Source organism: Lissotriton helveticus, chromosome 1_1, assembly GCF_964261635.1.
Source record: "Lissotriton helveticus chromosome 1_1, aLisHel1.1, whole genome shotgun sequence".
Classification (NCBI taxonomy): Eukaryota; Metazoa; Chordata; class Amphibia; order Caudata; family Salamandridae; genus Lissotriton; species Lissotriton helveticus.
Window position 1 is genome coordinate 1,933,790,335 of NC_136057.1, and position 72,089 is coordinate 1,933,862,423.

The following is a 72,089-nucleotide window of genomic DNA, read 5'->3' on the forward strand; positions in this document are numbered from 1 at the left end:
GGTCCTTGAGTTTCCGGCCGCATGTAAGAGCAGGGGTGCCCCCCAAAACTCGTGCAATCTCCCCCCCCCCACCTGCTACACCACTAGTTCAGTTACTGAAGTGTTAGGTTGTGAGCAGGTGGCACATTACATGGACACTTTCTTCATAGTGGGATCCCAGAGTCGTGTCAGGGTGCCTTGGATACTTCTAGCAGTTTCATGGCGGAGTTTAAGGTCTACTGGTGAAGGAGAAAACAGTAACTGTTAACACTTTAGGGCAGTGAAATACAGTCAATGGTGATGGAAGCTATGTTAGAAGAAGAAAAGAAGGCAACAATGACTGCTTTGTTGGAAAACATTTTTGGGGAGTAAGAATGTCGAAGTAAGGTCAATGCAAGTTCTCCTAGGCCACATGAACTGCGCTTGCTGACCAGTGGGAAGGGGTAGAACTTTTTGTAGATGGTGGCATTGGATTTGACAGGTCAGATATTGCCGCCTCATAGAGTTTGATTGTCAGCAGGTGTGATGGCATTGAATGGAGTGCAATTGGATATCCTGGGTGAAGAGGCGAAATGGGGCAGCCAAATATTTTAGAACGTGTTTGGTGGGTGTTGTTTCAGACTGTTTTGGCAAAGGAAATGGTGCATGGAGTAGTGGCCTAAGGAGTGTAGGACAGAACAACGAAGCAATGCCATTTAAATATTTCTTAATTGAATTTCCAAAGTAATAGCCATATTATTGCAGGTATCACTAATCACCACCCACCTATTGCACGCAGCTATCAAATCTGATTCCACCACAGTGATTACCCAACAGCAATCAATTTTTTCAACCTCTAAGCTTGCGTACATCCACATTCCCTTAAAATATTTTCGGTCAAACAACAGTGAACCATTAAAACATAATGAGCCATTGTAACTTCACAGTCCTACTACAAACATCACATGCTAATGGCAAGTAAAAACAGTGCCAGATTGGCAGAAGAGGGTGATCACAAGGAGAAAGGGAGGGAGAAGGGGTGAAGGGGCACAATGGACAGACGAAGGAAGTCCCAGAAAGGGACACTGTTCAAAAGTTCCAGTCCACCGCGTGCTTGCATCATAAGGTTCTGCACTTTCATATCTAATATGTTCGTCTTGGGGAACATCACTTACAACGCAACTTTTACCACGCAGTGCTTTTACATCGTAGCTTTTACAACGCAAACCATTACAACGCATTGCGCTGGGGGGCGCTCTAGGATAGGGAATATATTTAATTTACTATCCAACACCTTCCCTACTATCCACGGGGACTGGAGTTGGAATAGTAAATTAAATAAATCAGTATCCAGCGCCCCAAAGCACTATGCGTTGTAATGGTATGCGTTGTAAAACTCGCGTTGTAAAAGCATGTGATGTAAAAGCATGCGTTGTAATGTCGTACATCCGTTCGTCTTGGTGGCAGGAGGTGTAGCCCCTCGCCACTAAGGTCTGCATATTGTCTTCATTACTCTCTCAAGGCTGCCTTTCGTCAGAGTTTGCTTCAAGTTTATCTAGGTAACTGTTTCAGTGTATGCATCTCCTCTCCCAACCTTCTATGTATGTAGAGTTAGATAGCAGCTCTATTTCAGCATGCACCCACTTAACCATGTCTCGCTGCCATTCTCCTATTCGTGGGGCAGACGGGTACTTCCATGACATAGCAATGTGTATTTTTTGCGAGTGCCAGTGCTAAGTTAATGAATTTACAAATATGTTTTGTTTTCTTTATGCATGTTAGCAGACCCAACAGAGCCTCCTTTGCTCCTGTTTTACCAGTCACGTCAGATACACATACCAGTACATCCTCCCAGGAGATCCCCAAGCACTGCTACACCGTGTGATAAAATCCTGCCTCCTATTCCGCATATTTAGGGCAAGCACTTTTAGGGCAGGACACATTCGCCCTATCTGTTTAGGAGTCAAGTAAAAGTGACGCAAGTGGTTCAACTGGGAGAATATTAATTTAGCATTGCAGGAAACCCCCCTTCACTTTGCCAAAACAATGAGTCCATTCCTTTGCAGCTAACTCTCGATTTAAGTGAAACTCTCTCCACTCCTTCAAAGTGCCCATTCTAGACCCTGTGTTGTGTTGAAAGGCGTCTTATAGAGGTGTTATTGCTTTCTTTCCGTGCCCATGTGTCAGGCGCACCTGCAATAGATGGGAGGTCAGCGTGACATCCTATGTACTTAACTGATGTGTACATGCGTGTATAGTAGGAAATTCCCCAGACCCAGGCTATATGTCTCCATGAGATTCATGAAGGTTTGTAAGATCTTTTCAGTAAACAAATACTCCCACTGGGTGGGCTCCAATGGGGGTGTACTGTAGTCCTTACGAAGCGTAACACAGTTGGGGAGTGGCCACAAAGGTAACTCCAGAGCATAAGGCAGAGGTCTTCAAACTTTTTGATGCTGAGACCACCCTGTCAAACCTTTTTAGGCACGAGGACCCCCCTCCTGACAAAAATTTCTAGGACCTCATCATAAACAACCATAAACGCATAATCTGTATTTGTGTTCATGCAATCATGACCCTAAAGGAATAGTGTTACAGAAATAGATAACAATATATGTTCTATTATTGTCTGAAGTATATTAATGTATAATGTGGGCACCCACGTCCTGATAGTAAGTTGAATCATTATCAAAGAGTGATACTAATGTAGGACCGTGTTGTTGCATATATATTGCAACAACATCATGTACCTAAATGTTAGTCAATAAGAAACTGAAATATTTGACTTAGCCCACTATAGTGAAACAATATTCAACTTACTATCAGGACGTGGGTGCCCACATTATACTTTAATATACCTCAGACAATAATAGAACATACATTGTTATCTATTTCTGTAACACTATTCCTTTAGGGTCATGATTGCATGAACACAAATACAGATGACACATAGTGTCCCTTATGTTGCAATTTAATTGCAATAAGATGGCCGCCACCAAAAAGGGGTTTTCTTAACCATACATGTTTGAGCACTGCGGGGTTTACATGAGTCTATGTAAACCTTAACTTTTTATTCTCTTAACAAGCATGTCGGATTATCCCTTTTGATTATGAAAATTTAAATTTATGCTATGCTTTCCGATGCATTTACATGATATAATTGTTACAACACTAAAAGACGGTTGTGCATCTTTCAGAGGTAGTCACCTGACAGATGGAAATAACATATGCAATGAGTTGACAATAGCTTTCAATAGTTTTTATTTATAATGCTGGGAAAATCCGAACTATTTATGTTCGAGCATTTTGCAGCACGCGCGATTCTATGCAAATGAGCATTTTTCACTCTTTTAACAAGCGTGTAAGGAAGATTCTTTTTGTGTATTAAATATTAGCCCATACAAGGCTTTCAGATGCGCTTATTTGATACAACAGTTGCAACACTAAAAGATGGCAACGCATCCACCAGAGGTAGTCATTTGACTGGTGGACTCAGTGTGTACAGTGAGTTGACTCAACCAATCAAAACTTTCCTGCATACAACTGTTTTTAGGACGATCTTAGCGCAGCGCACATGTGCTGCTCTATGGGAGGCTTATTGTGAGCGCTCAAAACTTCTCCGTGTGGGTGTAACTCCTCCCACAAATTGGATTGGCCTTTGCGTGTGTCTTTCAATAATGAAAGCACACAAATGGGCAAAGGCGGGTGCATGTCCCACCTCTTCTCCAAATGTTCACTCCCACGGCGTTTTGCTCTCAAAAGCGAGCAGCGGCGCAGGGTGCAGCTGCATTCCTGTCGCTTTCACTTTGGCGGCTGCGCTTGTTGTTTTTTGTGATCTTGTTTTATTTGTTTCCTGCTCATGGCAGCCTAAAAGCATAGTTCTAATGTGAGTGCGGAGATGTACAGCTTTCATTTTAGCAACAGGGCACCCGTACAGCTTTTATATTACTAGCATGGCACCCACTTCATGGACGCTGCATGTTATGTATCAGTTTTTTTATCAAGAATGTAATGTATGTGATTTTGCAGGTCGCACAACTTTAATTTTACCGACACAGCACCTGTGCGACTTATTTTATCAGCACTGTGCCCGCTGCACAGATGCTGTGCATTATGTTTTTTTCATAAATCAAAAAGATAAGTGTGTTCACAAACTCATTGAGTACACACAAATTGGAATCAAAAGCATTAAAAACCTGCACAAATCCTAAAATCCCTTTTCAGTGGCAGAGAAACAAAAAGGTGCAAACACAGGCTGGAGGCACAATTCCCTATACCCCCAAAGGTTTAGGAAGCTAGTCAAAGCCACTGAACCAAATGTACACAAATAAGATAGCCCAGCACACTTTGTACACACAATATAGCAATTTGAGTAATCCAAAGATGCAGAATTATTTCAATGACGAGTCAATATTATGTTTCAGTTCATCCTTTATTTTTCATCATAAAAACCTTTGAAACCTCCAAGGGACTTCTTCAGGGCTTATTTATTTATTTATTTATTTTTAAAGACCTTTTTATTGCTCAAGACAGTCTGTTTTGCATGTACACAGCACATAGCCTACAACCCGCATGGGCCGGCAGCAAATGTTGGTAATCAAGAAATGTTGGGCGAGATGACACAGCCATTCAGCCGACAACCCTGGGGTCCGGCAACGTAGTGTGAATAGAACATGTAGACATCTTATGACTCATAGCACAGTAAACAAACAGGCCTGTAGATTTTCCATTTTCTGCGTTCAGTTGTGTAGGCACATCAGTGCGTCTCCGACATCTGTACCACAGAGGCAACAGCCTGTATCCACAAGGAGTATCTGGCGACTGAGGTGTTCAGTAGGTGTTTTGTGGACAGGCAGCAGAGAGATTGAAATTCTGTGTATGTAGTGTCGCCATGAGGTGAGCAGGTGTATAGTGGTATAGCTCACTAATGCAGGGAAGTAAGCTCTTATAGTCGGTGACGATAGGTTGTGACTATTGTAGTCAAGACTGAAATGTTTGAAAGGTTGGATGTGCGTGGTGTTCCTCAGTGGCAGCTATGTAAGTGTGTACTTCAAAGGCGAGAGGCTGCGCTCATGTTTGGCCTTCCGGTGACAGGGAAGGAGCGTCTGTCACTGTTATGGTTTGCAGCCTGCATGTACAGTAGACCATGTCGTGTCATCGTAACAGGAGTATAGTATTTCACCGGATACGTGTCGTTCCGCAGCATTGTCACTGCGTGTAACATGTCGCTGCCTACAGCAATAGAAGGCTCGGTCGGGGAACATGACCGGTATTTAAGCAAATACGTATATTAACACAATGGTGGTATAGCAAAGGGGTGGGAAGTAGGTGAGCAGTTGTGCTGTCGACGTGGTATGTGATGAGAAATCTTTGTAGTTGCATCTAAGGATCTGTGGTCCCGGGGCAGGGCGCGGCGGATCCGGCCCGTAAGTGTGGGGGGGTGTCCGAGTGGGAACCTGTAAAAGCGATGTGCTTGGTGTACAGTCAGGACAGTGATCATGTTTCGAGGGGCATGTTTAGGGTCCAACGTGCGGGGAGCGTAGCGGGGTGTAAGGGGGCAGTCCATCTATCATTGGTGGCGGGGCATGTGGTGCAGGCAATCGGGGGCGAGTGTATGGGTGTGGGTGTTGTGCAGCCTAAGCGTGTCCATAGCGGGTGTACGAAAGGCGGAAGCGCTAGTAATGGCGTGAGTGTGTTGGCATCCGGGGAGGGGAGGGGAAAGGGGGGGGTGAGCGCCGTGGCGTCCCGCAGTGTCCCCCGTCAGCGCGATAGTAGTGGGTTTGCCTAACTCAAGCCGTCTCTCGTTCCCGACAAGCTTGTTGAAAGGAGTTAAGGAGATTGTCCCAGGGCTGCGCAATGGGGAACTTCCGGAGGCCCGCTGTTTCTCCTCGGTGGAGCACTGCACTCTCCGCCCGTGCCCAGTTAATGATGGATGTGTGCCAGTGCCGGGCGTGTGGGGGATTGGTGGCCTTCCAATGTTTGGTAAGCAAGCGTTTGGCTGTGATGAGACCCTTATCCCAAAACCGTGTCAGCACCTTGTTTAATTTCGTGCGTTTGTAAAGCCCCAAGATACAGGCTTCCCACGTTCGCGGTACATGGTCGTCAGCACAGTGTGTGAGTGTTGTTGTGACCTCGTCCCAGTACGACTGAATGTTGGGGCAGTGCCAGAGCATATGTAGGAGAACCGCCCCTACCAGGGAGCAGCGTTGGCACACAGTGTCAGTAAGGGAGAAGTATCTGTTAATTTTGTCGGGTGTGAGATAGGCCCGATGTAGGATGTAAAATTGGATGAGTTTAAAGCGGGGGTTGCGTGGGATATTGGTTGGCCCCAGTAGCATTCTCTCCCACTCCCTATCCGTCCAGTCTCTACCTCTGTCGGCCGCCCACTTCTCCCTTAATGGTAAGATAGAAGGTAGCGTGTGGGCCAGCAGGGCTTGCGCCAGCCAGTGTACTACATGAGAGCCGTTGCTCATGACATGCAGATATTGCATGAGTTGGTGCATCGGCGGTTCCTCCGAGATATCGCCCCAGGAGGTGGTCAGTGTGCGTACAATGGACGCATGCAGTACGAACTGCCCGGCTGGGAGGTCCGTGCCGGTGGTGAGGTCCACAAAAGATAGTAACGAACCGTCGGCGTAGAGATCGCCCAGCGTTTCCACTCCTGCCTGCGTCCAGCTGATCAATTGGGTTTCCGTCAATGTTCCCGCCGCCCCAGGGGTGCCCTGGAGAGGGAGTACCGGGGCATATGGTGTTGTGGTTCGAGTGAGTTTTAAGCAGCGAAGGAAGCATTTGCGTGCCACCGCCAGGTGCAACTGAGAAGGACAAGGAGGTCGAGCTAGTGGATGAAACAATGCGCAGATCTGCGTTTGGGTCCAGGCGGTGGTGTCCGAGGCAGTATCTCCTAGATTTTTCCCGCAAGCCATCCCGACACCCATTGCAGCTGCGCTGCCAGATAGTACAGCTCCAAGTTGGGAACTGCCAGGCCTCCCGAGGCAGTGGGCATGTATAATTTAGTCAGCGCCACTCGGGGCCGGCCCGCGTTCCAGACAAGGCCGCGAAGGAGTACCTGAAGCTCCCGAAACAATTTATTAGGAACATAAGTCGGAATATTGGAGAAATAGTATAATAGTCGTGGCAGGACTATCATTTTGGCCAGCGCCACACGACTAGGCACATTGAGGGGTAGGGTCCTCCAAAAGCTGATTTGGGCACGGATGGAAGCAATCGCTCTCATCAGGTTCCCCTCCAGGACATCTGCTGGGTTCCGGTATATATGGATTCCCAAATAGCGGAACGTAGTGGGGTACCACTGCAGTCTTTCTCCGCCAAGGCGGATATTGCTTTCAGGAGTATCTGGGCTGAAGGAGTAAGCTCCCGATTTGGACCAATTGACCCGCAGCCCCGACATGTCTTCAAAAGTTTGGAAAATGTCAGTGAGAGATTCTGGGACTGCAGTCAGGTCTCTGACATATAATAGCAGGTCGTCCGCATTTAGCGAGACCTCATGCAGTCCATCTGCCATCGGGATTCCCCACTCATTTCCCCGTGTCCAGAGAATCGTGGCCAGAGGTTCCATGGCCAAGGAGAACAGCAGTGGCGACAGGGGGCAGCCCTGCCTGGTACCTCTTCGCACACGGATGGTGTCAGAAAGCAATTTACCGGTGTGGACCCGGACTGTTGGTCCGTCGTAAAGCAGATCTACCATGGTCTCATAGCCGCCTCCCAGTTCGTATTTCTTCAACACTGCCCCCAGATATGGCCACTCGACAGAGTCGAACGCTTTCTCGAGGTCCAACACTAGGCACCCTGCTCGAGGCCAGTGTCGAACAGCGTATTCCTGAACGCGGCACAAGCGACGGATATTATAAGAGGTGTGGCGTGTTGGAACAAATCCATTCTGGTCATGGTGCACCAGAAGGGGGACCAGTGGCGCCAGTCTCCGGGCTAGTGTGGAGGCAAGTATTTTATAATCCGTGTTCAGGAGGGCCAGGGGGCGATAAGAGCCCACTCGTGTATTATCCCTACCAGGCTTGGGTATGGATATCAGGTTGGCCTCATTTAACGTGGGAGGAAGGGTGGAATCTTCCGCAGCTGCAGTGTACACCTTTAGGAGCTTCGGAACGAGACTGTCCGAGCCAGCCTTGTAAAATTCGGTCGGTAGCCCATCCGGGCCAGGAGTTTTGCCGTTGGATAAATTAAAGATGGCATCACGGAGCTCTTCAGATGTGAGCGCGGCTCCGAGTTCATCCTGTTGCGCAATAGTCAATTGTGGCATCTGGAGGGGGGAGAGGTACCCTGCTATATCTGGGTGGGGGTCGCGGAGTCGGGAGCGATATAAAGCATCGTAGTGTGCCGCGAATGCTTCGTGAATGTGGCGTTGGGAGTACAGTAGGCCTTTCCCGTCCACGTGTATCGCTGCTACCGGGGCCGCCCGGTCTTCTCGTGAGATCAACCACGCCAGTAGTTTACCAGGTCTATCGCTCAGATGGTGCGTCCGCGCCGAGTGAGCAGCGTAGTTAAGAGTGCGCAGCCTCACCAGGAGGCGTGTATGTTCCGCCCGTGCCTCCGTCAACGGATCGGCTGTGCCATCCATGGCATCTTGTTCTCGATCGAGCAGACCGGATTCCAATTGCGTTAAGTCGCCCTCTAATTGTCGCTGCATGCGTCCCTGTGTACCCAAGCAGTGGCCACGAATCACGACTTTGAAGGCGTCCCACTCAATCTGTGGAGAGGACGCCGTGTCAGTATTCTCCTCAAAGTATTGTGCTGTCTGAGTGAGAAGGGAGTCGCGAAAAACCGCATCTAGCAGTAACGCCAGTTGGAGTCGCCAGGTGGGTATGGGTGGATGTGGGCATTCCCAAGCAATGGTCAGGAAGTGTGGGTTGTGGTCCGAATGAGTGCATCCCATGTATCTTGTGTCAGTGACAAGTGGGAGAAGATCTGTGGACACCATGAACCTGTCTAGACGTACATGCAGATTGTGTGCGCCAGAATAATAGGAGTACACCTGCGCTGCGGGGTTGTGAACTCGCCAGGCATCATGGAGATCCCACAACACAGCCCAGTCGAGCAGCGCCCTCGCAGCGCCGTGTGTCGGTGCGTTAGCTGGGGGTGGGGAGGAGCGGTCAAGTATCGTGTCCAATGCGCAGTTATAATCACCCCCCAATATCCATGGGTCTGCATGCCAAGCCGCTATTGTCGTAGAGAGGTGTGAGAGGAAGCTGCTCTGGTCCGTGTTTGGGGAATATAAAGAGACCAGTGCTACTTGCTGCCCATCCAGTCTGCCCCTGGCCGCCACATATCTGCCTTCGGGGTCTACATGTCTGTCCGTGACTACCGAGGGGGTCCCAGGAAGAACCCACAACAAGGCGCCCCGTGCGTATGAGGAGTAGTCCGTGGCATAGAGCTGTCCACGCCATCTACGGTGCAAAGCACTCACCTCCGCTTTATTTAAATGTGTTTCTTGGAGTAGCGCTACATTTATTTTATGACGCTTTAAATAGGAGTAAATCTGATAACGCCTAGCTGGTGTGTGCATGGCCCTGACATTCCAGGTACAAATCCTGATTTCAGCCATATTCACCACTTGTGTAGGTCCCCCTCCCACCAGCCCATCTCAGTTCCGCAGTCGAGGCACCCCGCAGGCTCCCCGGCGCCTTCCCCGCCCCCCAGTCCACAACCAGATGCCAATACAATTCTCAGTAATTCCCATGGGTGCACAAGGGAAGAGTAAAAGGGGAACATATAAAGCCAGGAAGAGGCAACATTGTAGATAATACCAAAAGGTCGGCTAGACAACATGTCGCCGTCCAAACACTCAATTGAGCTATAGTAAACTATACAGTTCTAGGGGGGTAGTGAGTGGCTTTCGCAACCAAAGTCTGAAGAACAATAGTGTCCGCAAGAGGAATGTCACCTCTCCCGGGCCGGAATAGAGAGGCCGTGTCTGATAGGCAGACCCAGGGATCCACCCCCCAGGACACCTTAAACAATAAGTTTGGGGGGGGGGGGCTACTTAACATCAGGAAACAGATTCGGAGCTCAGAAGGAGTCCATGTCGGTGGTGGAGTCAGCACAACAGTCTCTGGCGTGTGTGCGGTTGCAGCATACGCGTTGATCCCATCAGGGCAGAAGATAGGACCATGTATGCACATTGAAACTTTACTCACTGTGTCTCCTTGTCGCTCGACCCCCAGGGCTGTGAAATCTCTGCGGTAGTCAATACAGGAGGTCTCTTGCTTCAGGGCTGATCAAAACAATACCATTATCGCTGCACCATTCCTGCGCCGCGAGGGAGCAAGGCCCTCGGGCCTTCTCAGCCAAGGAGATCCACTGTCTGAGGCGTGACGTCTGGAGGATCCGTGGACTGTTGGGAGTCCGGTAGGCCGTAGATCGCCTCATCATCGCTGGGAAACGTGGTAGGGCTAGCATTCGGGGCATTGGACGGGGTCGGGGAGCTGCTGATCTCCGTAACTCTGCGTAGCGCATCCTGTTGTTCCTGTAAAATCAGATCCGCTGGTGGAGAGCGTGTGGGCACCTCTTGGGTGCGGGTAGAGGTTCTGCGCCTACGGCGTCGTGTGGATCCCCGGGCGCGCTAAGTCGTGCTGTTACCCTGTGCCCTCCGAGACGTCTCAGCCACACCTCCGTCCAGCCAGGCCTCAACCTCCTCCGGGCTGGTTAAGAAGTTTGTTTTGTCCTGTGCCACCACTCGTAGCTTGGCGGGGAAAAGCAGCAAGTATTTGAGGTTCTCTTGTGGCAGTCGTCTCTTTACCGTTAAAAAGGATTGACGTTGTCTTTGAACCTGTATTGTGTAGTCAGGGAAAAACATCACTGTGGCGTTGTCTATCCGGACGTCGCCAAGCTTTCTGGATTCCCGCAGGATCGTATCACGGTCCCTGTAGTTAAGGACACGGAAGATTAGAGGCCTGGGGTTGGAGCCAGTAGGGTGGGGCCGTGTGGGCACCCGGTGAGCTCGTTCCACCACAAAGTGAGGCGACAGTGCTCCCTCCGGCAGTAAGTCTTGTATCCAGGCTTCAACTCGTCCAACTGGGTCCACCCCCTCCCATTTTTCCGGGCCACCCACCAAGCGGATGTTATTTCTCCGTGCCCGTCCTTCCGCGTCCTCAGCTCGTTCCTCCAAAAATTCCACCCGATTAAGCAGATCCCGGACATGCTTGTCTGTCTGGCTCACCGTGGGCTCCGGCGTCGACACCGCCTCCTCCAGGGCCGAGGTGTGGTCTTGTAGCTTCTTGTGGTCGGCTCTGAGGTGGGTTAAGTCAATCGCCACGCTGTCTATTTTGGTCTCCATGGATGTGCGAGTCTGTTGGAGGGATTCTTCCAGCCGCTCCATGACGGCCAACACATGGTCTAGTTTGGACGTCACCTGTTCCGCATCCATTTTAGACGTCGCCTTGGAAAGCTTCCCCTTGATCAACGTGCCTCCAGTGCCGGTCCGCGTCTTCACCCCTCCAGACATGGGCCAGGCGCAGCGACTGTGTAAGGCTGGTGTATGAGTGGGACAGTGCCAGGCGCAGACTCAGCCGGTCAGTGTGTGGGGTCCTGGGAGATCTGCAGTGGCAAGCACAGGTCAGGTCCGAGGTGGCGCCAATGATAGTGGCGCCCTGCAGTGTCCACGGCCCCGCGGGTACAGAAGAATCCTAAGCGTCCATGCCCTCACGCGGGCGTACCTATGAGCAAGGTAGGCAGTGGGGGCACTACACGAAGGCCGAGAGGGGATGTCCCCAAGTGGCCGAGCAACTCCTCTCACACTTCCATTCAGTAAGTGTCCAGCCGGTACAGGGCAGGCGCAGCAGCTCGTGGTAGTCGCCTTGTTACTGCTACACTCAGAGCCGCAGCAGAGGTGGAGAGGTATGGCTGTAGTGGGGTGTTCGCAGTTTAGCAGGGGTTCCCAGTTCACCTCAAAGAGTTCCCACTGGGCAGAGCACAAATCTCTTCCCTCACTGGATTGCTCGCGGCACTGCGTCCCCGTAAGTACAGGGGCTGTGAGGTCTGCAGCTCCCCGCGTCCGCATCCGGCGGTGATGAATGGTGAGCCGGGTCCCCCTTGCTGGTCACAACCCTCCCCGCGCCGTTGATCGCAGTCTCACGCGCCTCGTGTCGCACTGCGTCCCCGTGCTGATTGTTGGAGGGGGAGAGAGGGGGGTGTGCGGTTCAGTCCCTCGACCGCGGCTGGCGTCGGGTGACGGCCGCTACCCAGGCTCTGTGTCTACACCGCGTTCCAGAGGGCATAAATCGCTTCCGCCAAGGGTCCACAGAGGGAGCGGGGGGTGCCACACAGTCCCGGCCCCCAGGACGTGTAATGTTTGTGGTGAGGGTTCGGGTGGGCCGTGACTCCAGGCCCAGCGTCACAGCCAGCAAGTCTTAGGCAGTGATAGGCGTGGGGGGAGGGGGACCGCCTCCAGCGCTCTGGCCGCGGCGCTCCGCAGTCACTCACCGGCGATGTCCTGGCAGTGCCCCATGGTGGTTAGGCTCCGTTTTCAAGGTGTCGCCGGCGTGATCGCGCTGGTCTGTGCTCCTCGGGCTGCCAGTCCGCTCTGTCTCCCAAGTTGCGGTGTCGCCCGGGATCTTCGCCCCCCACCGTCCTCCGCCACTAGCGCCCGCTGAGATTTCAGGTGAGGAGGGCCTAGTGCTTCGGCAGAAGTCGGGCAGCAGCGCAGTCGGTTGCGCAATGACCGCTTTCAGGTCTCACCAAGGTCCGGTCACGCTGTGTGTAGGCCGCAAAGTTGGGCCCAGTTGTAGTGTCAGAGCCTCGGCCTCGCGTAGTTGAAGGCCCCAGAGGAGTCGCGACCCTGCCGGCCACCGCCGCTCAGTATGGGCCGGTGCGGATCCCTGTGTCCGATCCGCTCCGCGGTCGGTCAGTGGCTAGGCGGGAGGTAGGCGTGGGCCCGCCAGCAGCCTCCGGCTAAAAATAGGAGAGTTGTACCGGATAAATTGCCCGGGAGAGGGGAGCTCAAGCAGGAGCTCTACCCGAGCACGTCTTCCTTCATCGCGCTCCAAGCCACGCCCCCGACTTCTTCAGGGCTTATGATAAGTATAGAAAAAAGTCTGGTGTACTAGTTCCTTATGTATTAAAGTTGGGTAATTTCCATTTGAGTCAATTCGCACGCTTCCCCATGGTATGATAATCCAAGTAATTAAAGTAAATGTCTTTTTTCTCTTTCTTTTTAAAGGAATCAATGTCCCGTATATTCGAAATCCAATAACGACAGTCCTCGTCAAAGTCAGGTAGCGTGTGAGTAATTTCTAATTGAAGAGGCTAGTTGACATTCAACAAAAAACAGCCCAAATGTATCCCAACAGTGTCGCTCCAAGGAAGGAGTGGATGAGGCGCTGTGATGTAGGCACAAGTGAGCACTGGTGGCAATGTTGGCATACAGAGGTGTGTGCAGAGTGCTTCCTTCTGCTAAATTCTTCTCTTGTCCCAAGACTTTACTTTTCATACCAGCAAAAGCGTGTGAGAGAAGCATTTGGTGAAGACGAGGCACCCAAAGCCAACCAAAAATAAATACACAGATTGAGAAAGAGAACAAAGTACTTGCACATATAAAATATGCAATAACCGGGAACACACACAGTATTTTTTTTTTTATTACATATACAAATTAGAGTAGCTTTGGGTCCCAGAATGAATGTAGCTAGCACAGGGGATAGTGTACCTGTTAACAATTTACAGAACCTGGTGGTGATATTTTCCAAAAATGGAATGTTGCTTGTTAAGTTTAGCGATGCAGTGGCAGCAAACTAGACATACTTTGTGTGACTAATGAGTTTACTCCAAGGCATCACACAGGTGAGGATCCTATGGTATTCTATGGTGCTGGGAGATTAGGTATTAAATACAATGTTTAGATTTATTTGAAATATAGTCTAGTTGATTTCGTAACTTTATTTTCAACATTTCTTTTCATATTTATTGGTCAATGCATGAGATTTTGTTGAACGGTCTCGATGACTTTGACAAGGTAACTCTCCTGGGAATTATTTGTTTTGTTCTGGGAAACATTATCTTTTGGTCATAACACAGCAAGTTAGCCTAGCAATTCACTTACCGTTTTTTTAAAATTGAGACACAAGTATTATATGCTTAAATATAAACACGCATGTATAACATAACATCATTTACGTCATATTGTATTTATCCCTAGATAATGTGCAGCATAGCTAAACACTTTATGAAGGTCCATAAGGCGAGACGTATTGGCTATGCCAATGCTTGTTAGACTTTGAAATAGTCTTCATTCCTTGATGAGAATGAGCTTAGGTATCTTATTACTAATAACTTTTTAAGTGGATACCGGTTTCAATTGGATAACTTTTGGGAATATGTATCCACTATCAGTGAACGAGGGACGTTACAAATTGGCCATGGCTCTCACGACCAACATTCTATTTTCTCTAACCGTGGGGCTTTAATGGACACAGGTGGACGACTTTTAAAAGGGAATTCAAGCGACTATTTAAACTCAGTCATAATTGACTAACCTCGTTTTGCTGATGCAACGTTCGGTTTGTCAGTTGGAAGGTAAGAGAGAAGACGCAAATTCTAGAGTGAGTCTCGGGATCACCTTTTAAATATTTTATCAGTTTTTGACTAAATTGCGAAGCAATCAAAACTGTAGTAAATGGCCAGTAAGTGTTAAAAAAGTTTTAATGCGTGATTTGACATTTTTTACAGACTACCGACAAATTACTTGTGGTCTAGTCTCTCCACAGTTTGTGGGCTACATGTCTTAGGACACTTCATTAACTTTTGGGGTATTGTCACGGTATTTACTCTTTGTCTAAACACGCGTTATTTAGTGTCACCTTTCCTTACATAGGGACTCGTTTTGTGAAAATATTTAAAGGCATCGATAGACTTATTATTTAGTGAAAAAACGGTATATATAACCACATTAAGAGTAGCTTCAAGACGTTCTACTCCCTTTCTGGGAAATACAGGAGGGGACCAAACACACTGCATGTTTTTGGTCACGCCCTTGAGAAACTGACATGCTACACCCTGTAAGTATTACTTGGGATTTCATGCGATGTATATATTTTCTTATCTCTTCCTTCTTGGTTGACAACTAGACACTTGTTGGCACATGTTTTGTTTACCTGAATATGACAGATACTTTACTACTGCATTTTCGCCTTAGGGATAACTTAACTCTTTCTCATCCATTAGTGAACTATAAATAATAACTTTAACAAATAAGTTATTCTCCCTTTCTTTGGGGTTTTGAGAACACCCTACTTCCTCTCTTTAGGCACCTATAACGCATGGGGGCTTGTTAGTCAAGATCTGCAGGAAATATAATAAAATATTATTTTACCTTTCTTTGTGCAACAATATAGATATGAAAATTTTATTGGATTACGCATACAGTCATTATGAGACCTTTCTCGACTGGATAGGACACACATGGGTGCCATACTTTTTCTGGTAGGCAAAAATATTATACGTATGTCTAGTATGGGTATTTAGATGTTAACATGAGGATTCTTTCATTTAATTTCATACCTGCCATTTAAGTTAAGGTAAAAAACTGTTTAAAAAAATGGTGATCTATTGACATGGGTAGTTAAACCCTAGGTCACAAATATAAGATCATTATAAGCTGAACATATACAAGACATCACAGAATAACATAGACTAAATTATAAATGTTTATTTATGTTCTTTGATGCTCTTGGACCATTAGAACAAAATGTATAATAAATGAAGCACCACCAACAGTAGCTTAGAGGCACAAATGCTATTTGCATTTTGCTAATATCTGTCTCGGATGCATTGCTTTTTTGCAAGAATTGTTTTAATTTTTGTACTATACAGTGTTAGGGTCACCTATATATCCTTATGTTTAGTGTTTGTAGTTGTTAAAATTGTTTCATGCTGAGTGTCAATTTTAGGAATTGTTTGTAATGTCTCTTAGCCCTAAAGTAGTCCAGATGTTTTGGTGTGCTGTGGTTGTTGCTTTGCACAACTTATGAAACAAGAAAATAAAGAACAAGTCTCTTAAAATGAGCCCAACTAATTTGTGTTGTCTTGTCTTGTAAGATACAATCCCTGTGTCTCTTTTTCTATTGCTCAAGATGAACTCATTAGCATTGAGGTGGAGATATGAACTGCTGATTGTGATTCAATTGACATTAAGAATTTATTTTTAAGAAGTGCTTCTTACACCAATAACCTCAATTGTTTTACATAACTGTCCCTTAAACACCTTCCCTGGGACAGTAAGTGCTATATAAATATTATAACAATTAAAAGCAAGCATTTCACAGCTCAGTTGTTAACTGTTTGCACTACCACTCAAAAAGAGTAAATCTTTGTCATCACAAAGCATGGAGTGATTTGATTGATTAAAGCCAGTACTGGCGCCCTAGCATCCTATACATTTTCAGATTACCGTTTACATTTGCAAATTATGGCTGTCTTTCTCCAATACGAAAAGCAAACGTTTTGGATTCCAGGCAGAAGTGAGGCTGGGCAATGTGTGACCCACTTCCCAGCTTCCCACAGCCCCCCTGGGGGTCGTGGCCCACAGATTGAAGACCTCTGGCATAGGGGATCCGGCAAGCCTTGCTCTGCACGTACATCTTCCAACATTTTTTAGTCGCCCTCATCAACATGTCTTTCCCATGGACACCCAATTTCGGTCCTAATAGCCATTTCAATATACAGTACCCTTCCAACCTTGTGTGTATATATCTTACAATTCTGGCTTGTGTCTGATGCTAATCCAGCACATCAGGCATTGCAGAAGAGCTGCCACATAACAGGCCTTGTAATCTGGTGCAGCCAGCCTGCCCTCCACCGGGGGAGCATATTGTTTTGCGATTGTCACTCTACATCTCCCTGTATCCATATCAGGGTGGTACGTAGTGACAGAAATCCCCTAAAGAAAAGCCTTATTCAGTACCATTGGCAGTGTCGGTAGTACCAACAGTTTTAGCTAGTCTACACATCTGGGCTAATGGGAGAACACTCCAAATAGGAGCACCTGTCGCAGTGATGTTATTGCATGTCCCAGATTTCCATCCAGCAGATTTTTTCTGAGTGGTAAACATTTACTACCAAGTATATAATAGCACACTATTTCCACTGCAGTACCTTGTTTGGTAACAGTAGTCTCTGGGCTTCGATAGTTTGTGTAAGGGAAATAAACACGATTTGTCATAGCTTAACTTTAATACTGACATCAACCTAAATTGTTCTAATTGGGTCATTCAGATGTCCCAAGGAGGCACTATTTTCTTGTAAGTATATCAAAGCATCATCCGCAGATAATGATATAATGTGCCACTTACCTTCCACCGTAATAAACCATTCTAGGCCCTTGTTTTGTAATAGACACATCAGCGGTTCCATTGGCAAATCAAAGATAATAGGTGACAATGGGCACCCTTGTCTCATACCGCTATCTTAGATGAGTCAGAAATCGTTCTTCCCATACAGACTGCAGATAGATCACTTGCACACAACCAAAGAACTCGGCCCCACCTCTATTACACAGAGCACCAGCATTAAGTAAGGCCATCCCAGAGTGTTAAATGCCTTCTCAATGTCAAGTGAAGCCATCCATGAGCCGAGATCACACCTTCTTGCTCAGTCCATGCCTATGAATAGTCTGTGCAAATTTAGGAAAGTGTTTTTGCCAGGGATGGACCCGTTCTGGTCTTGGATTATAATCATTTGCACTATTGGTATTAAACAGTTTGGCAGTACCTTCTCCAGCACTTCTCTAGATTTAAGAGGGATACAGATCTGTTAGACCTTACACTTAGGTGGAGCAGTACCATTCTGGAAGGACAACCAACATTGCCTACTTGACGAAGGTCCCCATCTTCCTTACTGATTCATACATGTGCAGTAAGCGAGGCGTGAGGTGCGACCCATATGGGGAATATAACTCTGTAGATAACACATCCACGTCAGGGCACCTACCCCTTGCTAGTTGTTTAAGTATTTACTGTATCTTCTCGAGTGTCAGTGGAGTATCTAGATCTGCACGTTGTAATATATTAGTAGATGGCATCTCGATCCCACCGATATATGACCCCAGGGCTACCTGAGGCCCCCCATGCGGAGCTCTGTATAAGGCTTCATAGTACATTTTAAATGTAGAGTTAATATTGCATTGGGACTTAACAATCACGCCTTGGGAGGTGCGAATAGCACCAATTGGGGATCTGGGGATGTCCGATTTTAAGAGCCAAGTCAACATTCTCTCATCCTTATCTCCTTCAGCTTGTTAGCAAGACACACATTCACTATAATGTAGATTTCCTACTGTGTTTAGGACTGCCTTATGTCTGTCTTCATGTATGTTGGGACCCAACTCAAGTCCCCACCCAGATACATGGAGCCTGTGCATTTCGAACAAAGATGGCGTAAGGGTGGCCAGAAATCCAAAATGGTTAGTGTTGGGGGTGTATTTTATGCTACCAGCGTTAATGGTTGCCCATCTAAGTCACCCTCGAGAATCAGATATCTGCCGTCTATATATGCCCTAGAGCGGTGTAGCACATATGGAACCCATGCGGTGATCCAAACGAACACTCCTCTGACAAACCCGAATATGTAGTCCCAACCACAGTACTCTCCACCTCTTTAAAAGTTTTAGCAATTTGCCCTGCATAAAGTTCGTCTCTTGCAGGCAGGCGAAATATATGTGTTGTCGCTTACATGAACACCGTACCTCTTAATAAGTGTGGCCATTCCCAGAACTTCTCAGTTAAGGATGTTTTAACAGGTCTGGGGCTCACCTAGATCCCTCCCATATTTTAGCAGCAACTGGCTCCCACCCCACAACCCTCCCACACGCCACCCACCACACAGGCACTCAATGGGACAGCATTTCAAAACATAAAAACAATACCCAACTCCCCATCCCTGGCCGAGATACCAAGATATGCCCAGCCAACAACAACATGACAACAAATAACTTGTGTATTGTGTCCATTTTAACTGGATATTTGATGGTCGTCGTATGCGAAAGTAAAACAACCAAGTATCCACCAATACAGATGCTCTTGCTTGTGCCCTCCAGCACCAATGTGCCCACTCCCTTCGTGTGCCTTAACACCTCTGCATGTGCATGGTCCCCAACGTAAGTAGAATAATGCCATGCAATAAAAGGATATTAAGCATGCTTCTTAAAGTATTGAGTCCGGGGTCATCAGGATAAAATCTCGGGGCCACCCCATAATTCCCTTGATCTCAATGGGAATGTTTATCTCTACTTCCGCAGTAAATCCAGTTTCAGTTCTGAGGGATCAAGGTCCGGACCCCCACATTGCTCGACCTCCACCCGTGCCTGTTCCTGAGAAGCTTGTTCGTTTTTTTTTTTTTTTAAAGGGGTCCCCTGTATACAGATGCTTGCCAAGAGCAGGGAAAAACTCATGCAATTTTGTTCTTAAGAAAGAATATTTACATTGAAATTGAGGGCATTTAGATATTAAATTAAAATCGAAAAGTGCAATGAAAATGTATCAAAAATAAACCACTGTATTATATTCTCAAAAATAGCAACACATATTTTATTAATTTTACCAAGTTAAGAGTTTAAATGTCATTAGAAACTGCTTCAGCAACTTCTCAAAAATGTCCTTAACATTTGTTTATACATGATTTGATATCATGGATACATACAATTAGACAGTGTAATGTTGATACAGAAGAAAGAGCATCATCTCAAATGAACATTGATATTGTTTATATATAACTCAAGACAAGAGTTTATTGATAACCATTAAATGTTAAACAAGATAGCAAATCGTATTATGGAAGGCTTCAATATGTAGTTCTATATATTATCCAGCCATCATCTGTCGTTTGTCGATCAGCGGATCCAGTTTACCCTCTTTCCTCTCGCTGCGACCAGGACTCTTATGGTGTAGCCAGTAACAGGGTTCTATGGTCTGCTACTATTTGAAACTTTGCTGGGAACATTAGTGCATAGCGCATGTCCAGTTGCCTAAGTCACACTTTTATAGAAATAAGGAATACTCTCTTCATTTGTACCTTGGTCATGTAGTAGGGGTATATGTTAACTTTACTACTGTCCATCTGGCAGGGGGCCTAAGCACTAACGACTTGCAGGATATGATCTTGGTTGGGGTTGCTGAGGAGTGGAGCAACTAGGTGAAGGGAGTTTATGGGGCAACCTGTGTTCCTGTTAGAAAGAAAAGAATGCACGCTGATATCAGGGTCGAAACGTCGACGTAGTGTTCTCTCATGTCCTGAATCTCTGTAACCGTACATTTGTTGACTTCACTGGGTGTTGTTGAAATTCAAAATAGAACAGAGATCATGTATATTTATGTTTGTGTTGTGTATGAATTTGATATTCCTTTGGTTTATTTCACCATTTGTCACATCAGTCACTATTTATTGTATTTGTGTGATTACGCTATTGCATGTTTTTTTTGTCTATCATCCTTTTTTGAAATATTGATTCATTTAATAAATATAATAAAAAGAGAGTCTATTTTGACCTAACAGATAAAGAGGATTGTTCATTGATTGTGAATTATTATGGTGTGCATCCCAGGCTGATTGAGTTATCATCTGTATTCTTTTCAAAAGTAATTTGGTCACAAAAGAAATTGTTTGGTTCTACCCAACGGAGCCAATTGTAGTTTATAGCATTATTACTCAGGTTCCGAGGGACACAGGGACACCCCATTGCTTTTATTTTAAATTTTTTCCTGTGAGCGTGCAGGATGAGAATCGCATTGGCCTCCTGCATGTTTTGGACAGCTCAAGTCTGTCTGTCCCAGACAAAAATTAAGCGTAAGTGGTTCCCCCATTTATATTTCATCCCTAGTTCACGTAAGAAAGCAGTCACGTCTTGAGGGCACGGCACCACTGGAGTGTGGCGGGAGACACATTTTGGTAGAGTCCGTTTTTAAGGTCTTTCAAGGTGATTGCTCCCTAACCCCTAACTGCCTCCATTATGGAGTCCTTCATGCAGTAGTTGTGGACACAAGTGAGGATGTCTTGGGGATTTCCTGGTGCACTGGAGGGTCAGCCAACTCTGTGGATGCTGTCCAGAATGATCTCTTTGTCAGACAAGGCTAGGAGGACATGGTGGAAAAGTTGGATAACATCGGCCTCAGGGTCCCCTGGTGTTGCCTGAAGAGAGACCCCTTTGATCTGCATGTTAGATGGACGGGCCCTGATCTTTAAATCCTCAAGGTGTATCTTTAGTTCCTCATGCCAGTCCCGCAGTTCCAGGAGTTTTCGCTGTTGGGTTTCAAGTTCTTCCTACCTTACATGCTCTCTGTTTCTAGAGTGGCCACTTGTTGACCAAGCTCTACTACGTCCTAATTGATGTCTTTGATTTCTTAGGCCACCTCTTCGCCAAGTAAGGTTATGTCCTCCCTAAGCTTGTTGAAGAGGGTAGCCATGAACATGTGGGTGACTAGGGTTGTTACATTGTCATCCTCTATGGGAATGTCAGCCGATGCCAGAGTTGGGGGACCGAGGTGCCTACCTCCGTGGAGGGCTCTGCCTTCTTTTTTGAGACCACTTTCACAAGCAGTTCTTTGATGGCAGTGCCTCATTTGGTTTTATGGGCCGCCATCCTTTCACTTGTTACAAGGCTGTGTTATGCGTGGGAAATGTTTGGGCACTATGCAATGTCACTGGGGATGGATGCTCTCACAGAGTAGTTCCTTTTCGGGCAACCGAGGAGGTGCCCCCATTGTCCAGTGTGGTACTTGTATGTGGGCCTGTGGGGCCTTATGGGAACCTCTCGTCTGGATCCTCCCCAGGTTGCAGTGTCCATGGGTACAGTCAGCATGTGGCCCTCCGTGCCGATTCTGTATCCCTGCTGGCTGGCTCCCTCAACTTGCAGGCATCTCCTATGCTGGCCCCACACTCAGAGTGGGCTGCTGGTCAGAAGATGGGACCCGCCCGCCAGGTCGGGCCTTGATCCCGGCGTCCAGTCCTCCTCGGGAGCCTTACCGGCAGGGACCCAAGAGCAGCTATTCACTGATGCAGCTCTCTCTATCACTCAGACCCGGTATCCACAGAGCAGCCAGCCAGCATAGGAGCCTCATCTTCATTCACATGATCTTGCTCCCAGCCGAAGACCAGGCCCCTAAGCACTTCTCCCTCGCTGCGGTCAGAGTATGAGATGGCTCCTGCTCTGAGTCCCCCAGGTCATTTGGTCCTCAGGGCTTGCCCCACTAACAGAGACTGTCCAGGGACCCAAAAGGCTCAATGTATGAGACGGGACCGGTGTCGGGTGGAGGAACTGCACTGAAATGCTCCTACCAGGCCGCAATCTTGGCCATGCCCCCCTACAGACACTTTATGAGTCAGTCTATAATGAGAGAATTGAACCTACTGGTATTAGGGTATACTGCTGAGCCTCTCAGCTCCAGGTTATTAATAAATGGGTTTTACCCCAAGAAACGACCTGACAACATGACTGGAAAGAATTCAAATGGAGACAACCCATACATCCATTACATATATGGGAAAGCAAACTGAAAGGGGACCATTCAGGCAACCCTTGATGCTTCGATAAGGCCACAAAATACCTAGGCTGCAAGAAAAGACAATTAAGGTAACACCATTACAGAAGGGGAATACATTGGCGGTAGTAAGGTAACTAGTATACTTCAAGCAGTGGGACAAAATAAGCATAAACTAGGAGACGTGTTGGAGGAAGAAGAGTTAAAAAACTACAAGAGGAATATGAACTGGAACATGACCAAATATATAAATATATACAGCTTGAACACACCCTAGCTGCAGAGGGGATAGACTTGGTAGAGGTGTCAGACGGTCTTTTAGAGAGTAAAGTGGTCCTGGTTGAAATACTCAATAGATCGGTCTCACTGATATACAGCACCCTCATTAACAATACACCTGATGACCTACAGGAACTTAGAGCTACCTACCTGGTGGAGGAGATCCAAATATTTGTGAAAATAAAAGGGGGGGGACTCCATACTGTCTCCTCTGGAGAGAAATAAAGCTACTTAAAATGTGCGATACAAGTGCAGACCTGATGTAACATGCATAATATACATGGGGTTATGTTGGAAAATAAATCAACACAGTTAAAAAAAACAAAAATATTGTGGTTAGAGCTGGGCATGTTGCGGTTGTGAATAATGAAATTGCAGATGCGTTGTCTCGTTCGCTTTGGAAAAGGATCCGTGGCTTGGCATCAGAGGTGGACTGCACAAGTTGGAAAGTCCGAAAGTGCTGTGTCATTTAGGTGGGGGGGGGGGGGGGATACTCCATTTCATTGAGAAGTCATTGGCACCTTCAACGAGGTAAGCATATCGTCAGGCATGATGGGCGTTTATAGCATCAGGTGTACTGTGTCAGAATGAGGTTTTTGGTACAGCAATGTGTAGATGTGGTGAATTTTTTAATAAGCCTTATTGAAAGAGGTTTGCCTGTAGTCACAGTCACAGGTAAGGTAGCTGGAGTGGCTTTTTACTGGAAGCTATTTTGGGGATATGAACCATTAGCACAGGAGATGGGGAGGAGAATTCTGGAGGGATGGTTTGAGGGAAGTGTCTGGTTTAAGGAGAGTCAGGGAACCTATTTCTGTTACTTTGATAGTGCGGTTGGTGGGGATGTTACCATGTATGTATTAACAGTTCAAAGGTAGTGTTGCTTGCACTGGTTATATTTGGGGGCTTTAAGGTTGTCAGAACTGCTGAGTTTGATTGGCACCGTAGGTTTTTTCAGAACTGAGGTGAAGGTGAGTGGAACAGTGGTGACCTGGCTTAGGTAGTGTAAAACTGATTAGGGGGCTTGTGGCAGATTGATAGTTACTCAGTTATCCTGTTGTGTTAACATGTTGAGCTTTGCTCAGTTGCAGGCATGTGTGGGAGCGGGTTTAGCTAGAAGTTGTAAGATATTTACACATTAGAATGGAGCCATGTTATTTAGATTTCAGTTGATGAGGTTGCTTCAGAATGGATTGTTGAAGTTGGACTAGCCAGTGCTTGGATTTGAGATGCATTCCTTTATTGTTGAGGCAGGGACAAAAAGGGGCTGTTTGGAGGGCGTGATTAGGAATTTGGAGAAGTGGAGATCGAATTGGTGCAGTAAAAGAGATGAATGGAAGAGGTGGCTGGTTGTCTTATGTCTCTCAGTGGTGGGTGAATATAATGCTAATATGTTTCTCTTAGTTGTGCTGCTGGCTCCATCTCAGCAGCCGCGTCGGATGGATCTGTGGCCATTCCTACATAAAATGGGCAGCCAAACAAGTAGACACAATGACATATGGAGGACAGCACTGTTTTGATAACCGTAGGGTTCAGATACAGTGGTGAAGTACTGGGGAGGTATTGGGGGCAATTGCTACAGCGGTTTGCAGAGTTGCTTTGAGGTAGGTTGCCCTCACAAGTTGGCTGTGCACCTAGGCGAGGATGACTTGCTGCAACTAAAATGCTTGGCTTCATTCAGGGACAAAAAGTGTGACTTAAAGGAGATTAAGAGTTTGTGGGCAGAGACCATTATCGTATTGACCATGGGTACTCACACACATTTTCCCAGGGACTAAAAAGTATGGTCTGTGAAAGGACCGTATTGATGCCAGCGGTTTGAGGGTCGGAGTGGTGTATGGTGGGTGTAGGGTCTGTGGACACAGAGTTGTGCAGTTATTTTGAGGGCCTTTCCTATGCCTTGGTCCCCTTAATTACAATTATGTGAAAGAGGTGGGTGAGCCACAGAAGGCTTGAACCAAGCTTGAGCCAGATGTCAGGCTCTGTCTCGGTTCAAGGTTCTCTTGGATCCTCGAGCCCAAAATGAACCGAGCCTTCATGTGGCTTCTCTCTGCCACCAACACTCTAGCCTCACGTGCCAGGAAGAAAGACAAAGCATTAATGTTTGACAAAAAACAGAGGGTGGAAAAGATACCCATCCAGTGGCTGAATTGCACAATGTGAGACCAGAAAACATAGGATCACTCCCGGCTTCACTGCATGATCAAATTGTGTGATCTTAGGCAATTTTTTTATTTCACTTTGCTTCCTTTTTCTTCATTATATGAACACACCTTGAAATACAAGGATAAGCGCGATACAAAAACCTTCTCTTATTTTTGATTTAAACAACTATAATGTTGTTACAATTTTGATAACAACCTAGGCCACCCAGAGGGTGCACATGACAAATGACTTGCCTTGTGGTTCACCAATGGCATTGTTGTCAAGGCGAAGGCAGGCATGAATGCTTCTAAGTTCATGTTTGAAAACTATCACTTCTAATAATGCCTCTCAATGCAGTGATATAATCTTATGTGCCTAGGTGACACACTTCTGCATGGTAATTAAATTAATTTTTGGGCATTTTGAAGAGTTCATCATATTTTTACGTTTGTTGCACAATACCTTTAAAAATTAACGTGTTCCTACAGATAAGTGGTGCAGGACACCTTTGCTTCTTTTCCTTTACCTTAGCTAATGTGTAAATAAATGCTTGCCAGTTCAACAGCTTTCTGTATGTTAGTGCTCTGTCAAGTAAACAGCAGCCCAGTGGCCGCATGTCCGTACTTTCAGTATCCACAGATACTTCAACACTGCCCCCAGATATGGCCACTCGACAGAGTCGAACGCTTTCTCGAGGTCCAACACTAGGCACCCTGCTCGAGGCCAGTGTCGAACAGCGTATTCCTGAACGCGGCACAAGCGACGGATATTATAAGAGGTGTGGCGTGTTGGAACAAATCCATTCTGGTCATGGTGCACCAGAAGGGGGACCAGTGGCGCCAGTCTCCGGGCTAGTGTGGAGGCAAGTATTTTATAATCCGTGTTCAGGAGGGCCAGGGGGCGATAAGAGCCCACTCGTGTATTATCCCTACCAGGCTTGGGTATGGATATCAGGTTGGCCTCATTCAACGTGGGAGGAAGGGTGGAATCTTCCACAGCTGCAGTGTACACCTTTAGGAGCTTCGGAACGAGACTGTCCGAGCCAGCCTTGTAAAATTCGGCCGGTAGCCCATCCGGGCCAGGACTTTTGCCGTTGGATAAATTAAAGATGGCATCACGGAGCTCTTCAGATGTGAGCGCGGCTCCGAGTTCATCCTGTTGCACAATAGTCAATTGTGGCATCTGGAGGGGGGAGAGGTACCCAGCTATATCTGGGTGGGGGTCGCGGAGTCGGGAGCGATATAAAGCGTCGTAGTGTGTCGTGAATGCTTCGTGAATGTGGCGTTGGGAGTACAGTAGGCCTTTCCCGTCCACGTGTATCGCTGCTACCGGGGCCGCCCGGTCTTCTCGTGAGATCAACCACGCCAGTAGTTTACCAGGTCTATCGCTCAGATGGTGCGTCCGCGCCGAGTGAGCAGCGTAGTTAAGAGTGCGCAGCCTCTCCAGGAGGCGTGTATGTTCCGCCCGTGCCTCCGTCAACGGATCGGCTGTGCCATCCACGGCATCTTGTTCTCGATCGAGCAGACCGGATTCTAATTGCGTTAAGTCGCCCTCTAATTGTCGCTGCATGCGTCCCTGTGTACCCAAGCAGTGGCCACGAATCACGACTTTGAAGGCGTCCCACTCAATCTGTGGAGAGGACGCCGTGTCAGTATTCTCCTCAAAGTATTGTGCTGTCTGCGTGAGAAGGGAGTCGCGAAAAGCCGCATCTAGCAGTAACGCCAGTTGGAGTCGCCAGGTGGGTATGGGTGGATGTGGGCATTCCCAAGCAATGGTCAGGAAGTGTGGGTTGTGGTCCGAATGAGTGCATCCCATGTATCTTGTGTCAGTGACAAGTGGGAGAAGATCTGTGGACACCATGAACCTGTCTAGACGTACATGCAGATTGTGTGCGCCAGAATAATAGGAGTACACCTGCGCTGCGGGGTTGTGAACTCGCCAGGCATCATGGAGATCCCACAACGCAGCCTAGTCGAGCAGCGCCCTCGCAGCGCCGTGTGTCGGTGCGTTAGCTGGGGGTGGGGAGGAGCGGTCAAGTATCGTGTCCAATGCGCAGTTATAATCACCCCCCAATATCCATGGGTCTGCATGCCAAGCCGCTATTGTCGTAGAGAGGTGTGCGAGGAAGCTGCTCTGGTCCGTGTTTGGGGAATATAAAGAGACCAGTGCTACTTGCTGCCCATCCAGTCTGCCCCTGGCCGCCACATATCTGCCTTCGGGGTCTACATGTGTGTCCGTGACTACCCAGGGGGTCCCAGGACAAACCCACAACAAAGCGCCCCGTGCGTATGAGGAGTAGTCCGTGGCATAGAGCTGTCCACGCCATCTACGGTGCAAAGCACTCACCTCCGCTTTACTTAAATGTGTTTCTTGGAGTAGCGCTACATTTATTTTATGACGCTTTAAATAGGAGTAAATCTGATAACGCCTAGCTGGTGTGTGCATGCCCCTGACATTCCAGGTACAAATCCTGATTTCAGCCATATTCACCACTTGTGTAGGTCCCCCTCCCACCAGCCCATCTCAGTTCCGCAGTCGAGGCACCCCGCAGGCTCCCCGGCGCCATCCCCACCCCCCAGTCCACAACCAGATGTCACTACAATTCTCAGTAATTCCCATGGGTGCACAAGGGAAGAGGAAAAGGGGAACATATAAAGCCAGGAAGAGGCAACATTGTAGATAATACCAAAAGGTCGGCTAGACAACATGTCGCCGTCCAAACACTCAATTGAGCTATAGTAAACTATACAGTTCTAGGGGGGGTAGTGAGTGGCTTTCGCAACCAAAGTCTGAAGAACAATAGTGTCCGCAAGAGGAATGTCACCTCTCCCGGGCCGGAATAGAGAGGCCGTGTCTGATAGGCAGACCCAGGGATTCACCCCCCAGGACACCTTAAACAATAAGTTTGGGGGGGGGGCTACTTAACATCAGGAAACAGATTCGGAGCTCGGAAGGAGTCCATGTCGGTGGTGGAGTCAGCACAACGGTCTCTGGCGTGTGTGCAGTTGCAGCATACGCGTTGATCCCATCAGGGCAGAAGATAGGACCATGTATGCACATTGAAACTTTACTCACTGTGTCTCCTTGTCGCTCGACCCCCAGGGCTGTGAAATCTCCGCGGTAGTCAATACAGGAGGTCTCTTGCTTCAGGGCTGATCAACACAATACCATTATCGCTGCACCGTTCCTGCGCCGCGAGGGAGCAAGGCCCTCGGGCCTTCTCAGCCAAGGAGATCCACTGTCTGAGGCGTGACGTCTGGAGGATCCGTGGACTGTTGGGAGTCCGGTAGGCCGTAGATCGCCTCATCATCGCTGGGAAACGTGGTAGGGCTAGCATTCGGGGCATTGGACGGGGTCGGGGAGCTGCTGATCTCCGTGACTCTGCGTAGCGCATCCTGTTATTCCTGTAAAATCAGATCCGCTGGTGGAGAGCGTGTGGGCACCTCTTGGATGCGGGGGGGGTAGAGGTTCTGCGCCTATGGCGTCGTCTGGATCCCCGGGCGCGCGAAGTTGTGCTGTTAACCTGTGCCCTTCGAGGCGTTTCAGCCACACCTCCGTCCAGCCAGGCCTCAACCTCCTCCGGGCTGGTGAAGAAGTGTGTTTTGTCCTGTGCCACCACTCGTAGCTTGGCGGGGAAAAGCAGCGAGTATTTGAGGTTCTCTTGTGGCAGTCGTCTCTTTACCGTTAAAAAGGAGTGACGTTGTCTTTGAACCTGTATTGTGTAGTCAGGGAAAAACATCACTGTGGCGTTGTCTATCCGGACGTCGCCAAGCTTTCTGGATTCCCGCAGGATCGTATCACGGTCCCTGTAGTTAAGGACACGGAAGATTAGAGGCCTGGGGTGGGAGCCAGTAGGGTGGGGCTGTGTGGGCACCCGGTGAGCTCGTTCCACCAAAAAGTGAGGCGACAGTGCTCCCTCCGGCAGTAAGTCTTGTATCCAAGCTTCAACTCGTCCAACTGGGTCCACCCCCTCCCATTTTTCCGGGACACCCACCAAGCGGATGTTATTTCTCCGTGCCCGTCCTTCCGCGTCCTCAGCTCGTTCCTCCAAAAATTCCACCCGATTAAGCAGATCCCGGACATGCTTGTCTGTCTGGCTCACCGTGGGCTCCAGCGTCGACACCGCCTCCTCCAGGGCCGAGGTGCGGTCTTGTAGCTTCTTATGGTCGGCTCTGAGGTGGGTTAAGTCAATCGCCACGCTGTCTATTTTGGTCTCCATGGATGTGCGAGTCTGTTGGAGGGATTCTTCCAGCCGCTCCATGACGGCCAACACATGGTCTAGTTTGGACGTCACCTGTTCCGCATCCATTTTAGACGTCGCCTTGGAAAGCTTCCCCTTGATCGACGTGACTCTAGTGCCGGTCCGCGTCTTCACCCCTCCAGACATGGGCCAGGCGCAGCGACTGTGTAAGGCTGGTGTATGAGTGGGACAGTGCCAGGCGCAGACTCAGCCGGTCAGTGTGTGGGGTCCTGGGAGATCTGCAGTCGCAAGCACAGGTCAGGTCCGAGGTGGCGCCAATGATAGTGGCGCCCTGCAGTGTCCACGGCCCCGCGGGTTCAGAAGAATCCTAAGCGTCCATGCCCTCACGCGGGCGTACCGATGAGCAAGGTAGGCAGTGGGGGCACTACACGAAGGCCGAGAGGGGATGTCCCCAAGTGGCCGAGCAACTCCTCTCACACTTCCATTCAGTAAGTGTCCAGCCGGTACAGGGCAGGCGCAGCAGCTCGTGGTAGTCGCCTTGTTACTGCTACACTCAGAGCCGCAGCAGAGGTGGAGAGGCATGGCTGTAGTGGGGTGTTCGCAGTTTAGCAGGGGTTCCCAGTTCACCTCAAAGAGTTCCCACTGGGCAGAGCACAAATCTCTTCCCTCACTGGATTGCTCGCGGCACTGCGTCCCCGTAAGTACAGGGGCTGTGAGGTCTGCAGCCCCCCACGTCCGCATCCGGTGGTGATGAATGGTGAGCCGGGTCCCCCTTGCTGGTCACAACCCTCCCCGCGCCGTTGATTGCAGTCTCACGCGCCTCGTGTCGCACTGCGTCCCCGTGCTGATTGTTGGAGGGGGAGAGAGGGGGGTGTGCGGTTCAGTCCCTCGACCGCGGCTGGCATCGGGTGACGGCCGCTACCCAGGCGCTGTGTCTACACCGCGTTCCAGAGGGCATAAATCGCTTCCGCCAAGGGTCCACAGAGGGAGCGGAGGGTGCCACACAGTCCCGGCCCCCAGGACGTGTAATGTTTGTGGTGAGGGTTCGGGTGGGCCGTGACTCCAGGCCCAGCGTCACAGCCAGCAAGTCTTAGGCGGTGATAGGCGTGGGGCGAGGGGGACCGCCTCCAGCGCTCTGGCCGCGGCGCTCCGCAGTCACTCACCGGCGATGTCCTGGCAGTGCCCCATGGTGGTTAGGCTCCGTATTCAAGGTGTCGCCGGCGTGATCGCGATGGTCTGTGCTCCTCGGGCTGCCAGTCCGCTCAGTCTCCCAAGTTGCGGTGTCGCCCGGGATCTTCGCCCCCCACCGTCCTCCGCCACTAGCGCCCGCTGAGATTTCAGGTGAGGAGGGCCTAGTGCTTCGGCAGAAGTCGGGCAGCAGCGCAGTCGGTTGCGCAATGACTGCTTTCAGGTCTCACCAAGGTCCGGTCACGCTGTGTGTAGGCCGCAAAGTTGGGCCCAGTTGTAGTATCAGAGCCTCGGCCTCGCGTAGTTGAAGGCACCAGAGGAGTCGCGACCCTGCCGGCCACCGCCGCTCAGTATGGGCCGGTGCGGATCCCTGTGTCCGATCCGCTCCGCGGTCGGTCAGTGGCTAGGCGGGAGGTAGGTGTGGGTCCGCCAGCAGCCTCTGGCTAAAAATAGGAGAGTTGTACCGGATAAATTGCCCGGGAGAGGGGAGCTCAAGCAGGAGCTCTACCCGAGCACGTCTTCCTTCATCGCGCTCCAAGCCACGCCCCCGACTTCTTCAGGGCTTATGATAAGTATAGACAAAAGTCTGGTGTACTAGTTCCTTATGTATTAAAGTTGGGTAATTTCCATTTGAGTCAATTCGCACGCTTCCCCATGGTATGATAATCCAAGTAATTAAAGTAAATGTCTTTTTTCTCTTTCTTTTTAAAGGAATCAATGTCCCGAATATTCGAAATTCAATAACGACAGTCCTCTTCAAAGTCAGGTAGCGTGTGAGTAATTTCTAATTGAAGAGGCTAGATGACATTCAACAAAAAACAGCCCAAATGTATCCCAACAGTGTCGCTCCAAGGAAGGAGTGGATGAGGCGCTGTGATGTAGTCACAAGTGAGCACTGGCGGCAATGTTGGCATACCGAGGTGTGTGCAGAGTGCTTCCTTCTGCTAAATTCTTCTCTTGTCCCAAGACTTTACTTTTCATACCAGCAAAAGCGTGTGAGAGAAGCATTTGGTGAAGACGAGGCACCCAAAGCCAACCAAAAATAAATACACAGATTGAGAAAGAGAACAAAGTACTTGCACATATAAAATATGCAATAACCGGGAACACACACAGTATTTTTTTTTTTTTTACATATACAAATTAGAGTAGCTTTGGGTCCCAGAATGAATGTAGCTAGCACAGGGGATAGTGTACCTGTTAACAATTTACAGAACCTGGTGGTGATATTTTCCAAAAATGGAATGTTGCTTGTTAAGTTTAGCGATGCAGTGGCAGTAAACTAGAGATACTTTGTGTGACTAATGAGTTTACTCCAAGGCATCACACAGGTGAGGATCCTATGGTATTCTATGGTGCTGGGAGATTAGGTATTAAATACAATGTTTAGATTTATTTGAAATATAGTCTAGTTGATTTCGTAACTTTATTTTCAACATTTCTTTTCATATTTATTGGTCAATGCATGAGATTTTGTTGAACGGTCTCGATGACTTTGACAAGGTAACCCTCCTGGGAATTATTTGTTTTGTTCTGGAAAACATTATCTTTTGGTCATAACACAGCAAGTTAGCCTAGCAATTCACTTACCGTTTTTTTTTAAATTGAGACACAAGTATTATATGCTTAAATATAAACACGCATGTATAACATAACATCATTTACGTCATATTGTATTTATCCCTAGAGAATGTGCAGCATAGCTAAACACTTTATGAAGGTCCATAAGGCGAGACCTATTGGCTATGCCAATGCTTGTTAGACTTTGAAATAGTCTTCATTCCTTGATGAGAATGAGCTTAGGTATCTTATTACTAATAACTTTTTAAGTGGATACCGGTTTCAATTGGATAACTTTCGGGAATATGTATCCACTATCAGTGAACGAGGGACGTTACAAATTGGCCATGGCTCTCACGACCAACATTCTATTTTCTCTAACCGTGGGGCTTTAATGGACACAGGTGGACGACTTTTAAAAGGGAATTCAAGCGACTATTTAAACTCAGTCATAATTGACTAACCTCGTTTTGCTGATGCAACGTTCGGTTTGTCAGTTGGAAGGTAAGAGAGAAGACGCAAATTCTAGAGTGAGTCTCGGGATCACTTTTTAAATATTTTTTCAGTTTTTGACTAAATTGCGAAGCAATCAAAACTGTAGTAAATGGCCAGTAAGTGTTAAAAAAGTTTTAATGCGTGATTTGACATTTTTTACAGACTACCGACAAATTACTTGTGGTCTAGTCTCTCCACAGTTTGTGGGCTACATGTCTTAGGACACTTCATTAACTTTTGGGGTATTGTCACGGTATTTACTCTTTGTCTAAACACGCGTTATTTAGTGTCACCTTTCCTTACATAGGGACTCGTTTTGTGAAAATATTTAAAGGCATCGATAGACTTATTATTTAGTGAAAAACCGGTATATATAACCACATTAAGAGTAGCTTCAAGACGTTCTACTCCCTTTCTGGGAAATACAGGAGGGGACCAAACACACTGCATGTTTTTGGTCACGCCCATGAGAAACTGACATGCTACACCCTGTAAGTATTACTTGAGATTTCATGCGATGTATATATTTTCTTATCTCTTCCTTCTTGGTTGACAACTAGACACTTGTTGGCACATGTTTTGTTTACCTGAACATGACAGATACTTTACTACTGCATTTTCGCCTTAGGGATAACTTAACTCTTTCTCATCCATTAGTGAACTATAAATAATAACTTTAACAAATAAGTTATTCTCCCTTTCTTGGGGGTTTTGAGAACACCCTACTTCCTCTCTTTGGGCACCTATAACGCATGGGGGCTTGTTAGTCAAGATCTGCAGGAAATATAATAAAATATTATTTTACCTTTCTTTGTGCAACAATATAGATATGAAAATTTTATTGGATTATGCATACAGTCATTATGAGACCTTTCTCGACTGGATAGGACACACATGGGTGCCATACTTTTTCTGGTAGGCAAAAATATTATACGTATGTCTAGTATGGGTATTTAGATGTTAACATGAGGATTCTTTCATTTAATTTCATACCTGCCCTTTAAGTTAAGGTACAAAACTGTTTAAAAAATGGTGATCTATTGACATGGGTAGTTAAACCCTAGGTCACAAATATAAGATCATTATAAGCTGAACATATACAAGACATCACAGAATAACATAGACTAAATTATAAATGTTTATTCATGTTCTTTGATGCTTTGGGACCATTAGAACAAAATGTATAATAAATGAAGCACCACCAACAGTAGCTTAGAGGCACAAATGCTATTTGCATTTTGCTAATATCTGTCTCGGATGCATTGCTTTTTTGCAAGAATTGTTTTAATTTTTGTACTATACAGTGTTAGGGTCACCTATATATCCTTATGTTTAGTGTTTGTAGTTGTTAAAATTGTTTCATGCCGAGTGTCAATTTTAGGAATTGTTTGTAATGTCTCTTAGCCCTAAAGCAGTCCAGATGTTTTGGTGTGCTGTGGTTGTTGCTTTGCACTACTTATGAAACAAGAAAATATAGAACAAGTCTCTTAAAATGAGCCCAACTAATTTGTGTTGTCTTGTCTTGTAAGATACAATCCCTGTGTCTCTTTTTCTATTGCTCAAGATGAACTCATTAGCATTGAGTTGGAGATATGAACTGCTGATTATGATTCAATTGACATTAAGAATTTATTTTTAAGAAGTGCTTCTTACACCAATAACCTCAATTGTTTTACATAACTGTCCCTTAAACACCTTCCCTGGGACAGTAAGTGCTATATAAATATTATAACAATTAAAAGCAAGCATTTCACAGCTCAGTTGTTAACTGTTTGCACTACCACTCAAAAAGAGTAAATCTTTGTCATCACAAAGCATGGAGTGATTTGATTGATTAAAGCCAGTACTGGCGCCCTAGCATCCTATACATTTTCAGATTACCGTTTACATATGCAAATTATGGCTGTCTTTCTCCAATACGAAAAGCAAACGTTTTGGATTCCAGGCAGAAGTGAGGCTGGGCAATATGTGACCCACTTCCCAGCTTCCCACAGCCCCCCTGGGGGTCGTGGCCCACAGATTGAAGACCTCTGGCATAGGGGATCCGGCAAGCCTTGCTCTGCACGTACATCTTCCAATATTTTTTAGTCACCCTCATCAACATGTCTTTCCCATGGACACCCAATTTCGGTCCTAATAGCCATTTCAATATACAGTACCCTTCCAACCTTGTGTGTATATATCTTACAATTCTGGCTTGTGTCTGATGCTAATCCAGCACATCAGGCATTGCAGAAGAACTGCCACATAACAGGCCTTGTAATTTGGTGCAGCCAGCCTGCCCTCCACCGGGGGAGCATATTGTTTTGCGATTGTCACTCTACATCTCCCTGTATCCATATCAGGGTGGTACGTAGTGACAGAAATCCCCTAAAGAAAAGCCTTATTCAGTACCATTGGCAGTGTCGGTAGTACCAACAGTTTTAGCTAGTCTACACATCTGGGCTAATGGGAGAACACTCCAAATAGGAGCACCTGTCGCAGTGATGTTATTGCATGCCCCAGATTTCCATCCAGCAGATTTTTTTCTGAGTGGTAAACATTTACTACCAAGTATATAATAGCACACTATTTCCACTGCAGTACCTTGTTTGGTAACAGTAGTCTCTGGGCTTCGATAGTTTGTGTAAGGGAAATAAACACAATTTGTCATAGCTTAACTTTAATACTGACATCAACCTAAATTGTTCTAATTGGGTCATTCAGATGTCCCAAGGAGGCACTATTTTCTTGTAAGTATATCAAAGCATCATCCGCAGATAATGATATAATGTGCCACTTACCTTCCACCGTAATAAACCATTCTAGGCCCTTGTTTTGTAATAGACACATCAGCGGTTCCATTGGCAAATCAAAGATAATAGGTGACAATGGGCACCCTTGTCTCATACCGCTATCTTAGATGAGTCAGAAATCGTTCTTCCCATACAGACTGCAGATAGATCACTTGCACACAACCAAAGAACTCGGCCCCACCTCTATTACACAGAGCACCAGCATTAAGTAAGGCCATCCCAGGGTGTCAAATGCCTTCTCAATGTCAAGTGAAGCCATCCATGAGCCGAGATCACACCTTCTTGCTCAGTCCATGCCTATGAATAGTCTGTGCAAATTTAGGAAAGTGTTTTTGCCAGGGATGGACCCGTTCTGGTCTTGGATTATAATCATTTGCACTATTGGTATTAAACAGTTTGGCAGTACCTTCTCCAGCACTTCTCTAGATTTAAGAGGGATACAGATCTGTTAGACCTTACACTTAGGTGGAGCAGTACCATTCTGGAAGGACAACCAACATTGCCTACTTGACGAAGGTCCCCATCTTCAGTCACTATTTATTGTATTTGTGTGATAACGCTATTGCATGTTTTTTTTGTCTATCATCCTTTTTTGAAATATTGATTCATTTAATATATATAATAAAAAGAGAGTCTATTTTGACCTAACAGATAAAGAGGATTGTGAATTCTTATGGTGTGCATCCCAGGCTGACTGAGTTATCATCTGTATTCTTTTCAAAAGTAATTTGGTCACAAAAGAAATTGTTTGGTTCTACCCAACGGAGCCACTTGTAGTTTATAGCATTATTACTCAGGTTCCGAGGGACACCCCATTGCTTTTATTTTACATTTTTTCCTGTGAGCGTGCAGGATGAGAATCACTTTGGCCTCCTGCATGTTTTGGACAGCTCAAGTCTGTCTGTCCCAGACAAAAATTAAGCGTAAGTGGTTCCCCCATTTATATTTCATCCCTAGTTCACGTAAGAAAGCAGTCACGTCTTGAGGGCACGGCACCACTGGAGTGTGGCGGGAGACACATTTTGGTAGAGTCCGTTTTTAAGGCCTTTCAAGGTGATTGCTCCCTAACCCCTAACTGCCTCCATTATGGAGTCCTTCATGCAGTAGTTGTGGACACAAGTGAGGATGTCTTGGGGATTTCCTGGTGCATTGGAGGGTCAGCCAACTCTGTGGGTGCTGTCCAGAATGATCTCTTTGTCAGACAAGGCTAGGAGGACATGGTGGAAAAGTTGGATAACATAGGCCTCAGGGTCCCCTGGTGTTGCCTGAAGAGAGACCCCTTTGATCTGCATGTTAGATGGACGGGCCCTGATCTTTAAATCCTCAAGGTGTATCTGTATTTCCTCATGCCAGTCCCGCAGTTCCAGGAGTTTTCGCTGTTGGGTTTCAAGTTCTTCCTCCCTTACATGCTCTCTGTTTCTAGAGTGGCCACTTGTTGACCAAGCTCTACTACGTCCTAATTGATGTCTTTGATTTCTTAGGCCACCTCTTCGCCGAGTAAGGTTATGTCCTCCCTAAGCTTGTTGAAGAGGGTAGCCATGAACATGTGGGTGACTAGGGTTGTTACATCGTCATCCTCTATGGGAATGTCAGCCGATGCCAGAGTTGGGGGACCGAGGTGCCTACCTCCGTGGAGGGCTCTGCCTTCTTTTTTGAGACCACTTTCACAAGCAGTTCTTTGATGGCAGTGCCTCATTTGGTTTTATGGGCCGCCATCCTTTCACTTGTTACAAGGCTGTGTTATGCGTGGGAAATGTTTGGGCACTATGCAATGTCACTGGGGATGGATGCTCTCACAGAGTGGTTCCTTTGCGGGCAACCGAGGAGGTGCCCCCATTGTCCAGTGTGGTACTTGTATGTGGGCCTGTGGGGCCTTATGGGAACCTCTCGTCTGGATCCTCCCCAGGTTGCAGTGTCCAGGGGTACAGTCAGCACGTGGCCCTCTTACGGAACTTGAGAATGTCGCTCTGCTGTAGGTACTTAGGCAAGGCCAGATGCTTGCTTTTGTTGCTGGTATGCAGGATAGTCAGTCCAGTTGTTAGGCGCAAAGTTCATGCCAAGGGACCCTAGGGTTTGCGGTGATGGAATCTGTCTCCCGTCTCACCTCCGTGCCGATTCTGTATCCCTGCTGGCTTGCTCCCTCAACTTGCAGGCATCTCCTATGCTGGCCCCACACTCAGAGTGGGCTGCTGGTTAGAAGATGGGACCCGCCCGCCAGGTCGGGCCCTGCTCCCGGCGTCCAGTCCTCCTCAGGGAGCCTTACCGGCAGGGACCCAGGAGCACCTATTCACTGAAGCAGCTCTCTCTATCAATCAGACCCGGCATCCACAGAGCAGGCAGCCAGCATAGGAGCCTCATCTTCATTCACATGATCTTGCTCCCAGCCGAAGACCAGGCCCCTAAGCACTTCTCCCTCGTTGCGGTCAGAGTATGAGATGGCTCCTGCTCTGAGTCCCCCAGGTCATTTGGTCCTCAGGGCTTGCCCCACTAACAGAGACTGTCCAGGGACCCAAAAGGCTCAATGTATGAGACGGGACCGGTGTCGGGTGGAGGAACTGCACTGAAATGCTCCTACCAAGCCGCCATCTTGGCCATGCCCCCCTACAGACACTTTATGAGTCAGTCTACAATGAGAGAATTGAACCTACTGGTATTAGGGTATACTGCTGAGCCTCTCAGCTCCAGGGTATTAATAAATGGGTTTTACTCCAAGAAACGACCTGACAACATGACTGGAAAGAATTCAAATGGAGACAACCCATACATCCATTACATATATGGGAAAGCAAACTGAAAGGGGACCATTCAGGCAACCCTTGATGCTTCGATAAGGCCACAAAATACCTAGGCTGGCAAGAAAAGACAATTAAGGTAACACCATTACAGAAGGGGAATAAATTGACGGTAGTAAGGTAACTAGTATACTTCAAGCAGTGGGACAAAATAAGCATAAACTAGGAGACGTGTTGGAGGAAGAAGAGTTAAAAAACTTCAAGAGGAATATGAACTGGAACATGACCAAATATATAAATATATACAGCTTGAACACACCCTAGCTGCAGAGGGGATAGACTTGGTAGAGGTGTCAGACGGTCTTTTAGAGAGTAAAGTGGTCCTGGTTGAAATACTCAATAGATCGGTCTCACTGATATACAGCACCCTCATTAACAATACACCTGATGACCTACAGGAACTTAGAGCTACCTACCTGGTGGAGGAGATCCAAATATTTGTGAAAATAAAAGGGGGGGGACTCCATACTGTCTCCTCTGGAGAGAAATAAAGCTACTTAAAATGTGCGATACAAGTGCAGACCTGATGTAACATGCATAATATACATGGGGTTATGTTGGAAAATAAATCAACACAGTTAAAAAAAACAAAAATATTGTGGTTAGAGCTGGGCATGTTGCGGTTGTGAATAATGAAATTGCAGATGCGTTGTCTCGTTCGCTTTTGAAAAGGATCCGTGGCTTGGCATCAGAGGTGGACTGCACAGGTTGGAAAGTCCGAAGGTGCTGTGTCATTTAGGTGGGGGGGGGGGGGGATACTCCATTTCATTGAGAAGTCATTGGCACCTTCAACGAGGTAAGCATATCGTCAGGCATGATGGGCGTTTATAGCATCAGGTGTACTGTGTCAGAATGAGGTTTTTGGTACAGCAATGTGTAGATGTGGTGAATTTTTTAATAAGCCTTATTGAAAGAGGTTTGCCTGTAGTCACAGTCACAGGTAAGGTAGCTGGAGTGGCTTTTTACTGGAAGCTATTTTGGGGATATGAACCATTAGCACAGGAGATGGGGAGGAGAATTCTGGAGGGATGGTTTGAGGGAAGTGTCTGGTTTAAGGAGAGTCAGGGAACCTATTTCTGTTACTATGATAGTGCGGTTGGTGGGGATGTTACCATGTATGTATTAACAGTTCAAAGGTAGTGTTGCTTGCACTGGTTATATTTGGGGGCTTTAAGGTTGTCAGAACTGCTGAGTTTGATTGGCACCGTAGGTTTTTTCAGAACTGAGGTGAAGGTGAGTGGAACAGTGGTGACCTGGCTTAGGTAGTGTAAAACTGATTAGGGGGCTTGTGGCAGATTGATAGTTACTCAGTTATCCTGTTGTGTTAACATGTTGAGCTTTGCTCAGTTGCAGGCATGTGTGGGAGCGGGTTTAGCTAGAAGTTGTAAGATATTTACACATTAGAATGGAGCCATGTTATTTAGATTTCAGTTGATGAGGTTGCTTCAGAATGGATTGTTGAAGTTGGACTAGCCAGTGCTTGGATTTGAGATGCATTCCTTTATTGTTGAGGCAGGGACAAAAAGGGGCTGTTTGGAGGGCGTGATTAGGAATTTGGAGAAGTGGAGATCGAATTGGTGCAGTAAAAGAGATGAATGGAAGAGGTGGCTGGTTGTCTTATGTCTCTCAGTGGTGGGTGAATATAATGCTAATATGTTTCTCTTAGTTGTGCTGCTGGCTCCATCTCAGCAGCCGCGTCGGATGGATCTGTGGCCATTCCTTCATAAAATGGGCAGCCAAACAAGTAGACACAATGACATATGGAGGACAGCACTGTTTTGATAACCGTAGGGTTCAGATACAGTGGTGAAGTACTGGGGAGGTATTGGGGGCAATTGCTACAGCGGTTTGCAGAGTTGCTTTGAGGTAGGTTGCCCTCACAAGTTGGCTGTGCACCTAGGCGAGGATGACTTGCTGCAACTAAAATGCTTGGCTTCATTCAGGGACAAAAAGTGTGACTTAAAGGAGATTAAGAGTTTGTGGGCAGAGACCATTATCGTATTGACCATGGGTACTCACACACATTTTCCCAGGGACTAAAAAGTATGGTCTGTGAAAGGACCGTATTGATGCCAGCGGTTTGAGGGTCGGAGTGGTGTATGGTGGGTGTAGGGTCTGTGGACAGAGAGTTGTGCAGTTATTTTGAGGGCCTTTCCTATGCCTTGGTCCCCTTAATTACAATTATGTGAAAGAGGTGGGTGAGCCACAGAAGGCTTGAACCAAGCTTGAGCCAGATGTCTGGCTCTGTCTCGGTTCAAGGTTCTCTTGGATCCTCGAGCCCAAAATGAACCAAGCCTTCGTGTGGCTTCTCTCTGCCACCAACACTCTAGCCTCATGTGCCAGGAAGTAAAGACAAAGCATTAATGTTTGACAAAAAACAGAGGGGGGAAAAGATTCCCATCCAGTGGCTGAATTGCACAATGTGAGACCAGAAAACATAGGATCAATCCCGGCTTCACTGCATGATCAAATTGTGTGATCTTAGGCAATTGTTTTATTTCACTTTGCCTCCTTTTTCTTCATTATATGAGCGCACATTGAAATACCAGGATATGCGCGATACAAAAACCTTCTCTTGTGTTCGATTTAAACAACTATAATGTTGTTCCAATTTTAATAACAACCTAGGCCACCCAGAGGGTGCACATGACAAATGACTTGCCTTGTGGTTCACCAATGGCATGGTTGTCAAGGCGGAGGCAGGCATGAATGCTTCTAAGTTCATGTTTGAAAACTATCACTTCTAATAATGTCTCTCAATGCAGTGATATAATCTTATGTGCCTAGGTGACACGCATCTCAAATTAATTTTTGGGCATTTTGAATAGAGCTCATCATATTTTTACGTTTGTTGCACAATACCTTTAAAAATTAACGTGTTCCTACAGATAAGTGGTGCAGGACACCTTTGCTTCTTTTCCTTTACCTTAGCTAATGTGTAAATAAATGCTTGCCAGTTTAACAGCTTTCTGTATGTTAGTGCTCTGTCAAGTAAACAGCAGCCCAGTGGCCGCATGGCCGTACTTTCAGTATCCCTAGTATGGACTAAGTTGATGCCCAGGAGTATGTGGCAGGGAGCCTTAAGTAGGCAGCTATTTAAAGGGACGGTTAAACAAGAGATGATGAATTCTTGTAAGGAGAAAGGTATGGGTAGAGTAAGGCAAGGTGAATTTGTTTTGAGGACAAGCAATACTTCAGGAACAATGAAGTACACATCCTTTATGGGGTGTGTTATGAAATTGCATAACACTTTAGAAGCTTAATTGGGGGAGAAATGTTGGATTTAAGCATGGGCGAAAACCTTTCTGATTGGCAGGTTGGTAGGTTATAGATGTAGGTTACAAGCACTGGTTGGTCTTGTTACTGGTCGGCCGGTCCAGCTTGAGGAAGGCAAAGGGAGTGGAGGAAGCTGTGATGTTGTTATGAGGTTAAGCACAATCTGTTTGGAAAGCTTTGACCTTGGGGAGATTTATGGGGGAACTTTTTAATAAGAAGAATAGTTATAGAAGTTTATTTGTTTAATGGTGGGTGTGACAGGATCACCTTGATGTATAGTGAGGTTATTAGTTGATCGGAAAGACATTCACCAAGTCAAGTGCCTTCTCTGATTTTTATCTCTCTGCCCTCCCCATTCTGTGATGGACAAGCAGGGCTTTAAGTGTGCCGGGTCCTGCTGGTGCTCAGCACAGGCAGTTCTAAAAATCAGGTGCTAAGACGGGTCTCTATCCAGCTCTCCATTTTTGCCCTCATCCTCAGGGTAAAAAAATTAATCTTGACTCAGCAGCGGTTACCACCCTTTACTGCCTCTGAACTGAAGTAACTTCAAAGAGACTCGTCATAGTTCTTTCAGTCATATCATTTCAAAGCTGAAGCATTTTCCATGTTTTATACAAGGAAGTCATAGTTGTTGCTCATTTTTCTTAGGCAACTATCAACCATTGAAAAAGCCAATAGTTCTGGCTTGTCATAGGTGTAATGTTACTTGTTGCATTATATATCTGGATGCAATTACAGAAACATCAAAATACCAGTAGAGGCACACTATGCTAAGCACAGATTTATAGCTTAGGTGTTTTTAAGCCACGTCCTTAATTAAATCGGCCACGCACCTTAGAGCTACCCCCCAATTTTTTTCATACTGGATTTTAAGAATCCAAAGTGCCCTTTAGTTATTATGCATTTTTGAATTAATTTCAGTTATTCATGAAATCTGGTGCTCGCCTAAAACATTATTTACCTTAAACCACTATACCTAATGACTTAAGCTGTTTTTTCTTGTTCTTCTTCATCTTTTTCTGTCTTTCGCCCAATCTCTTGACCTGTCTACTTGAGGTCTGGCCTAGAGACAGCTTTAGCTTTCTTGGCAGCCTCATGTTCTCATAATAAACATGCATACATATCTACATACACACAGGTTATTTTGGTCAGCCTGCTTCTTACACTGGTCTGTTCAAGTGGCATTCACATTTTGCTTCTACCCATCGTAGCATACAACATGGAGCAGGGGTTTATCCCGCTTCGTTTACTGGCTCTCTTCCACAATTACCAATGGCTGCCCGAAAAGAAGTGCGCTTCAGTGCCAGACTGGTGTGCCTGTGCCGCTGGGCTACTCCTGCCCTTTTACCACTAAATTTGCATATTCAAAACTTACATAAACCATGACTGTCATGTAGAAAGGTGCTTGGAAGAGTGGTTCTTGGCAGAGCACCTGCAATTAACCCCTTTGGTGCTCGCCAATGGCTGACGCAAGCACTACCTCCCTGGTGCGGCGCACGTCCGTTGGACGTCAAAGCCCCTCCCGCTCATTATTTCTCCCGCACAGCGGGAGTATTTGCACGGCGGTTAAGGGGTTAATGCGGGGTCTGTGATATAACATCTTCAGTTGGGGCAGGGCCGGCTGGTCGGGCCGTATGGCCCTTGGTGCTAAATCTGGAGCTGTGGGATCAAGGCTCTGGTGTGGTACCTGGTGATGAAGCCTCATGATCCTATGGTGTAGTATCAGGTACCACTACATTCCAAGACATGGACATGGTCTTTATTTATTATTGTTTGAATGAGAAATGTATTGTTTTCATGTGTTTTGATTAGTTCAAATGGAAGCAAAACAAGACTACAATATCCAGAATGCATTAGGTCATCGCACGAAAGGCCAGGACTTGAAATAGTATCCATAATGACTAAGAGGAGGTGGTCCCCATGTGCAGAAGCCTAGAGCTTGCTGTGCACATTCTGGAAGTGGACCATTTTAATACCTGGTTATGTCCTAGTCTAAGGACTGGGAGAGGTGGACTAAAACAGTCTCTCTGACACCTGTCGCATGAGAAAATAGTTATTGTTTCTGCTTTGGGTGAACTGCATCGTTTCCAAATGATCTTCCTGTGGGCATTGGTGACGCCCCATCAATGAACCCTCCAACTTCTTATCTCCCCAGGCTTCACAGTTAGCGTTACATCCATTGCGATCTGATGGGGCTATTAAGGTCTGGGCTGATTTAACACTCAGGCAGGTCTTGTCTGTAAGCAATTAAATGTTTCTGTCCCCTTGCTTTGTGTAGTGAATGTGAAAGCGTGTTTGAAGGGACATAGGGCCGGCTACAGTAACTTCAGCTAATGTGGCTAATTTGAGTAGCAGTGCCAAAGGGCAACTTCCCTTAGTTGGCTGGTCAACTTGTGTCAGTCCCTAACCTCACAAAACGACATCCAAGCAGTAAGTGATGCTGTTTTTTTATGTTCACCTTTATTGAAATTACATTTATATAGCGCTTACTACCCCTGAAGAGGCGCTGAATGAAGCTGGGGAGAGGATGTGACCTTACGGCTAGAGAGCTTCACCTCGAAGCTGGGGAATGGTTCGAGTCTCGGCAGGGATGCTCAACATCCTGTGATTCTGAGCAAATCACTTCATATCCCCGTGCCTAACAAAATGATTGTGTCCGTCTGTAACGCAACTGGTTCTCATGTAAAGTTCTCTAACACCGTCGAGTCAAGTTCATGCTATATAAAAATAAAAAAAATAAAAATAAAAAAAACGCTAAGTGATGGTGTATTGTTTCCCTTCATTCTTTGTAAGCTGCCTATTTAGACACAAATATGTGAAAGTCAAGCTTTGTCAAAAGCAGTATGTTTGGTTATGCCTGTAACGTTGCTTGTATTAGTGGCATTACACTACTTGTACACCTACATTTGTAATGAAAAATTGTCTTGTAGGAGACTGGGACGGATGTGTAAGAGAGGAGGCTTGGTTTGTTTCCTACTGTGTCTTTATTTCTACTCAGCTGCAAATGTAACCATATATACAGGATTGTGTGGAGTCTTCTGGAAATGATGAAAGGTTGTTAATGCCCCGGTTACTTACCAGTAATCTTCATTACTCAGAGTCCTGTCCTTCCTCTCCACAATATTCTATAATGAGCTTTAAGCTCCCACAGAAACTCCATGCAAAATAAAGTCAGCCTACTAGTCTCCCATCCCACCAACATGGCTGACATCCTCTTCCTCCTATAAAGAGGAAGTCAACCCACATCGCATCCTGTCACCAAAGCCACAACTAAGAAAACATGAAGCCATATACAACAGGATTGGGAGGGATTGGAAACTACACCATGGCGAGGAAGACCAGGACTCAGAGTAATTGACTGGGGCATTACCTCCTCATCCGTCTTCCTCGACACAATATTTACATAACGAGCAAATACCAAAGCAAAGATCGGCTTTATCAAGAACATAGTGAAAACAGAAACCAAAGGAATAGACTGTAGAACACAGTTCAAACCAAAGAGAACAAAACATTCCCACACAGAAACACAACACCAAAACACAGTGTTGAACCGAATCAGCAAATGACAGATGCACCCCCACCAACCTCCAATTGAAAAAGAGGACAACAAGGTAGGAGGAGACTTCCACAGGGCCGCAACACAGACACCCACCACAGACAGCCCCATGACTGCAAGCCAAGAAGCAGCCACAGAACCAGCAGACTGTCCACAAAACCGACCAGGTCGTGGCCCAGGGAATCAGAAGTCCAACAGAAGAGACTGCAGAAATTACCCCCAAGAGTGGAGTCAGAGGAAAACAACCCAAACAACAGAGGGCCAAAAGGCACAAACAAAGACAACCACCATTAGAACGGCACCATTCGGGATAGGCAAAACATCCCAGGAAGGCGCCGCCAACAATGGCCCAGGGTGCCACATCTCTAAATAAACCAAAAATAAGGTACACAAGGGGCACCAGAGAACCAACACAAGGACATCCAAATGCTCCCAAGAGCCTCACACAAAGCCTGAGGAGAGGAAGAGGTCAGCCTCAACCCTAACCCAGCGGATCAAAGAAAACCAGCACTCGTAAGGGTGCAACATCGCAAACCAGCAACCCCATCTGAGCACACCAAGCACCAGAAACAACCCAATGCGGGGCAGAAGTGGGCAAGGCAAAAGGATGGCTGGACTGCAGAAACAAAGCAGCTCTAACACAGCACACCATCCAGGTATCAGGGCCAAACCACAACGACCATGCCTGCAGGTGCAACAGCCGCAGCCTGGTGCCAGGGGTCGTGGACCCAGAAGCGGGCACAGACAAACAGGGAGCACCCTGATGGGCTGGACAGCCAAGAGCAACAAGAGGGCAGACCACAGGAGTCCCCACCACCCCGGAAACCCCAGAAGCACAAAGGACCCCCTGCAACTAATAGGCAAGCAATGGAACTGGGGCAAACACACAACAGACCCCAGTAGGCAAGGAATACACGTAAAAAAGCAAGGAAACCCAGCACATATCATGGAGGCGAACCCCAAAAACCCGGCCACCTTGCAAATGGAGAACCACAAACATCAGCAAGGAAAAAGAACACATTGAGGGAAAACTCCCAGCAAAACCATGCTACCAACCAGCATACGTTCCAGGAGAAGGAAGTGCAAACAAAGACCAGAGCAGCAGAACAGCCCCGAAACAAAGGACCCGAAGCAGACGCCGGCAGTGACAACACCCATGTGGTCGCAACCACCAAGACGCAGGCAGACCATACCCAAATGTGACAATACGACACAGGAGGGGCAGATGCAAGGAGCCCCAACAGAACAACTCCCAATCCCCAGAAGCAGGAAAAACAGGCAGGAGGGACCCACAATCACATCGCAGGAGCAGACAAAGCTGACAGATCAGAACTCCCTGCGCAGCAGGGGGGTACCCATCGACACAACGTCGGAAGGGATAGCATGGAAAAGATGGGTGAGAAAGGAAACACCACAACTCACCACAAACCAAAATCTCCCCTACCAGCGCCCTCACCAAAAACCTGGAGGGAAAGCAGGAGATTATGGAACAAGTGGGAAAAGACCAGAGAGAGGAACAGATACAGCCGGAGACTGGCCACCCCAAGGAAACATCAGAAGGGAAACAGAGAAAAGACCAGGAGACAAAGCTAACAAGGCACCGGGGAACACAGCTGTGCCTGCCAGCACAGAACCCTGGTTATCTCGAACAACATTTGGGCCACCAGGAGGAAACCCAACCCGGCCCAGGAACAAAAAAAGGTAGAACCTGCAGCTGGACAAAACCAGACCACACCAGGGACACCAAGACACCATGAAACCAGAACACAGTGTTGACCCCCCAAAACGGGCGTACCGCTGTCGAAAACATGAACCCCAGAGAAAGAAAAGGGCACTAACAAAGTCCCTGGACAGCAAATTACCACAACAAAACCAACACAGGTGCAAGACTGCTATGGACCATCCAGCAGAAGCAGCTGTACCCAGGGAGGCCAATAATGCCAGGCAACCCCCTCAAACTGCAGTACAACATAATCAGGACAAAAGGGAAGCCTACACATGTCACAAACAGCACTGTCAGGGAACGTAGAAGTACCACAGAGACATAAGGGAAGAAAAAGAAGAGGTCTCCGCTCAATCGACAAAATGGAGAACCGCCACACCCCAGGACCGAACAAGGTCCGTGGGAACGTTGTCCACAGAAACAAACACCACGGTCATCCTCCACCAACAACCACAACTCCATGGGGACAGATGAAAGGAGCAGCAGGGGCAAAGGCACATGACACAGGCAACTGGAAATAAACCACAAACTCCCGCAAAATCACAGCCAGGAAAGCCATGCCTATCTCAATGGGATGGAGGACCACAGTAAAAACAGGACCCTGCACCCATCCACCAAACGAAGGGACTGCACAGAAGCAACCCATCGGACCCGAAAGCAACGGACAGAATTGCCACTGCAGCACACACAGAGAACACCACCAGGAAATGTACTTGTGCTTGGGAGGTCCGTGGCACCAGAGACACATGCTTGAGCCCCTGCGCCCCAAGAAGAATCCGCCGCACAATAGAGTGTGCAAACTGACACACAAGAAGATCCAAAAGGACCTGCACAAGTAAAGGGCGCACAGACAATCAACAAGTGCCCAACCATCCAGCGGACACTGGACAAGAATGTCAGCTGGAACTAGCAAAATCCGAGCGCCGTGCAATGAAAGCCATGAGCAGAACAACACGGGCCAGAACAGACTCAAGCGCCCAGGAACCATGCAGCAGGACCCCAAACATGTAAAGGGACAGCACATAGGGCAGAACCCCCAGAGCCGAAGAAAGTGTTTCGTGACTGCTACAAAACACGCTCCACATCCTACACAGCAGGATTCCCAGGCAAGGCCACATAGAACAGCCAGGCGGAAGCAAAACACACGGGGCAAAGGCCACGGGACAAAAGGAGGCATCGAACACTCCAAAGAACTATCATAGAAGGAAGAGGCTCTGCTGGCTCTACTTCCTCCATGACATGAGATGTCCTGAGTGCCGTGTCACCTGACTTTAACCTACCCTCTGGTATTCCCGGGTGGTCCCCCACCCAGGTAGTAACCAGGCTCATTGCTGCTGAACTGCAGAAATCAGACAAAATCAGGTGCTTTCAGTGTGGTATGGTGGTAGGCCCCATGCTAAAGCACAGCACACCACCGCAGCAATCACAGGAACAAACACCCCTGAATCGGCAAACACTTGATATAAAAAACATCATGGCTGTCAGTCAAACATACCCACCATGCACCGCGGCGGCCGCCAGCACGTAACAACTGTGCACACCACTTGCCAACAAGAAACATACCCGAGGGCCGCCTGCAAATGAGAACCATAGCCCGCAACAGGCCACGCCCACATGCCACCAACAGAAAACCAAGGAGCGAAAAGACGAGATCGGACCGCACCGACCCCGCATGGCGTGAGGAAGCACTAGGAAGACTGAGAAAGGTGAGACTGATGAAGCAAGATTTCGCATATTACGCGACTTGCTTGACATCAAGAACCTCGAATAACATTTTAATCCTATAATTCAACCTGTACGTCTTACTAATTTTCCTTTATCTTTATATTTGAGTGTCGTAGTGACGCTTGCCTATGTGTTTACTAATACAAATAACCCTTGTCCCTAAAATGGCCGCCGCTTCATGGGTTTCTTCTGCGCATGCGTTAGTCACACTCACGTGACGTGACGTAGTTGCAGTTTTGGTGGGAATTCTTGCGCCTGCGCACTTGCGTCTAAAAATGGTTATCTGTGTCCTAACGTGGTGAAGCTTGCGCAAATGCTTTCGTGTTCTTGTCTGTTACACTAACTATAATGCCCTAGTATAATTTTCAATTTAAGGAGTATAAAGTAGCTACTCATAGTATACAGTGAATTCATTTATTTCCATGTTTTAATTTGTTTTCGCTTACTTTCCATGTACCGCGGTATTGAGGGTCTGATGCAAGGCTCAAGACTCCATATTGAGATGATGTTCTGCGCATGACCGTATTCTGCCGGTGGCATTGACAGGGTGCCAACTGAAGGTCCCTGCCAAGACGTGCCTGGGAAGATGCACCTTCACCCAGCCGGAGAAACTGAAATATGTTACATTAGAAACAAATGTATTTCTTCCTATTGTATTCTGTAGAATCGGTCATGGGAACCCCAAATTCAATAGGCGGTTCCAGAATATGTAAAACTCGGCTTGTAGACGTAAATTGTGATTGGTGTGTTAGCCTATCCTACTTGGGGACCAATCGAAATTGGGGATTCTGACACTTGCAACATTTGGGGGGTGGTACACTGACCCGAAAACAGTATAACTAGCCTAGGTTTAGCTAGAGAATTTGTCCGACTTGTCTGAATAGCTGACCTGTCACTGACCCAACGCACTCAATAGGTGACTGAATACAGAGCGCTGCGGAGCACTCTGTCCGAATTTGACCATACACTCTAAAGGTTTTACTAAACCTTAAGTGCTGGCGGAGCACTTTGCTGGAGAGTTCGCTAACCCAATCGGGGTTCTGACTGATAGCTGCAGAGAGGGTGGAGCGCAGGCGTTGATTCCGAACTGCGGGTGCTGGTCGTTCCTTGGTGGTCCTGTCCTGATCCTAATCTGGTTTTCCTGTCCTGTCCTGTCCTGGGGTGTCCATTCTGCACATGCTGTCCCATTGATGACTGTCCTTCCTTGGGGTATTTCCTGTCCTTAACTGACCCGTGGCCAGGGTTGGTCTGCACACCATTCTAGGTAATTATATAGGGCTAAAAACTCTATACTGCACTCTCTATTTTTCTGTCTTTGCTTTAATAAAGACATTCCTTTGCATCCGTTAATTTTCCATGCTTTCCGCAACCTACTATGAAAATCATACATTGTATTTTTCCTTAGCATGTCCCTATGTTTCCCTACACTTTAGAGCACATTTTTCCATACGGTTTATAAATTATAGATGTGGTTTATAATTTTCACCTGCAATCTGATTTGAAGTAATGATGCTAGAACTATAGCGTGTTCCACTTTTTTCCCCTCCTATAGATGTATAGGATTTCCAATCTTTTACTCTTGAAGTATTTCCCAAACAGTAAAATTCTAGTTCGTGATCCAGTCCCGAACCTGTTTAGCATATTTCATTTGTCAATACTTTCCTATAGACTCATAAATGGTTGCCTTCGTTTTCTTTCTTTACGGTTATGTGCTGTTCGTTATTTTGATCATTGAATGCCTCTTGGTGGTAAATTGTATGATCTCTGAATCTGAATTCTAGATAAACTTTTAAAACTTTCCAGTAGTCTGTGGTTATTTTATGAATATAGAAGAAATAAAAGTCGGTGTTGTATTTTGCCTGCCTTTCCTTTTACAGCTAGCTCCCTGATCCGTTGTGGTCATAGGTACCCGTAACGGTGGATTGGTAAGTCTGGTACAATAGAAATAAATAGGAAGGAACCAGGGTTACTGGTAGTAGAGTGGTAGGTCACCCGATTAATGTATGCGATAAATTGGAAAAATATGGGCCTGGTACGTGTATGGTGAAATTATTGGCCGGGTGACCTGCGATCTCTATCAGTAATTTTCTGGTAGCAGAGCTATGGTTAGGGACTAGTTAAAGTTAGGTAGGACTAGTTAAGCTTGATAGGTTGGATGCTGCTAACATTTTATCGCTGCTACAAGGGTAAACAATTTTTGTGACTTGATCAATCACGTGAAATGTTTGCTTTGAAAAATTATGAAATGTTTTAAATTGTTTTTCTTATTATTATACTGATATGTGTATTAACCCACTCGTTAGTAAAGTGTTTTATGTTTGTTGGGAATCCCCGGGGAATTGAATAGCGAGTGGTGAAGAGAATCCACTTCGCTTTGAGGTCACTGGCTTAAGGAAGGTTAGTGCAGGTTAGGCAGAACTGGAAGCACTAATTAGGGTTCTTTTTTTCTGAATGTATGTTCGAACAATTGATAGCAACGAGTTCGCTGGCAAAACTTCTATTGTGATATAACCTGGTAAGGGTCGCATCGGAAGGAGTAGCAGGTTCGTCGGAGCTTGGGTGATAGCAAAGGGGTTCGCTGGTGAAACTTTAGACTTAGTATATGTCCCGGAAAGAAGTGGATAAGTCTAAGAAGTAGCAGGTTCTCTAATGCTTGAGTGAAGGGTAGGCAGAAGAGATCTATCCGTAGTGTGTGAAAAGTAAATGGAAGTAGTTTACTTGCAGTGAAACAAATCTTTACTGTCTAGACACTTGAGTACAGTGGCGAATGTGTATTCGTTTGTTAAAATAACAAAAGCACTTGCACTTTTAGAGAGAAATAAAGTTTCTGTTACCTTGTGAGGGAGGGAGTCAGTTGCGGAGTTGCTCTGACGTCACTCTGTGCCGCGCTGGGATTGGTAGACGCAGCGACTGTGTAGCGGAGCTGAAATTGTAAAGGAGGGGTGAGCGCCGAAGCGTGAGAACCTGTCTCGCGAAAGGCTGCGCACCCATTGGTCAAGATTATTTGAATCCGTGCAATTGATTGGTTGCACGAAAATAAAAGGCGCATTTGGATTGGGAGTGATTTGTAAACAAAGTCACTCGCAGAAATCGTATGTGGCACACGTATAGACCGCATACTAGACCTGATCCACGACAATTAGGGTTTGAAAACGATCAGTGGAAAGGGCATAACACTAGCATTATGTACGGAAATAAGAGAAAATTGTCTCTTGTAAATAAAGTGAAGAATTATTTTAAAAAGGACAAACCGATTAGAACCAGAGAAGGGGTTGTCATTCCGCCACCTAATACTCCTGCATCGTTTATGATGTTTGATAAAGGGTACCATTCGTGTGTATGGTTGGAAAACTGGGCGGAATACACAAAGGACGACGGAATTTTGGCTTTTCCGTTAGAAGGTACATTCAATAGCAGAATTCTATTTAATTTGAGAACCCGAATGAATGATTTGCATCCCAGACCAAGATTAACGCAGTACGAAGCTTTAGAGGAATGGGAGATCGAGGCTTTTGAGAGAGATAAGCCCCGAATGGATAAAGGATTAACAAAATTTTATCCGAAGTTAAAGCAAGAGACCAGAGATAAAAAGATGAAACAGTGGAGACAGAATATGATTGTAGAAGGGCTGTTTCCAATGATGCCAATGGGTGGTCCTCCTGCAGGAGAGAAGAGAACAGAAAAATGCAAACATTGGGTGCCCATTGGGGAGTCGGATGATGAATTATTAGATGACATGTTTATGAGAAGTCCGCCTCCTTATAATGAAGGACACCGACCCTTTAGTGAAGGGGATAATTCTCGGAGACCTCCTCCCCGGGAAGAGGCCAGATCAGTAAGTGCAGGAGAGGGTTGTCAAATACCTCCGTATAATGAGAGTTTAGGACCCCTAGGTGCTAGAGATATCTGTCAAAGAACACCATTTAGTGGGGAGTCAAGATATTCGAGAGAAAGAGACTTCTGCTCTAGACCTCCCTACGAAGGTGAGGCAAGGCCCTCAACGTCAGGAATTCCGTTCTCAAGACCCCCGTCTGAGGAGGAACCAAGATCCCTAGGCCCAGGAAGTTTGTTCCCAAAACCTAATTATGGTGAGGGACCAAGTGAGACACATCCCACTGCCCCGAGTTATGCCCCAACTTTGACCCCGCAGGTATTACATGACAATTCATTAGGCAGGATATTGGAGGACAGGGAACGAGAGGTTCTAGCTAAGCAGAGAGCCGAGATAATTCAGAAAATCTCCCAGTTAAATACAAGTCCTGAAGCCTTGACAATCCCGGTAACTATTGGACCCGTGGTTCCGCTGTATGGGGATAGACAGGGAAGTCCAAAGACTCCAGTTATCACTCCAGTTGTAGCACAGCCAAGACCAGAGCCCTTAATCGTGGATGACCAGACCAGTGAATGTGAGTCTGAGGTCTCGCTAATGGATCTGCCCATTAGGGGTGCAGGAAAAAGGTTACAGAAAAGACATAATCCTTTTAATACGAGGGAGATTCAAATGGAAACGACTTCGGGTACCAAGAGTGTCACGTTGGTGACTCCTGAAGAGATTGAAAGATGGAGTCGAGAGTTAGAAAAACAAACTCCTCAGTCGAAACCGTTAGATATCTTCAAGCTGAGAGTAGAAATGGAAGAACTATTGGCAGGTAATGTAGGTTTAGACAGATTAAATACCTATTCTGAAGAAGAGTTGCTGTTTATCGGCAAGAGTTTTACCCGGAATACCAGAGTGCTCCATGAGAAATTAACAGACACTGCAGCTAGTATGGGAATAGATATTTCAAAATCAAAGCCACTGCAGAAACCCTATAGAGCTGACTTTTCAGACAAAGATCTGGAAAATATGAATGTGTCAGGGAAGAAGGCGCAGGTCAAAGAATTATTGACTGTGTTGCAAAAATGGGGAGACGTAGAAAAATGGAAAGTCAGGTGGGCAAAGAAGAAAGATGAGGCCAGATCTAAACAGACGTCTTCTGAGTTCGTTCTAAAGGAAGCTGACAAACCTGAACAGTTGTACCCTATGCGTGAAGTGCCAGGTGGAAAATACGTGCACGTTCCATGGTCTAGACAGGATATTGTGTCCTTTACCAATGACTTTCCCAAATTACGAGAAAAGCCTGTGGACTGGTACAGGCAGGTGGAAAGGTTTGTAAAGGTGCAAAAGTGCTTGTGGAAAGACCTGGATGGGTTTTTCGACATTGTGGTTTCTGTGGATTTATGGACCGAATGCAAGGTTGCCATTGATTGGCCCAATAAAGAGTATACAAGGGACCCTGTTACAGATGCTCCCTCTGATGAAGTGATGAGAAAATATGATCAGGTCATGCTACACCTGAAAAAGAAGGTGCCTGCAAAGGAAACTGATTGGACCAAAATAGATAGAACCACGCAGGAAAGGGATGAGTCTGTGCACTCCTTTTATGAAAGACTGTTACAGGTGTTCAAAACTTACAGTGGTATAGATAACATCGAGATGAAGGATATGACCCACTTCATTTACAGGTTTGTAAACGGTTTAAGACCCGAAATTTGCCAGTGGATCAAAGACAATAAAATTTGTTGGCAGTCTAAGAAAATGGATGAGGTCTTACGGTACGCAAAGTACTGTGAGGACGAGATGGCAGATAAGCGAAAGGCCCTAAAGGAAAAGGTTATGGGGGCACAAGTGAAGCTAGCAGAACAACAGGAAAAGCAATTGAATAAGATGAATAAGAATACCCAAAATCAAGGCTCTGGGGGTGGTGGGAAGCCAAAGGTGAAAATGAGCAGAGAAGAGGCTAAAAAGAAATTTCCCTGCCACCAGTGCGGAGAAATTGGGCACTGGAGAGACGAGTGTCCATATTTACAGCATGATAATACCCAAACCCCTGATTTAACTCCACAGACGCAGAATGAAAAACCAAGAAAGACCCAGCATCAGGTAAAGGCAAGTCAATTGCCCCGAGCGCCAAAACCAAATTATAAGGGAAAATCACCACAGGGTGATGACATAGAGATCTGGGGAGGCAATGAGAATAGAAATACAGCAACTTCGCAGTTTCTGTTGAATGATACTTTTCTCTGTGACGACCAATACTGACGGGCCTGAGAGGGGAGGACAAGGAGTGTGTACTTGGCGCCTCCTTGCCGGTAGACCAGTCAGGGCCATACATTGAAGGAAAGGTTGATGGAAATGATGTCACCTTTCTATTGGACACTGGTGCTACCCGTTCTACTGTAAGAACAGCAGACGTTCCAAACCTACCCCTCTCGGGAGAAGCAATCCAAGTAGTGGGCGTGTCTAATCAATTGATTAGCACCCCAGTTACTGAGCCCATGGAGATCACAATAGGGAATTTCAAAGAAATGCATAGATTTGTAGTTTGTGATACTAGTCCAGTAAACTTACTGGGACGTGATTTGTTGTGCAAAATGAACTGCACCATCTTTTGCACACCAAAGGGCGTCGAAATTCAAACCCCAGACGAGGATGGCATATACAAATTAATGTTAATTAGACCAGACTCAGAAATTAAATAAATGACTATACAAGACTTACCCGAAGAACTCCAAAAGACAGTGAAACCAGAAGTATGGGACTTTACTGGAAAGGATGTAGGTTTAATGGCAAATGTAGACCCAATTAAAATAGCCATGAAAGAAAATGCAGTTTATCCCAATACCAAGCCATACAAAATGAGTGCAGAAGTAAGAGCAGGAGTTGCCATTGAAATAAAAAGACTGCTAGAAGCAAACACCATACAAGAAGTGATGAGTAGCCCATGTAACTCACCGATAATTGGAATCAAGAAACCTAGTGGCAAGTACAGGGTAGTGCAGGACCTGAGAAAGGTAAACAAAATAGTTGTTCCATGTTGCCCCATTGTTCCAAACCCTGCTGTAATACTGTATCAGATTCCCTGGGATGCTGAGTGGTTCACCGTGATAGACCTATGTCATGCATTCTTTTCGATCCCATTGCATCCAGACAGCAAATTTCTTTTCTCATTTGCTTTCGACAGTCACGTGTACGTTTGGAATCGTGTCCCTCAAGGGTACACAGAAAGCCCCTCTATCTTTAATCAGATTCTAAAAAAGTGCCTTGAATCTTTAGTGTTACCTGGAAAATCTGTTTTGGTGCAATATATAGACGACCTTTTGGTGGCGTCTAAAAGTCATAGAGATTGTGTTATTGACACCATTGCTTTACTGAATCACCTAGGTGAAAAAGGACATAAAGTGTCCCCTGACAAATTGCAGTTCTGTACAAAGTCAGTAAAATATCTGGGGCACCAAATAGAAAAAGGCATCAGAAAAGTTACCTCAGAGAGAGTCAAGATAATTCAACACATGCAGTTACCCCGTACACAGAAAGAAGTCAGAATGTTCCTTGGGGTGGTAGGTTACTGCAGGCAATGGATTGTGGGATTTGCAGTCTTGGCAAAGCCTTTGATAAAAATGACAAAGAAAGGAGCGAAGGACCCAGTGGAATGGGATGATGAAGGCTTAACAGCATTTACTAAATTACGAGAATGTCTGTGTACAGCCCCTGCTTTAGGGATGCCTGACTATTCCAAGGAATTTGCACTATTTTGTGACACACGAGATAATTGTGCACTGTCAGTCCTAACTCAGGAGCATGGGTTAACTATGTCCAGTGGCATATTTTTCTGTCACTTTGGATCCAGTGGTTGCTGGATTACCTGGATGTCTGAAAGCAGTAGCGGCCACTTGCACGAGTCTAGAACAGAGTGAATCTATTGTCATGGGACATCCTGTAACTGTGTATGTTCCCCATGCAGTTGTGATTTTATTGACCAGAACTAAAACTCAGTATCTCACCCCTAGTCAGCTGACTAAATACAAGAGGATTCTCGTGGGTGCTGCGAATGTAGTCATTACTCGGTGCAACATTCTGAATCCAGCTACCCTGCTCCCTGACTCAATGCTTGCAGAAGCCAAGGGAGAGGACGAGCATGACTGCATTGACCTGACAGAATTCAGTACTAAACCCCGCCCAGACATTAAGGAAATGCCTTTGCCTGTGGAAGATGAGGAGCTGTTCGTGGATGGCTCATGTATAAGACACGAACTTGTAGGCCTAAGTGCTGCTTATGCTGTAGTCTCTGTAGACGGCATTAAAGAAGCATCCTGTTTATTTGGAGTGAAGTCTGCACAAGTAGCCGAATTGATTGCATTAATAAGAGCCTGCAAAATTGGAAAAAACAAAAGAATAACAGTATATACTGACAGTCAGTACTGTTATGGGGTTGTGCATGACTTCGGCCAATTGTGGCTACAGAGGGAGTTTCTGACTTCTTCAGGTACTCCCATCAGGTTGTACAAGATTTACTGGAGGCAATCCAATTACCAAAAGAATTGGCAGTGGTCAAATGTGCTGCTCATAAATCTGGCATTGACCATGTAACTTTGGGAAATAGATTTGCTGATGAAGTGGCCCAACATTGTGCCAGGAATCGCATGTCTGTAAATGTCAAACTGGGAGGACCTGGAAACAGCTGCCAACTTATGGTGTTTGAGGAGGTGCCCACTTGGGAAGAGTTGAGAAATTGGCAGCATGCTGTGCCTTCAAAAGAGAAGGAAAAATGGAAGAAAGTTGGTTGTCGACCGAGAAGTGAGGATGGTGTCATTGTGGGCCCAAATGGTATGCCTGTGTTGCCTAGACATCTGCTTGCTTCTATGGCCAGACTGATACATGGAGATTCACACACTGGTAGGGACGCCATGGTTCTAGTTTTCAAACAAACATGGTACAATCCGAAGTTCAGGAAGGTAGCAGAGTCACTCTGCCAGAGGTGCTTAACATGTCAGCAGTTTAACGCTGGGAAAAGAACAGTAGTCGAATTGGGAAAAATTGGAAAATCAGGAGGTCCCTTTGTAAGAATACAGATTGACTTTATCACACTGCCTCGCTGAGAGGGAATGAGATATGTCCTTGTCATTGTCTGCCTGTTTTCAAAATGGGTGGAAGCCTACCCTGCTAGAAAGAATGACGCCATAACTGTAGCAAAATTGTTACTACGAGAATTAATACCTAGGTTCGGGGTTCCAGTCACAATTGAATCAGATAGAGGCGGACATTTTCAGAATGAGATAATCGATCAACTCTGTAAAGCATTCAAGATCACACAGGTGCTGCACTGTGCATATCGTCCAGAGGCTTCTGGAGTGGTGGAGCAAATAAATGGCACTATAAAATCGAGACTAGGAAAGATGTGTGAATCTACAGGCATGAACTGGATAAATGCTTTGCCTCTTGTTCTGATGGGACTTAGAAGTATTCCAGACCGAAAAACAGGCCTGAGCCCTCATGAGATCCTGATGGGAAGAGTGATGAGACAAGCATGGGTACCAGGACATAAACTGCTAAACATTTCTGATGATTTAGTACTTGAGTACTGCAAGCAACTGGGTGACCAAGTGCGTTCTATCTCTCGCCAGATTGGGAAAGACGCCGTCGCAAACCCAACGACTCCAGTCCATAAATTGGTTCCAGGCGATTGGGTCGTAATAAAGAAGCATACTCGTACAAATTGCCTTGCACCGAAGTGGGGAAAACAACGCCAAGTGATACTGGTGACCACGCCAGCGGTGAAGTGTGCCGGCGTTCCAAAGTGGATCCATGCCAGCCATACACAGAAGGTGATTCCAGACGAGAAAGCTGACGCTGAAGGTTGTCCAGCTGAGGGGTCTGCAGACGTTGGTCCTGAAGTAGCTGATGACGAACAACCGAGCACCAGTCAAGATGATTGGATACCCATAATCGACCTGACTAATGACCCAATCAGAACAAGAAGTCAAACCTACGAAGATAGAGAGTGGGATAGAGAGGAAGAGATAGGCACAGGCGAAGATCCTCAGATTATTGAGATTCACGTCAAGTCTGAGGAAGAAGGTCAGACAGGGACAGAGCAAGTGATCGACACACCTCTACAAACTCCTGAAGTCGAAAAGGGACAGACCAGAACTAGTGTAAAAGTTCGAGCAGAAGAAAATCAAGAGATCAAAGTGCTTGAACAGGATCAGGTAGAACTAGAAGAACGTGTTCAGGATAAAGAAACTGAAACACCCAAAAGCCAAATCCAGTATACACCTGAACAAGGCCAGCTTAGTGACCAGGCAGAAGAAATAGAGACAAGACCTGGAACTAGTCAGACAGGAAGGGAAGAATCAGAAGTGCCACAAGCAAATGAAAATAAAAGAACATTAGAAGAAAGCCAAAACACAGTGCCAGCTAAAAGACTAAAGAAAAAGAAAAATATCGAACCCAGATATATTAAGAGACTGAGACTAAGACTAAAAACAGTAGAAGATAAACTTGAAGAAAGACGAAAGAGTTCCCGTATAGCAGAACAAGCGGGAGAAAGCTCCAAAAGAAGCAGTGACCGAATAAAAAGACTGAACGAGAAATATCAAGATCCTGAATGGACATATTTGATCTTGGAGGAGTTTGAGGATCTTGATATAACTGACGAAAGTGACGAAGAACAGACAGCTGATTATTCTGCCGAAGAAGACGAACCCACCTGAATTGCTCAGTGTAAGAGTTACAAAGAAGGGTTGAAAACTTCTTCTGAACGAAAATGTCTGATTCAAATGTGAATGGAAGGCCTAGACGCAGTTGTTGTAAAACATGCTGCAAAGTATGTATATGTAGCATAGCTATAGTGTTAATAATTTGGATAGGATTAACAGTTTTCATTCCTTATATGGTGAGCAAAAATACTTATATTGACCCTTCACAGACTGTGACCACTGACACTGAAGAACTGACAACACGAAGTGTAGAAAGACGTGAAAAAGCACTCAGACAAACAAAACAAGACTTAGAAGCATCAGATGAGGAAGGACTACATTATCACGGAGTTAAGAACCAGACACATTTAAATGTATTCGCTAACCTTTTAGTACATTATGTAGAAACTATGGAAATAGAAGACTGCTATGTCTGCATGAAGCTACCCACTTCTGTAGCTGAAGGCGTGACTTATCATCACCTACCTTTGACCTATGGAATTTCCTGTAGCATTTTAGCTAGCTTGTTTTACAAAAGAGGACCGTTATAGTACTACTACTCTAACTCTGACGTGATATTTTCTGAACTTCCCATCCGTGGAAATCTGAATCCTGTACATACTAAAAGTGACGTTACACGTTATATGGGAGAATACTTTCTGACTATAGGTACCATAGACTTAAATGAAGCACACAGAGATAACTTGACCTGTTCATTACATGAACAAGAAAAAAAAATTCTAAACATGGCAGAGAAAAGAAGGGAGAGTTTCCAAAGAAAGGCAAATGATAAAAGACAGAGAACTCCTAAATGGGCTGAAAACATGGAAAGCACCTCAAATGGTGGGAGTGGTCCTGCTTTGTTGCTGGATTTCGAGAGAAAAGGGAAACTCTGTCTTCACCGCGAGAAGACTAGTTATTATAATAACATTTTCATTGGTTCCAGTCAATGTGAGCACAATTACAAGGTAATTGGAGGTTGGGGTTTCAAAAATGGGTCAGAACCTGTGTTTCCCGGAATTTATTATATATGTGGAAACAAGGCTTATTTCAAATTGCCGGATCACTGGTATGGAAGCTGCTATTTTGGCATTGTCTTCCCGAAAATATACCATGTGAATGAAATTGCTGGAAGCAATGAAAACACTAATGGCTTAGTGCGTAGTAAAAGAGAAAGCATAGGTGAAATAATGGATAGTATTTTTAGTGCACTGATACCTGGAGTGGGAGTGGTTCTGAACACACACAGAATTTGCAAATTATCCACAATAGTGGATGTGTTGTCTACTGACACAGCTCATAGATTTCTGTTGGTCAATACCGAAATGGTTGCGATCAGATCAATGGTTTTGCAGAACACACTTGCGCTTGACACCTTATTAGCAAAAGAGGGCGGAGTCTGCCGGATGTTGAAAGCGCAACATTGTTGCACTTACATATCGGACAAAAGTGTACAGATCAAAAGGTATGTGAAAAACATTACAAATTTGGAAAAAGAACTCAAACCACTGGAGGTTGATAGTGCCTGGAAGAGACTTACTGATGGTCTCTCCGCTGTAGGTCATTGGTTTGCTAATTTAGGTAAAGGTTTATTGTTTAAGGTACTGATGCCAATTGGAGTGATAGGTTTCGTCATATTTCTCATATTTGTCTGTTGCAAATGCCGCAAACACACAAAGAAATACGCTGTGAATAAGAGAGGTGTGAAACGGAGTGTGGATGAACTTGAATTGGAAGACTTAAATAATCAGATTTACAAAAAGATGAAAAATTCTCACCCTGATAAAGATGTGAAAGAGAAATTAAATCGAATGTTGGAAGAAATCGAAATGCACAAAGTGTGAGAAAAGTTGGCATCTGGTTCCATTAGTTTGTGATGATAGTAAATATCATCAAAGAGGGGATTGATGAAGCAAGATTTCGCATATTACGCGACTTGCTTGACATCAAGAACCTCGAATAACATTTTAATCCTATAATTCAACCTGTACGTCTTACTAATTTTCCTTTATCTTTATATTTGAGTGTCGTAGTGACGCTTGCCTATGTGTTTACTAATACAAATAACCCTTGTCCCTAAAATGGCCGCCGCTTCATGGGTTTCTTCTGCGCATGCGTTAGTCACACTCACGTTACGTGACGTAGTTGCAGTTTTGGTGGGAATTCTTGCGCCTGCGCACTTGCGTCTAAAAATGGTTGTCTGTGTCCTAACGTGGTGAAGCTTGCGCAAATGCTTTCGTGTTCTTGTCTGTTGCACTAACTATAATGCCCTAGTATAATTTTCAATTTAAGGAGTATAAAGTAGCTACTCATAGTATACAGTGAATTCATTAATTTCCATGTTTTAATTTGTTTTCGCTTACTTTCCATGTACCGCGGTATTGAGGGTCTGATGCAAGGCTCAAGACTCCATATTGAGATGATGTTCTGCGCATGACCGTATTCTGCCGGTGGCATTGACAGGGTGCCAACTGAAGGTCCCTGCCAAGACGTGCCTGGGAAGATGCACCTTCACCCAGCCGGAGAAGCTGAAATATGTTACATTAGAAACAAATGTATTTCTTCCTATTGTATTCTGTAGAATCGGTCATGGGAACCCCAAATTCAATAGGCGGTTCCAGAATATGTAAAACTCGGCTTGTAGACGTAAATTGTGATTGGTGTGTTAGCCTATCCTACTTGGGGACCAATCGAAATTGGGGATTCTGACACTTGCAACATTTGGGGGGTGGTACACTGACCCGAAAACAGTATAACTAGCCTAGGTTTAGCTAGAGAATTTGTCCGACTTGTCTGAATAGCTGACCTGTCACTGACCCAACGCACTCAATAGGTGACTGAATACAGAGCGCTGCGGAGCACTCTGTCCGAATTTGACCATAGACTCTAAAGGTTTTACTAAACCTTAAGTGCTGGCGAAGCACTTTGCTGGAGAGTTCGCTAACCCAATCGGGGTTCTGACTGATAGCTGCAGAGAGGGTGGAGCGCAGGCGTTGCTTCCGAACTGCGGGTGCTGGTCGTTCCTTGGTGGTCCTGTCCTGATCCTAATCTGGTTTTCCTGTCCTGTCCTGGGGTGTCCATTCTGCACATGCTGTCCCATTGATGACTGTCCTTCCTTGGGGTATTTCCTGTCCTTAACTGACCCGTGGCCAGGGTTGGTCTGCACACCATTCTAGGTAATTATATAGGGCTAAGAACTCTATACTGCACTCTCTATTTTTCTGTCTTTGCTTTAATAAAGACATTCCTTTGCATCCGTTAATTTTCCATGCTTTCCGCAACCTACTATGAAAATCATACATTGTATTTTTCCTTAGCATGTCCCTATGTTTCCCTACCCTTTAGAGCACATTTTTCCATACGGTTTATAAATTATAGATGTGGTTTATAATTTTCACCTGCAATCTGATTTGAAGTAATGATGCTAGAACTATAGCGTGTTCCACTTTTTTCCCCTCCTATAGATGTATAGGATTTCCAATCTTTTACTCTTGAAGTATTTCCCAAACAGTAAAATTCTAGTTCGTGATCCATTCCCGAACCTGTTTAGCATATTTCATTTGTCAATACTTTCCTATAGACTCATAAATGGTTGCCTTAGTTTTCTTTCTTTACGGTTATGTGCTGTTCGTTATTTTGATCATTGACTGCCTCTTGGTGGTAAATTGTATGATCTCTGAATCTGAATTCTAGATAAACTTTTTAAACTTTCCAGTAGTCTGTGGTTATTTTATGAATATAGAAGAAATAAAAGTCGATGTTGTATTTTGCCTGCCTTTCCTTTTACAGCTAGCTCCCTGATCCGTTGTGGTCATAGGTACCCGTAACGGTGGATTGGTAAGTCGGGTACAATAGAAATAAATAGGAAGGAACCAGGGTTACTGGTAGTAGAGTGGTAGGTCACCCGATTAATGTATGCGATAAATTGGAAAAATATGGGCCTGGTACGTGTATGGTGAAATTATTGGCCGGGTGACCTGCGATCTCTATCAAGACAACGTCTGAGAACAGACGATATCAGGTGCTGACAGGGTGGGGTGGCCACAGGCTCAACATCCAATACAAAGACCGAGACTCATTGGGAAGTCCGCTCAAGCAGGACAAGACCGGCACAGCGCACGTCGATCAATGCACAGCAGTCAGCCTCAGAGAAAAAGCAAAAACCGCACTCCGAGCGGTCCGCTAAAGCAGGACACGGGTGTAATAAAGGACTGCTCCGTGGTGAAGGTTAACTTGTATATTTATTCAAGCAGGTACAGAGAAGGTATTCAACCCAACAGGTCTAACAGACAACTGATCTCTCCCCCAGTATTCTGGAATACCTCATACCAGGTGATGCAACATAGAACATGGAACACTCACCTGTGGTCATGGTGATACAGAAATGCCACATCTCCCTTCTTCATAAAACTATTACAGTCTAATAAAATGATAAACTTGCAATACAATATTCTAAGTAAGGAACAACTATATAAATGAGGACAAGCTTGATACATTTGGAATAACAAAGTTCAGAGAATAATAAAGTTCAGACAATAACCACTCTATTCCCCTCTCAACATAAAGAAAACATTACATTACATAACTCCTATACTTAATAGGCACTTTTGTTACCCTGCCAGAGCGGGTTGTGTTGGATACATCCTGTGCATTACCCTGTAAACAGTTTACTTCGACAGAAGGTGATGCACAAGATGCAGTAGAGGAAACACCTATAACATCACTACTATTTGAAGCAGAGTTCATTACATCATCCCACATCCACGAGAATGAAGGTGAAGGACATACATTTTTTGTGTTTTTTGAATTCCTGTACAGACTCATCCGATTGTAATGCCAAACATTTCCATCGCAGAGTTTAGCAGACCTAGAGTATGGTGATATAACCTGTAAAGGAGAAGAATATTTACTACAACCTTTTTTAACTTTGGTAGGTAACTTCACCTTAACCCAATCACCCTCTTTAATGTTAAGATCATTAATATTATGCATTTTGTCATAATGAGATTTCCCGACCTCATGCATCTTTCTCATATTGGATCTTACCAATGCCGTAGACCATTTGCTGTGTATTTTCCTAACACTCCAAGCTACATTATCTTTGCAAAATGGTTCTCTACCCCTTAAAATTCTAAAGGGGCTGTACCCAGTACCAGTAGGTGTAATTCTGTAAGCCCATAATGTGGCTAAGAGTTCCTTTTCCCAATCTTTACCAACACTTATTGCAGCTTGTACACTACCAATGATAACTCTGTTGAATCTCTCAACATATCCGTTACCTGCTGGATTATATATAGGAGTGCATTTCTTGCAAATACCATTTCTTTCAAGAAACTTCCCATACTTGACCGATGAGAATTGAGGACCATTGTCGCTTAAAATCTCCTTTGGTATCCCTTCTCTAATAAATAAGCTCTGTAAAAAATTGACCACATGCTGAGAATCTAAATTCTCGGTGATGTCTACTTCAGCTTGATACTCTCATTCCAGCTAAACTTACTAAAGGACGACTCACACCCTCTAATCCCTGGTATGATGTAACCCTTAAAACCATGCGTAAGGACTGTAAGAGAGCCGAGCGCCAATGGAGGAAAAACTTTGACGGCCAGGATAAAACTAACTACTTATCCAAGCTCAAAACCTATCACAAAGCCATTAGCTCTACCCGCGCAGCTTTTTATGCTGATAAAATCAGTTCCAACCCGAACCCATCTAAAGTGATCTTTAAACTTGTCAAAGAGCTACAAAACCCTAGGTCACCCTCTCCAAAAATCTCATCCAACGAACAATGCGAGCAGTTGGCCACATTCTTTGTGGAGAAAGTCCAAAAAATCCATGCAACTTTTTTGCAGAATTCTCCTCATTCTGAGGAATGCAAGAAACCAGCCTCTACCAGCATCCCTCTTACCCAAATCCCTGCCATTACGGCTACTGAGCTGATTCAACTTTGCAAGAAAGTGAAATCTGGCTCCCCGACGGATCCCATGAGCCCTTCTCACTTTCTGGATTCGATTGACTTTTTCCTACCCCCCATGATGGATATTCTCAACCTTTCCTTCACTTCTGCTTCCGTACCCGTAGCTTGGAAGCAAGCCTGGGTATCACCTATAATCAAAAAACCCACCCTGGACCCTTCAAAGCCGGAAAATTTCCGACCAATATCCCTCCTCCCCTGGATATCTAAAATAGCAGAAGCCCATGTCAATGGCATTCTCTCTAAACATGTGCACCTAAATGGAATCCTGGACCCATCCCAAAATGGCTTTAGAGCAGGTCACAGTACCGAATCTGCCCTATTAGCCACGACCGAACATCTCCGGACGATTCTAGACTCCGGTCAAAGTGCTGCGCTGATCCTCTTAGATCCCAGCGCAGCCTTTGACACGGTATCTCATGACATCCTTCTGAATCGGCTGGAGATGGCCGGTGTGTCTGGCCTCGCGCTCGCCTGGTTCCACTCCTTTCTTAAGGACAGATCCTTTAAGGTATCAGCCCCCCCTTTCCTCTCAAAATCCCATCTTATAGCACAAGGAGTTCCCCAGGGCTCAGCGTTGAGCCCCTCCCTCTTCAACCTGTATGTCCAGCCACTTGCGGAGGTGGCCAAAGAGTGGGGGCTCACGCTGGTGTCATACGCCGACGACACCCAGCTGGTTGTCTCTCTCACGGAAAGCCCGTCCTCCGCGGCATCCAGGTTCAGAGAGGGCATGGCAGCAGTGGCACAATGAATGACGGATAACCACCTTCAACTCAACGCCGGAAAAACCGAGGTGCTCCTCCTTGGCAGAAACACCAGCCTATGGAACGAGCACTGGTGGCCGTCGTCCCTTGGCACCACCCCACTCCCCAAAAACTGTGTAAAAAACTTGGGAGTTTGGATGGATGCCAACCTCAGCTTCCAGTCACACACTAAAAAGGTGGCAGCCACCTGTATAGGTCTTCTAAGAAACCTCAGGCCTATACTCGGATTCTTTGATCCTAAGGTTCGACAGATAATTGTCCAGGCAACCATTCTGAACCATGTTCCCATGAGACACAGGGTAAAACTGATTTGAATATGGCCATGTCTGAACTGGGGTGGCAGAGTGGGCTAAAGAATGGTGATGGATTAAACCCAGATCAGTTGACTGGGGGTGAGAGCTTGTATTGTCAATGCTCCGTCCATCTTTTCCTTTGGTTTTGCTTTGTTCGCCATAAGTTGGCAGGGTATGCTCAGACGTGAGTCCCTTGCTCACTTTGCCACTGGATTCAAGCAAGCCAGGCTGAAGACGGCTGCAATGCCAGAAACTGATCCTGGGAAGCTTGTTTCCGGTCCAGGGAAGGCATGGCTTGGCAGTTCGGGCTGGACTTTTCCCATGTGGCACAGGGTCAGACTGATTTGCATATGGCCATGTCTGAACTGGGGTGGCAGAGTGGGCTAAAGAATGGTGATGGATTAAAGCCAGATCAGTTGACTGGGGGTGAGTGCTTGTATTGTCAACACTCCGTCCATCATTTCCTTTGGTTTTGCTTTGTTCGCCATAAGTTGGCAGGGTATGCTCAGACGTGAGTCCCTTGCTCACTTTGCCACTGGATTCAAGCAAGCCCGGCTGAAGACGGCTGCAATGCCAGAAACCGGTCCTGTGAAGCTTGTTTCCGGTCCAGGGAGGGCATGGCTTGGCAGTTCGGGCTGGACTGTTCCCATGAGGCACAGGGTCAGACTGATTTGCATATGGCCATGTCTGAACTGGGGTGGCAGAGTGGGCTAAAGAATGGTGATGGATTAAACCCAGATCAGTTGACTGGGGGTGAGTGCTTGTATTGTCAACGCTCCGTCCATCATTTCCTTTGGTTTTGCTACTTAAATAATCTGCCACCTGATTGCTCTTCCCAGGGAGATACTCAACCTCATAATTAAAGTCAAATAACTTTAAGCTCATTTTTGCTATTCGTGGTGTAGCCTTAATTAAACCATCAGAAGTTAACACTTTTAACAAAGGCTTGTGATCAGTTCGAAGGAGAAATTTATTTCCCCAAATAAATTGCCTGAATTTAGTCATAGCCCACCCAGTAGCTAACATTTCTTTTTCTATGACAGAGTATCTAACTTCAGAAGGGGATAACGACCGTGAAGCAAAGGCTATAGTGACTTCTTTGCCAAATTCATCTATTTGTGAGAACACAGCTCCTAACCCTTTGTCGCTTGCATCCGTAGTGATGATACTAGGAGACAAATTGTCAAAAGCCTGAAGTGGAAAGGCGTTTGCCAAATCAGCTTTTATGTTTCAGAAATCCAATTCCAATTCTTTAGTCCATATAAATTCAGACTTGACCTTTAATAATTGTCTTAAACTAAAAGTTTTAGATGCGAAATTCTTAATGAACTTTGAATAAAATTCTGTCAGGCCCAAAAATGATCTCACATCGTCCTTTGAAGTAGGAGATGGTGCCTTCTCAATAGCTTCCATTAACACCTTCTTAGGAGAAATACCCTTATTGCTAACTTGATGTCCCAAATAAGTTACGGAATTCATTCTGAACATGCATTTCTTTAATTCCGCAGTCAGGCCTTTCTCCGTCAATTTTTCCAGAACTAACCTCAATTTCCCATCATGTTCACTTAGATCTTGTCCCATAATTAATATGTCATCCTGAAAATAGGTAATGCCATCAATCCCCTTAAACAACCTGTGCATCAACCGTTGGAACACGGCAGCTGCAGAAGCCAGACCAAACAGCAACCTTATAAACCTATAACACCCAAAATGTGTGATAAATGCCGTCAAGCTTCTGCTGCTCTCATGTAACTCCACCTGATGGTAAGCGGAGGTAAGATCTAGGGTTGAAAACCACTTCACACCCTTGGTCTGGGATAATAGCTTGTCTATTTTTGGAAGAGGGAATTTGTCTATAACTTTATTTTTATTAAGATCGTTCAAATCAATGCACAAACGGAGACGGTTGTCCGCTTTGCGCGCAATAACTAATGGAGCCAACCATTCGGCGCTCTCCACAGGTTCAATGATTCCTCTCTTCTCAAGCATATCCAATTCTTTCAACACATCACTTTTAATGCTCATAGGGATGTTTCTTGCCTTATGACATATTGGCTTGTTATCTTTCTTTAAAATGATCTTGTGGAAAAATCCTTTGAGTTTCCCAACATCACCAGTAAATACTTTAGGAAACTCTTTAGTTATATCTGCAATAAATTCTTCATTCAAGTCATCAATAAGCATGACTTGATCTTTAGCTTTAGGATTCAACATAATCCCTAGTTCCCCCTGATCAATCCATCCCAGGACAGACGGACCTTTTTCAGCTACATATAACTTCCCCATAGTAGACCTAATTTTGAATTTAAACAATTCTTCCACATACTCTATTATGGGGATTCTATCACCATTGTATGTTACAGGGTGAATATCAGAAGGTTTTAAGTCTTTTTTGATGACATGGGCAAACTCTTTTTCCCATACAGCCCTCTGTACAATAGTATAAGGGGATCCTGAATCCGCAACTATTTTAATGACAACCCCACCAATGTCGATGTCACATACAGGTTTCTTTTTCCCAGCAGAACTGATACTAGAAACAACCTCTTCAATATCCTCAAAATCAAGAATACATAAAATTTCTTCATCACCAGAACTTAATTCATTATTACTATCATTATCTTCTTTATCATTGATGTAACCCACATGTTTCTTTAGACTTTTGTTAACACGTCTTCTACATACTTTTGCATAATGACCAGGTATTCCACAATATGTGCATTTAGAATTTATCACAGGACATATCTTATCAAAGGCATTGTGGCCTGTATAACCACATCTGTAACAAACGTTCTTATTATCATTACTACCCTTCATTTTAAAATTTTCTTTTTTATTTCCACGAAAATTGTATCTTTTACTATCATTCTTCTTTTTTGATTGCACGACAGCTACAATATTATTCTCATCATCCTTTTTTAAAGCAACCTGTGCACATCTCTTAGACATTTCTGCTTTTTTGATGATAGCGATTATCTCATTCAAGGGCGAATCCCCACACACCCATAGCTTGTCTTGAATAGATGAGTTATTGCAATGCGTCACTAATTGGTCTCTGATGAAACCGTCATGTAGATTGTCAAATTGGCAATTGATAGATCATTTTTTTAAGGATGATACATAGTCTTCCACAGATTCTGACTTCTTTTGTTTTCTTTGGAAGAACTCATAACGACTTATTCCTACACAAACAGTAGGTTGTTAGTATCTATCCAAGTCAGCTATGGTATCAAGGAATGTATTTGAATCACTGTCAGAGCTTGTCTTTTTTTCCATTTGCAAATAAATCCTAATCCCCTCAGGACCTAAATTATGCAACAGCATCTTTTTTTTCCTAGACGGAGTAAAAACTTCATCATTTTCTTCCTCTAATGCTGCTACATAATTTAATAAATATTCCTTCCAGGCTATCCACTTTATAGCTGGTTCACCTGGGCGAGGAAGAAAAGGTACAGGTGCAACTAACCCCGTAGATTGTGTAGCCATAACTGCAATATACTAAGCTTTGTATTGTTCTTAAAGTAGAAGTAAATACCAGATCCTTATGCAATGTGGGTCACACTTGAGTCTGTAAAAATCCTTTATATTTGAACACGATTTGTGAATTAAACACGCAGTTTCTCCAATCGGAGATTCAATCGGCGTTTCTAGCGACACTGTAGCATAGATGGTAGCTAGGATACGCTACCTAAAATGGCCGCCACGTATAACTTTAGCGCAATTCCATCATCATGCTGACATTGACTTGACGTGAAACGTCCTTGCGTAGTGCGTGGAGTGTTTGGAGAAGATTGCGACTGAGCTCAGAGGAAGCGCGCGTCCAGCGCCGTGCCAAGAATGACAAAGACAGAGTTCTCAACGATAATAGGTAAGCGATGTAAGGCGCGATCTAGGAACACTCGCACAAGTTAAAAAATGCAGTAGTACGACCGCTGAAATATTTCAAAGAATTACGCTCAAGGCCCACAATTTCCAAAGTAATAGGCTGTTGGCTCACAGTCAAAATCTCCAATTAAATGGATCACTTACTTGAATTATCCAAAGTATTTCCACAAATGTTCGTTTGAGTGTTGTAAATAAAGATATCCTTTATGCTTTTCCTTCGACAATAGGCTTAAAATCCTCCAAAATCCGACTACATTTCCTTATACCAAATGAAATGAGCAGTGCGCTCTGCTTGATAATTACTGCCCATTAAGTCCTCCAAATAAGAGTCAGGTAACAAAATACTTGCTTAATAGCTTGACGTTGAATCTTGAGCAGTCTGGGTCTTCAAAAAAAAACGATGTAAATCCCATCCAGTCGCCATTGTAATAAAGGACTGCTCCGTGGGGAAGGTTAACTTGTATATTTATTCAAGCAGGTACAGAGAAGGTATTCAACCCAACAGGTCTAACAGACAACTGATCTCTCCCCCACTATTCTGGAATACCTCATACCAGGTGATGCACCATAGAACATGGAACACTCACCTGTGGTCATGGTGATACAGATATGCCACAACGGGGAGCGTGAATCACAGTGTACGTCTAGAAGAAGCGGTCACCCCAGCATGCCCAGCACTCCTCGACCCCAGGGATACCAGAGTCTGCTAGAACAGGACCTCGATCCCACTTACCTCAAAAACAGGAAACAGCACTTGGAGTAGTGTAAAAACAATAAAACAGGATGCGATGTGGATTGACTTCCTCTTTATAGGAGGAAGAGGATGTCGGCCATATTGGAGGGATGGGAGACTAGTAGGCTGACTTTATTTTGCTTGGAGTTTCTGTGGGAGCCTAAAACTCATTATGTAATTATTTTGGCAAGGAAGGCGGACAAGGAGGAAATTGTTCCTCCTTGTTTTCTCCTAGGTCTTCGGAAGTGGAGGGACTCCAGGAATCTCGGATAAGAGGAAGTAAGGTAGCGGTTAGTCTTTTTTCAAGGAATAACCAATGACTTTCCTGTCACCATTCACCCCTGGTGCTCAAGTTACAAAAAGGAAAACAAAAGAGTGTAAAGATGTAGCCAAGGAGAAAAGGGAAAAGGCGCTTTTATGAAAAGTGAGGAGGTGGAAACAGATGACCTCTCTGTTCTCTTGTAAGTACGTATACTGCCACCTTTTCTATAGCTTTACTTGTATGGACTCTGTCTCTCAAGAGTTTTGATAATCATGGAACTCAGGGCTCATTCTAACTTATTTGCCCTGTAAAGAAAAAAAAAAAAGAATATTGGTCCTCTTTGTTCTACATCTGTCCCAATGCCTTCTGGGAGATGAATACAGGATAGGGCCCCAGGCACTTTCTTACATGTGAAAACCAACTAGTGTCAACTTTACTTTCAATAAACCATTCCTTCTAATTCTTCCTTCCTATTTCTCTACAGAGTTGTGGCAGCTACAAAGCATTCTCTGGGTCGGTCCACCAGTTCTTTGTCCAGGCTTTGTCTTCTTTTCCTCCAAGGGTGAGTTTGTTGTGGTCCTCCTGCCCGAAGTCTTCTCCGCTCGACTACCGTGTGGTCGGTGTCTTCCGCGGCTTCAGGGCGTCTTGGGCAGTGTCCTTCCTCTCTCATGGTTATGTTGATTTCCTCACTGTCGGCGTTCCTCCACCAGTCGGGTCTTCCTTCCTCTCTGCTCACTTCCCTTTCGTCCTGCCAGCCTCCGCAGTATTGGCCTTTCTCTGTATGAATCCCTCCTTCCTGTTTAACCCCTTCGGACAGCCGGGAACCATCTGACGTCACAGTGGGCATGTGCGTGGGACGGCTCTCGGCAGTCCTGGCACCCACCCACGGGGAAAGTGCTGGGGCGTCCCCGCCTTGGGCCACCCTCAAAGCTGCCCCCACCCGTGACCACAGGGAAAGCCCTTCCGCTTTCCCCCCACCTCATCATGTAATGACATCACATTTCATGATACCGGACGCGCTGGAAGCCATTTGCATCCAGTGCGTCCGGCGAGGAAGAGGTAAGTTTGTCCTCGGGGAGGGTGGGGGGAATTTTAAAAAGGCATCGGAGAAAAGTAAAGTGTTTTCCTTTCCTCCAATGTCTTTTTAAGCATTCCTGCTGCTCGATTGCGCATGGGGCGCGATCGTGCAGCAGGAATGCTTTGGTTTTTTAGTTTTTAAAAGGGCCTTTGTCTCAGGGAGGGGCCCCTTAGGGGCAGATTGGCCTTGTTATTCTAGGCCCATCTGCCCCTAATGGGGGGGGCAGAAGCCATTAGACACCAGGGATGGGTTTTAGTGTTATTGGGGAGTGGCCTCTTGGGCAAGGGTAGCTCCCCTTGGGGGCCCCTTAGACAAGGGTCGGGCCCCATTGGGGAGCATTCATTTGGGTCGTTCCTCCCCCCCTGGGAGGGCTGATCTGCCCAAGTAAACAATTAATTG